The 57,053-nt window shown below is 27.4% G+C and overlaps 7 protein-coding genes across 10 annotated transcripts; 3 read left to right on the top strand and 4 right to left on the bottom strand.

Annotated features, from left to right (window-relative positions):
• Window positions 1-1,817: 1,817 nt before the first annotated feature.
• Window positions 1,818-14,807, top strand: LOC111030387 (neo-calmodulin-like). Of its 3 annotated transcripts, none has more exons than XM_022309845.1 (8): window positions 1,818-1,988; window positions 4,759-4,978; window positions 7,898-8,099; window positions 8,823-8,966; window positions 9,461-9,570; window positions 13,495-13,585; window positions 13,695-13,751; window positions 14,552-14,807. In XM_022309845.1, the coding sequence occupies exons 2-8, from the start codon at window positions 4,901-4,903 to the stop codon at window positions 14,644-14,646; spliced, it is 777 nt and encodes a 258-aa protein (XP_022165537.1). In that variant the 5' UTR covers window positions 1,818-1,988; window positions 4,759-4,900; the 3' UTR covers window positions 14,647-14,807. The 3 variants fall into 3 exon arrangements, with proteins under 3 accessions (XP_022165537.1, XP_022165536.1, XP_022165538.1); XM_022309844.1 differs by having other exon boundaries at window positions 4,614-4,978; XM_022309846.1 differs by lacking the exon at window positions 4,759-4,978.
• Window positions 14,808-15,180: 373 nt separating this feature from the next.
• Window positions 15,181-18,945, bottom strand: LOC111030386 (serine/threonine-protein phosphatase 4 catalytic subunit). The gene is made up of 7 exons (XM_022309843.1): window positions 18,623-18,945; window positions 18,318-18,539; window positions 17,802-17,954; window positions 15,953-16,126; window positions 15,768-15,894; window positions 15,521-15,710; window positions 15,181-15,445 (listed from the first exon to the last, which is right to left on the bottom strand). The coding sequence occupies exons 2-7, from the start codon at window positions 18,477-18,479 to the stop codon at window positions 15,316-15,318; spliced, it is 936 nt and encodes a 311-aa protein (XP_022165535.1). The 5' UTR covers window positions 18,480-18,539; window positions 18,623-18,945; the 3' UTR covers window positions 15,181-15,315.
• Window positions 18,946-21,953: 3,008 nt separating this feature from the next.
• Window positions 21,954-26,818, bottom strand: LOC111030389. Its single transcript, XM_022309847.1, has 4 exons — window positions 26,665-26,818; window positions 26,345-26,524; window positions 22,235-22,516; window positions 21,954-22,128 (listed from the first exon to the last, which is right to left on the bottom strand). The coding sequence occupies exons 1-4, from the start codon at window positions 26,722-26,724 to the stop codon at window positions 22,087-22,089; spliced, it is 564 nt and encodes a 187-aa protein (XP_022165539.1). The 5' UTR covers window positions 26,725-26,818; the 3' UTR covers window positions 21,954-22,086.
• A 3,124-nt stretch (window positions 26,819-29,942) lies between these two features.
• On the bottom strand, window positions 29,943-31,610 carry LOC111030400. Its single transcript, XM_022309867.1, has 4 exons — window positions 31,390-31,610; window positions 31,078-31,284; window positions 30,567-30,845; window positions 29,943-30,502 (listed from the first exon to the last, which is right to left on the bottom strand). Exons 1-4 carry the CDS (start codon window positions 31,447-31,449, stop codon window positions 30,449-30,451), a joined length of 600 nt encoding a protein of 199 aa, XP_022165559.1. The 5' UTR covers window positions 31,450-31,610; the 3' UTR covers window positions 29,943-30,448.
• Window positions 31,611-38,631: 7,021 nt separating this feature from the next.
• LOC111030390 lies at window positions 38,632-40,457 on the bottom strand. Its single transcript, XM_022309848.1, has 4 exons — window positions 40,276-40,457; window positions 39,629-39,814; window positions 39,333-39,545; window positions 38,632-38,870 (listed from the first exon to the last, which is right to left on the bottom strand). Exons 1-4 carry the CDS (start codon window positions 40,321-40,323, stop codon window positions 38,829-38,831), a joined length of 489 nt encoding a protein of 162 aa, XP_022165540.1. The 5' UTR covers window positions 40,324-40,457; the 3' UTR covers window positions 38,632-38,828.
• Window positions 40,458-46,136: 5,679 nt separating this feature from the next.
• On the top strand, window positions 46,137-48,687 carry LOC111030409. 2 transcript variants are annotated; one of them, XM_022309880.1, is made up of 3 exons: window positions 46,137-46,646; window positions 47,746-47,902; window positions 47,993-48,687. In XM_022309880.1, the coding sequence occupies exons 1-3, from the start codon at window positions 46,596-46,598 to the stop codon at window positions 48,586-48,588; spliced, it is 804 nt and encodes a 267-aa protein (XP_022165572.1). In that variant the 5' UTR covers window positions 46,137-46,595; the 3' UTR covers window positions 48,589-48,687. The 2 variants fall into 2 exon arrangements, with proteins under 2 accessions (XP_022165572.1, XP_022165571.1); XM_022309879.1 differs by having other exon boundaries at window positions 46,150-46,646; window positions 47,746-48,687.
• Window positions 48,688-51,901: 3,214 nt separating this feature from the next.
• LOC111030413 lies at window positions 51,902-53,806 on the top strand. The gene has a single exon (XM_022309882.1). The coding sequence runs from the start codon at window positions 52,074-52,076 to the stop codon at window positions 52,596-52,598; it is 525 nt and encodes a 174-aa protein (XP_022165574.1). The 5' UTR covers window positions 51,902-52,073; the 3' UTR covers window positions 52,599-53,806.
• Window positions 53,807-57,053: the final 3,247 nt, after the last annotated feature.

Here is a 57,053-nt window from a genome sequence, read left to right as displayed (position 1 = left end):
CAATATCATGTATTGTAAAGCTATCAGTATAAGGCAATTTAGATCATTTGGGAGGTTATTGGTTAATGATGGCTTCGAGAGGGTCAGAACTTTTTAGATATTTTTTTGACCCAGTGCTATTTCTCTAAAAGAAATGTTTACTTGACATATTTTTCAACAGTTCACCAATTAGGTTTATTCATTATTAATATTATTTTTCTCTTTTAAATTCGGACAACTAGTAATAAGAAAATGTATTTAACGACAACCACAAGTTGTTCTAATTCTGCAATTGCATTTTTGATCTACTATTCCTGTACGCTGAAGTTGGCACGCAACATTTGTAACCCATTTAGATTCTGATTGATGCGCAATAGGAATGCGTATTATTGATTTCAAATTTGAAAATGTTATCACGTCCAGAACATGAAGTATAAATGTCGAAGACATTTAAGAAGTCGTTCGAATTTTCTCCTATATAAGTACTGATGTACCTACCTATTTATACCAGCCAGGCTATAGGACTGGGGCTAGAAAATCCATATAGAATTTGAAATATTTGAAAAATTTTCCCTTGCAATGACCTTGCAATAGTGTTGGCAAATATATCGAATAAATAAAACAAACGAATGATTGTAATACCAACATAGGTTTATAAGTTTTGCTTTTAATATTATTGATAAATCGAGGTCAAAAGTCTTAAAAAAATTAACAACTAGCCTCTAAAAAAAAAGTTTTTGGTATGAAATAACTGTCAAAATGCTTAGTCAATTATTAATACCGATAATAAGCAATAACTAAATAGGTATTTCTACCTACTTAAAAAAAAATCAGTCCAAAAGATAATAATATTCATATTTCATAGCATTAAGACATTTATAAACTGTTTCGAGGTACAATAAAAATAAGTATAAAACATAAAAACTTTTAAAAATACGCATTTCTAAGGTTTGTTGATTAAAAACAATACTGTAATATGGTTAGGGTGTAATATTAAAATATTACCTACCAATAAATATAATATTATTTTTGAATCGAATCGAGATTTTCTTTTTAACGATTCTAATTAGTAAATGTTATATAAGAGTTATGTAAACCAAACTGTTGTATGAAAAACATAATAAATTAGAGGTAATGTATGTAGAGATTTTGTGTTTGTAAAAAAATGTGATATATTTTCGTATTTTTAAAAATACGATAGGGAATTCAACTAATTAAAAACTAAGAGATTTAAAACATTAAGCAGGTATAGTATTTATAATCAGGTACCTATACCAATATGAATAGAACATGTTAATAATAATTAAAAATAATAATAATTATGACAATAATTGTATTTCTGTAATTTCTTATACACCGACAATCTGTTATTTTCGTAAACCCAATAAAAATAAATACATATTGTTGGATGATGAATTACGTTACAACTAATACAAGTGTTATATAATATAAACATGTACACCTAGTTATTGTATAAAACTATAAAAGTACCTATACAAAAGTGTTCTGTAAATAATAATATGTAATAGAAAGGTTTAAATGATAATCCATATCGAGTTTGAAGAATACTAATTTATTGAAATGTGTTCTCTACACAAATATACGTATAGCTCTTATTATGATGCTTTATGGGTGCTTACATCAGATTCACATAAAAAAAAAAATGAAATTGACGTGATTGAGGAGATGTAGATACGAAACAAACATAAACAAAATCGTATACCTACGTAGATATAATTTAAGAGTAGTTTTTCAGAGATAAATTTGATCCTCCGGCAAACATACGTAATTCGTAATCATACGAGTATAAAAGTCAAAAGACAAACATAAACACTGCAGTATTATAACGCTTCAGTTATGATGTACTTGGGCACGTAAATTTATGTCACACAATATTGTTCAGTTCTATCAAACATTCGAAAATATATTATATACCTGCTGGTATAGATTTAGAGTTCGTTAGGTTTTGGATACTGTTGTGTTGTCGTCTGTTTTAAATAGTCATTATGGTAAGTTTTACTTTTTTTTCCTATGATAGCCGATTAGTTTATTATATTATAATTTACCAACTATTCTACGTATTTTATTACTTTTGATTTGATTTTTATAATCATGTCGAAACATTAACAGCAGAACATTGAGAATAGTTTAACTATATTTTATGTCGATCGCGCACCTAGGAATTCGAACGGTTATAAATAAAACCGATTATTAAAAATGTAAGAAATTAATTAGTTGAAATAATTTGATATGAAAAAATTAACTTAATTTACATGACTTACACGAACAATTATGTATTTTATAAAGTTAAGTACCTACATTTCAACATTTATAATGAAATGTGCGACATATACGATATACATAATGTACGTTATATTATGTGCATTAGATAATACACTATTTCAGTATACTCAAAACTTTACTTTGTAAATAAATTGTTTTGTGCACCACGTTTTAATCTTTAATTAATTGTTTATTAAAACACCTTTTGTTAAAAAAAAAACATACTTTAATATTATTTTTATGTGTAAGTTTTATGTAATTACTAATTTGGCAGTAATTAAGAGAACGCTTCGACCGCAGTGTTGTTCCTGTCTTACGCACGCGTCTCATGGCAAAACTTCGTACCGGATTCTTACTACAGTTTATTTATGGTCAATATTTTAGAAAATTATATATTATCTAATGTTAATATTTTAATTTTATTTGAAGAGAATATAATCTATAGTTCACAAGTGATAAGTTTTTTAAACATTTTTCTTTAAGATTAAATATAAATATACCTATTCAAATAATTTATTTTTAATTAATATTTATTTTCAAATTTATGTAACTCGTCTTAAAATAAATGTGTAAAAAAAACTCTTTGCTCGGCACAGTTTATATTTTCCTCTTCTATACAAATTCGATAATACTTATGTAAATTTTCTATAGCATTAGTTAACTAAAAATAAACTGTAGTAAAAAGCGTACGTATAGTTTTAATACATTACGCATCACGCGTCTGTATGACAGTGACAACCCCTGAGGGTATTGCGCCATCAAAAAATATTTTTACTGTTTAGGGCTTTAGGCTGCAGAGCATAATATTCAGTATAAATTATTGTATTGACATGATTTATTTTACAATCCTACAAAACTTAATGAACTGCTACGCTAAGTTTACGTGTATAGATTTATTATTGGTAAATTATTTGAGGGGTACAAGGGCGTCACCTCAATACCTCATCTAGTAACTAATCATCGACTCGTCACACAATAAGTAAAACATGTTCTCTATAGTTATTAATTTAAAACTGTAATTTTATAAGGAAATCGTTTGGGTGCTTTGCTGATGTGTATTATATATACCTAATTAGAATAAAATGATTCGTAATAATGGAAAAGAGCCGCGTCAGCCCTGTGTAGGTAATGTACGTCACCTATCGAGATAATATTATTTAGGTTACTGCGCGCGAAATCCCTCTGAAAAACACTAAATAAAAAACTGTAGATTATGCACCAGCTGCGCACATAAAAAACATCGACAACATCTCGCTGTTAGCGTGTTAAATAATATGTTCAGTATATTGTCGTCGAGAGGAAGAAATATTAAATAAAAAAAAGGTAGGTACTATACACACAACAGTTTATATACCTACCCTTCATTGTATGAGATTATGTATATATAGGTACATGTATTTTTATATGTGTGTCATTTGTGTGTATATATATATATAATATATATTAGTGTCGTCTGTTTGGGTAATCGATTTTCAAGCACGCGAGTGAAAAATAAAAACCTCCGCTCGCCGACATCGCGTCCTGCAGCTGACTATATAAGCTAAAAGGGATGATAATAAATATACAATAATACTACGTGTAATGTCGTCGGGTGCGGGATAATAGAGGGATGTGACCAATACGGAAGTGGAGAGAAAAGAGAAGAAAGAATTAAGTCACCTACGGGCTACGATACACAATATATGGATTTAAAGTATATAATATAATGTATATACCGTATATTATTATACCGACCTAGAGAAAAGCGGTGGTAAGGCGTGGTGGGGCGGTGGCACAAAGATTTGTCGCCGCCGACACCGCCGCTGAAAATTCGATATATCGGAGGGCGGGGACCGGTCGGACGGACGCGGATGATGGAAACACTTCTTACCCTAGATAGAGAGAGAGAGAGAGAGAGAGAGAGAGAGAGAGAGAGAGAGAGAGAGAGAGGGGAGAGAGAGAGAGAGAGAGAGAGAGAGAGAGAGGAGTGAAAGAGCTAGTGAGAGAGAGGACGGAACGAGAGCGAGGAAGAAAAGGGCGCATGCGATTTTTCGTTTAAAAAAAAACCCCCCCCGTGTTTCGGATAAACTCGGTGTGCTCGTTCCCGTCGCCGTCGACGACGCCGCCGTCGCGTGAGCGTTATTTCGCCCGCCGCGATTACGAACGCTCGTGCAGTCGTCGTCATGCAGCATCTCCGAGGCCCAGCGAAAGACCATCACAGTACGTGAACACACCTCACCACTCTATCGCGATATACTATACGCATAGGAGACGACACCTTGCCCCGGCACAGAGGACACAGATTTATACACATTATTATATCGTACATTAAATTGTTGTCACTGTCGTAATTATTATTGTATATTATATAGAAAAACGTACACGTTTGTCGTCTTGATTTGACGACACGACATTTGGTGTGGAGAAACACATGCGACACACTGCACAGGGAGAGAGAGAGATATTTCGATGTAAATAATTATTACTGCAGTATATTGTATTCGAAAATTGAAACAGATTGGTCGTTGACGCAGTTCTCACGCGTTTCGGAGGCACGCGGATGTATACACGTTATATTGTATAAAGAGCATTTTGACTTACCCGTTTGGGCGAACATTTCGTTTAACTGTACCATACATATTATCATAGAATATCTATCATGGACGGTAAAATATCATCGGTATTCGAAAAATACTTTTCGCCATCACCGCTGGTGAACCAAATAAGGAATTTTGTCGTGAGTACTTTATTTAAATGATAATATTATTATAGGTACCTACACATAGATACCTAAAATATTATAATACAATATAAATTATAATTATATGTATTAATTTAATCAACTTGCATTACAGTTTAAAGTGCACAGCGACTGTACACTCTAAAAATGACTCAAGTTAGTTTAAACATTTTTAAGTGTATACACTTATACGTAAATACAATTGTAGGTACCTAAGACTAAAATTTAATTAGAACAATTTATAAACTTAAATCAAAATTATTTTCGATGTTTGTTCTAATACAGTTTTTAAAAATATTATTCACTATACAATTTTAATAAAATGTATTTATAAAAAATCTAAGCATCAAGTCGTTGTTGTATTGAAAGAAGTACATAATAATTAAAAACATTTGACAAGATTAGCCATTACATAATAATGCAACGAGGAAATATAAATTAGCATTTATGTCTATATTATGTATTCTTATTTGGCACGAAAATACATGTTTGAACAATTAATAGTGTTTGGATTCTATCCTAACACTATTTTTAATTGGGTCTAGGACGGTTTGGTTTGAAATCACACAATTTCGTTTGTTATGACAATCGTCAAACTGTCAAAGTAATTTAAAACAATAATGATGAATTGGCAAATAAAAGTTCATTACAATTCTCACAGCAATGTTTTAAAAATCATTCAAATTAACTTAAGAAAATGGAAATGCTTTTGAAATATTTATGGCGTTACTGAACATATAGATTTTCATATTCAATGTGGGTTTCATTTTTTTTTTTTTTTTAAATAGTTTTAAAATGTTTAATTCTTACTATTTAGTTAGGTTGATAAATTTGAAATTAAAATATTACGTTTTATTGAATATGTCAGAAAAAAATATAATTTAAAATAAATGATATATTTTAATTCACATTAAACGTTTGTTACGATGATGTAAAACAGTATGAATTCTACGTTTAATGGGATGTGTGTGAAATGTGAATTCTGTTGAATTAAGATAGGCACTTAAGGGTTGATATCGTTTTAAAGGTTTAATAGCTATAGACGAGACTATAGATAAAGAAAACTAATGGAATTCTAAATTGATTTATCTACATTTGAGAATAATACAAGTACTTATATATAATAAATGAAAATGTATTTTTTCCATTGTATCAAAAACCAATTAAAAATAGCGTTTTTAAGAACGTTAGGTATACATACAACATAATATATCAAAAACATTATACAATAAACTGACCTTTAAAATGTTGAAACTGAACATTTAACTATTAAAGACAATATGAGAGAAATGTTTTTTTAGGACTTCAAAATCTAAAAAATAACTGTCATCAAGATAAAATAAACTTAAACCTACAAAAACATTTAAAAATATTGATAACAAACAAACTACATTTATCGATTCAGTATAGACTTTTATTTATATAGTCATGATTAAAATTTAAAAGTATAGGTACAATGCAGCAAATTTTAATATTTTATTTTCAACTTTCTGTACACAGCTATTATTATGTGTAGTGACCTGAGGAATATTCTATAGTTAATATTCAAAAGTAAAGAAGATTTATTTATATTAAAAAAAAGATTGTTACACAAAACTCAACTCATAATAAATAACTCTATCTTGATTCCCAATAAAATTGTAAGTTCAAATCTTAAAAATATTATATAAGAAATTATAAACTGATCTTCTACACTACAAATGTTTGAATAGGCTATATCTCATATTATATATAGGTAGTTGCGTGATGAAATGAATAAAGTGGTAGACAGTTTTAAATTGACCCTTTTCTTTCCAGTGCATTAATTCTCGTATATTCCCCGTGGTCGTATTCTATACTAATTATGTTATAAAATGCTTTATAATGTTTTGGGTACCTATTCTTTGGTACTTATATTACGTACAATCGTTTCTCAATTTTTAAAAACCTTTATATACTTACTTGTTCAAGTGGTAACAGTTGTTTAAAAAGCAACATAACTAAACGTTAATTTATTATTAATAATAATCTATTATCTATACGGAAATTGTAAAATCGTGTAGTCGTTCAATTTAAAACTAAATCGAAATCAAAAACTATATTGTACATATTTTTTCGTACCTATAATAAATGTACGGGAGTATAATATATTAATATGATATATGGTTCTGTAAGAGAAACAAGAGTACATAGGCACAGCTGGATTTTTTGTTTTTGAATTTATGATTGATGCGAGGATGAACCAAAATGATAGTTGGTATAATATATTTCAATATTTCACGACCACTTTTTTCCCTGATGTAAACTTGCGAGTTGGAAAATTTAACATATTACAATTTATCGAATGTACCATTATGTTCATTAGTCATAAACTCATAAATGTATAGTGTTCAATGTAAAAAGAATACAATTTTTTCTTGATAATTTAAAGACTTCAGAAGCTAGGACTATATAGGTAGGTACTTGACACTATTGTAAAAATTAAAGAATATGCCAGAAAAATAGCAGTATCCTCATTTTACCTATAGTTTACTTTTAAACGAGTTAAACGTATTATATAGGTATAACTATTGATTATAATTTATAGTATATGAAACATTTATAATAATACATAATCGTTTAAGTGCATAATGTGAGTTCAATAAAAATATTTATGAATTTTTTGTAATAAATTAAAATATCTTATTATTTACAATTAAACGAACATAAATATTATGGTTTTGCGGATATTAGCCGCAAAACATTTCAATTCGTCACGCATCACACGGTAAATTACACTTAAAAATTTATAATTTAGATAAGGCAAAACTGATGTTTTATGTATACCAGTAATATTGTGTGTCAATAAAATAGTATTTTAGTTAGTCGTCTATAGTAGACGTAAAGTCACCCACGTGAGAATGTAGTTTGTTTTTTACTGTATAATATATAATATAGAATCGGCAAATAGACGAGCAAACACCACAAAACGTAAGCACACAACCAACTGCGGTTGCAAAACATCACGGTAATAATGTAGTGAACGGCACCGCTCCGAAACCCACGAGCAACGAAAAACCAACGGAAATCCAAATACATCCACAACCCGCTCAGCCTGCCGATAGAAACTTAGTGCATGTTACCAAAGCACAGATGAAAGGTGACACAATGTTATATATAGAACAAAACACTAATAATTGCAATTACAGTTAAAATCGTATGATTTCAAGACGAACACTCGAAAAATAGTACGAGAAAAGAATTATTCTTGCTTATATTTATTGTACATAGATTCGATACGCGTGATTCAATATAAAATTATAATATACGCTTACAAACTTTATAATATATTATATGTACATAAATAGCAAACGCCAATTTTCATATCTTTTTTTTTTATTTATACTGCAATTTTCATAATACGTACCTAATGTAATCGTTCAGTCGTGATTATACTTAGGGTACCTACTCAGAGGGATAAAAAATTTAATTTTAATTTAATATTCGATGTGTCAGTAATAACTGTTTTAAATTTAAAAAAATGTCATTTATAAACCTTAATTTATGTGTATTTTAATTAAATACTAATTAGGAAAGTATTATTTTCTGGTAAACATGGAGAGATAATCCTCCCGGAGTCGCGCATATTCTGAATAAATGTACAATATTTTATAATATTTAACAATAGCTATTTAATTGTGTACTTTTTTGTGAAATCGCTACTATTAATATTCAATTTTAAACCACAGAGTCTAATATATTGTGTGATTATAAACAATATTCTTTTCGTAAATTTTTCGAGTGTTCAATTTTTAGTTATCTAACAAATAATATTTATATTTAAAATAGACAAAGACTAATCGATTTTACATCTTCGTTATAGAATTTCAAGAAGCGTTTAGGTTATTCGATAAAGACGGTGACGGCAGCATCACTAAAGAGGAATTGGGACGAGTTATGCGGAGTCTTGGACAGTTCGCTAGAGAAGAAGAATTGGAACAAATGTTGCAAGAAGTCGACATTGATGGTATATATTATGCATTAATTTTATTAATGTATGTCTAAGAATAAATGGGTCAAATTATTTGAATAATCAAATCGAACCGAACTTGAATGACATAGACGTGAGCTCAAATATATGTGAATAATATATCAACATAATTTAATATTGCGCATAGTTTATAAGTGAATTTTACGCCAAAATAGACTCGATGATCTTGGACAGAATAAAAAAAATGTACCTTTTATTTTAATATACCAATAGTCCAATACCGCAATATCAATTGGCATATTAATAATATGATTTTTGATAATTTAAACTATAATTTTAGTAATAATAATATAATATAAACATAATAACACAATATAGTTTAAAACTCGAGACATTTGTGTTATGTACCTATCTACGATGTTTCTAATTTTTAACTTTAAACTAAAATCATTATTAAGAGGTTAACGTATTATATCAAACATTTAATGAAATGGGGCATCGTTAACATGTTCTGCTATGTTATAATATAGGCGATGGAGCGTTCAGTTTTCAAGAGTTTGTAGAAATTGTGTACAATATGGGTGGTACAGCAGAAAAAACGGCAGACCAAGAGGAAAAAGAGCTCCGAGACGCGTTTAGGGTACGTTTAAATATTATATTTTTTTTTTTTTTTTAGTTTATTATCTATCTATGGTGATGGGACAAAAAGTGGCTTAAAGATTTAATAATCCTCACAGGAAAACTGTATATTGTCACTTATACGTTTTACAAACAACTTAAAATAGGTACTCGATACTCGGTACAAAATTCGTTGTAGTTATCTAGTAGAAAAACATATCAACAAATATGGCATGCTACTAAATACTTTTCTTCTGCAAGGAAATTTGAAGAATCATAGATATGTTTTTGGATATAGTGCAGAGGAAAAATACTTAGTAGCATGCTACATTTTGTTAAAAAATTTAATGAATTAAAAAGTATATACTTCTTATATAGACTGATTTTTAGAATAACAAAAAAAACTGCATAAACTGTATAATGAATAATGATGTTATATTAAAGTATTCAAAGTTACCTATGCATATTTAAGAGCATTCGATGTGAGAAAAGTATAAAATTTAATTAAACGTGATTATAATACCTATAGGTCTTAGATTAATATTTGCTTTTCTATAAACAATGCGTTACTCAAAATCGGTTACGAAAAAAGTGTTGTTTCTAGCCCAAAAACAAATGTATGTTAAAATGTATGGAAACCTTTTAAAAATATTTTATTTATGACCTCTATGTCATCATTATTAAAATGGTGTGATATAAAATAAAATATATAATGCATTGTAGTAATTAAACAGATAGCTGATAGGTATATGTTATTTTGTCGATAAGACTCAAAAAATATATTATTTAACTACCTATCTATATACATTTTTTTTATTTAAAAAGATTTTATTTACAATTTCTGCAGTTCACAAAGTATAAAAAGTAAGTTTGATGCAAAGGACTATGGGAAGTGCCAACCGACCTGGAACTATTTAAGTAGATATTGTGGTTTTTTAATCTTAGTAGGTCTCTAGGCCAAAATATTTCTAGTTTTCCGTGTACCTACCTACAGTAGCGGGTAATGAGATGGAGGATAATTATTTAATTATTGAATTACTACAAGAGTGTAAATTAGTATAACATTTAGAGTAATTATAACTAACTAAATAAATAATTAAAAAACAATTTATGTAGTGTAAGATGTTTCTAAAAAAAAACTATTTTTATAGTCGTATGTTCAATGTACCCAACTACATATTATAATCATAATAATGTTTGTCTGCCAGTAAAACAGTAACCCTTTGTGAATTGCCATTAATTGCATATTTACATGGAACATAATAAATATACCTAGTTTGTTTTTCATTTCGAAATAGATACCGTACGAAAATATAATATATTCTTTGAGTTTTGACGATAACCTATACCTATTTTAAACGTTTTTGCACATAACATTTATTTATTACTAATATAATATAAACGATGCCTTAACAAATATATTCGGAGTTAAGTGTACGAGGACGGCGTTTTGGGACCTATAGTCTATAGTATAGACTCTATACTTACTATAGTTTAAAATAATACAGTTTCACGCGTTCACTTCTGGTTCTATGTCGTAGCGTTTTGTACATTATATTACTATCAATAGTGTTTTCATCTTCGTGTTTCCTCATATGATCGTGTAATGTGGTTGCCATCACTTAGGTATGGGGGAAAATAAAACCAGCTTATACACGTACCTTTTTATATTATTAAATTTGAAAAGCCATTAAAAATTTAGAAGAGATAAAAAGATAAACTGTTCGTTACACCATTTGTGTGTGTATATAACGATCAACGATGCGTATACATTATGACAAAAGGTAGGTACATATATATATTATGGATTTATAGCCATTAGCCTATATATATACATGGGAGTATACAATAATAATGTACAATGTATATTACTATTTTATTTACGAGGTCTTTGGTTTAACGTCCCGAGGGTAAATAAATGCATACATTAAAGTTCAGAACAATACAACTTTTGGCTTTTGACTCGGAATGGGTCTTACTATAAAATATTCAACACACTCTGAACCACGACTGCTGCGATAACTACAACTGAAACGAGTATATTTAGTACCTACATCATGAACTGCTGAAATAAAATGATTACTTCGTAGAACAATAATATCACGAAGAAGTAATATATTTGTCAACTATAACCTGCTTTTGATATCAATTAATAATAATAATCGATAAATGGGTTCGAAAAGTTGTTCATAATTCATACACCACGAGACTACGTCATAACATGATTCGTATTAACCGTACGCTGCAAATACAATCCAATTATTATTTTTCTAATAATCAATAGGTATATGAAATACTATATTATTTTAATAAAATATGAAACTTTAATATTCGATTACTGTAACCCTGTCTGAGTAATTTACCTATTATATTTACGATATTTCAAGTAGATATTTCAATAATAATTAATATCGTGGTGTACATATTATATAGGTGGGTAATATATAAATAGCAAAACTAATTGCTTTAAGCACTTTATTTGTTGTTAATATTCAATAAATTAGAAATTAATTGCAATTCTCAAATATTTAAAAACGTGTAACACGATATTTAATTAATATGAAGAAAAACCTCACAATCATGAAAGGAATTTCAATATTTTTATACGCCTACCTATGACCAGCTATAGGTAGTTCAATTGCATAGGTGAAAATAACTGAGAAGTAATGATATTAAATGCGTATTTAAAATCTGTTCTATAAGTAAATTAATATTAAAACGTTGAACATTTCTAATATTATAATACTATATTGTATTCACGAGCCACGCTGTAGATGGTGAGTATATTTTAAACAATCATTAAATAGGTAAAAGTAAAATTAAATTGTTGCATTATGAAAATGTTATCCCAGCAAATTTTATTTTATACAATCTTACAATGCGTTTTAAATTACCCAACTTTAGCACACATTTTATTCCAATCAAAAATTCATTTTTTATTTCATGTTTTAAAGATACTAGATAGTTTAGCATTTAATATAAAATATTATATAGGTAGGTACAAGATCTTTTGCTATTTACATGTCAAACACCTTTAAACGCTTTATAAACTTTTAATATATAACATTAAGACTTACATAAATTCACATTAACTATTAAGTACTTATGTATATATTATTAACAGATGTATTAAAACTTTTAAAATACATAATGGGTTTAAAATAAAAGCGAATAAAGATTTTTATATGTCTGTTTAAAAACAGTTTAAAGTTTAACAATTTTTCTTTTAAATCGTAAGTCGGAAAGTTTTTTTCATCCCAGCTATACGAGAAAAATAGCAGACAAAATATTCATTAATCAGTTGGGCGTCTTTGTTTTTTTTTTTTTTTACCAGAAATATTATTGTTAATACAAAAACACAAAATAAATAATATAACCATTAACAGATTTTTGTAATCGCTTTGCTTTAATTATTTTAAAATAAAATGCAAATTAAAATTTAAAAAAAAAAAAAACCATTAACAACCATTATTTTTTCAAACACTAAAAATATATTTTAGTTATAAGAGGTGTGAAACATGTTTTAAATGGTGAAAATGAAGATCATAACCAACTTTAAAATATTATACTCAAATCAACTACACCTTAACACATTATATTCTTCATATTTCATCTAACCACCTCTGCGGCTTCGAGTCGCGATTCTGTAGACCTCACATTTAACAAATTTCATAACGGTACGTCGGTACCTATACTCTCGATTTATTACCCTCTGTTTCCTCCCTACCTCATGAGAAACCAATCTCTAATTTCTATACCAACTTATTTCACCTCTTATGGAAGTAACCAGTCACTTCACTAAATGTTACGCCGGATTAATCAGGAGGAAATTGTATTTTTCTTAGATGAAAATTCAGTAATATACAAACATATAAATACGTATACCTATTGACGTTTTTTTTCCAAAAAACACAAAAAGTGTTTACTGGACTAAATATGGTTTCAGGTATTTGACAAACATAACAGAGGATATATAAGTGCGTCGGACTTGAGAGCTGTCCTTCAATGTTTGGGTGAAGATTTGTCAGAAGAAGAAAGTAAGTATATGTAACGACGTAACGTTTAAAAAAAGTTCCAACTATCTACGTGTTAGGTATTACGGGCCTCATAAATATTTTTTTTTTCCTTGCTTTATTCATTCTACAGTTGAGGATATGATCAAGGAAGTAGACGTGGACGGAGATGGAAGAATCGATTTTTACGGTAAGTACCTACCAAACGGTTCTCGAAATAACTATAATAATATTGTACCTATATTATAACAAATTAATTCGCTTCGAGATATAGACATACAACGCCCAATATCATCAAAAGACTTAGTTGAATAACCTAAAATTACAAGGACCACACATAGTCCAATATAATCGTTTACATATAGGACATTCCTTACTACTTAGTCACTCTTTTAAACTTGGACTTTTTGTACACTTCATTCAAATGAGTGTATCTGTGTCCTGTGACCTCCCTCATATTTTATTTGACTTCAATGATCTGCAGGTTAAACGTCAAATTCTATTTGACTCTTAAATCTTTTAATATTTCTTTCAATCTTTATTATATTTTAAACACCAAACCTTACCAGCTATAAAACTGGTTATTATTTTTATTTTCGAGGTTGGCTTCATTGTATAGTCAAAGTATTGAAGACTGCTAATTTTAGATCAACTTCTCACAATCACGTCTATATAAACCTCTTAACTCAACATAAAAAAATTAATTTTTTGTTTGCCACCCTTTAGTGTCCTGCACTATTGCCAGTAAATGTAAAACTTGAAGAGTGAAGAGTTAATGTAAAATCTTATACAATTTACATATATTCGATGAACGAAAATATACTTAGTTAAATTTTAGCAATTTAGAAACCATTAAGGTTATATTAAGAAAGGTTATCAGCTTTTATATTTTATAAATAAAATAATTTTTAATATCATAATTCAATTTGCAAAATTAAAATATTGAAAAAATATGTACACTACATTAGAACTCATTAATTGTATTTACAGAGTTTGTGAATGCCCTTGGAGAACCAGGAGATGATTATGATGAAAATGATGAAGACGAAGAAGACATTTACCCCCAATTGGACATTCAAACATAGCTTTCAAACAGTCAAATGTTTTAGTATGATAATAACAAGTCCAGTTAAAATTGAATTATCAAAATTGATAATAATATTTTTTGTAAACTTAGGTTAAAATGTTAAGAACTTACCCATTTTGTAATTTCTATCAGGAATAAACACACCAATATCTGTTTTTATTTTGCCAATCAATGATCTCTAATAAGTAAAACATATTTTACTTTAATATCAATGTACTACTGTAGTATTGTTAAGTAATTTATGTCATTTGCAATGTTTAATATATAAATTAATCATTTAATGGTACAATCAATAATTCAACTTAAGACCCAATAATTTATTAAAACATATATCATTAATTTACTTTGTGTATAAATTTTAGTAAAAAAACATTCAGTTTTATGTTATAAGTTGTTATAACTATTTATTTAAGAAACTATAAAAAATTATTATTTATTATAATAGTGTACGCATCTATTTACTTCCATGGAAGGCATTTATAAATAGAAAATGTTAAGGTAACTTAATTAAAACAATAATTATGAACAAGTATTTTTACTTTAAAAAAATTACATCATTATATTGTCAGTATTCTTTCAAATACAATTAATTCAAATTTGTGAAATTGTCCATTCCTCCTTTATGCTTTGTGAACTAAAATTAAATACATTAAGAACCAGAGTACATTTAAAGGAAATAGTCGGCTGCGTGTTTTTTTGTTGGCATTCCTCGGTTTTCTTGTGGAGCTGCCTCAAATATTGTAAAATCTCTTTGGAGTGTTTCACTGAGTTCCAATATTGCCGCAACATTACCACATCTAATAGTATTAGCAATTAAATAATAGCATTAATTATTAAATAGTATAAAATTTATTTTTTAGAGTAGTATTTACCGATAACAATAGTTGGGTGCTGACCAAACAGTAAGCACTGTTTCATCAAAATGCCATTTATATCCTTCCATGACTAGTTGATGAGCTCGACAAATAATATCTATATCATTTGTAGTATTAAACTGGGAGACAACATCCGAACCAAAAAGGTATCCAGCACCCCGAGGACTCACACCCCATCCCTGAGTGTCTAAAATAATAATTTTATTAATATTGAGTGACAATTATTAAAAATAGAGATACTTACTTTCAGGATCAGACCATAATAGATCACACATAGGACCATCATGGGGAACTTCTTGTTTTCTATCAATAGTTCTAATTTGATCCAATGTTTGAATTGAAGGCGACAATCCACCGTGCACACAGAATATCTAATTATAATAAAAAAATATTATAAAACTATTTCAATAAATAAATAAATTCACATACTTTTCCGTCAATAATAGCAGATAAGCTCAGGTAATCAAAAATTTCGGTACAATAACGCCATACAGCAACACTATTGTATTTTCGAAGACATTCATCATAAAAACCATAAACTTGAGTTATCTGTCGTGATTCGTGGTTACCACGTATTAAGGTTATTCGATCAGGATATCTTACCTGCAAAAATAGTTGAATGTTTAAATCTTAGAAAATACAAAATCATTAACTAGATAGCTAAAAATAAATTGTGTTACAAAAATAGTGTTAAACTTGATCAATTTAAGTTGTATGAGAGTAATTAATAAATCTTAATACATTTGATAGAGTTAAATGTTAAATTTTAAGTAAAAATATTTTAAAAAAATATTGACTTGCTTAAGATATCTTTCTACTCCCAATAACCCAATTACCGTTATGAAATAATATGCCTTAAGCATTAAAAACTAAATATAACTATATCATTAAACATATACATTTGCAGAGACCGCCATTTCTGAAGAGGCTGTTACACCATCAATGTTTGTTTACTTGCTTCGTACAGTTATTTGATGGATTACATTGTTTTTTAACCATTTAAAGTACCTACATTGAGACACCTTATTTGGAAGCTAACACACCCCAACTTTGGTCATGGCTCACTACTGATCTACAGCCAGATCTTGTTGGTATATTTTATTGATATTTAAAATTTATAACGAGTTATAATAATAGTTATATTTTGTATAGATTTCTCATTGTAAAATTAAAATATCAATAAAAGTCGATGAAATTCACTGCCTAGATACTTATTTTTAATTTGATGATTGGCCTTCTTCAGGATTCGGTATAATATTAAAACTAAAAACACAAAAAGGATTTCCTAAACCAAAATTAGTGCTAATGTTGAGTTTTTTTAACATTTAAAAAATAACATTTTGCAATTGGTAATACATTTGTCATTTGCTTGTGAAATTAAATTGTTTCAAGCTGAAATCTGTTACAAAAACACAACTGATAATACACAAATGAAAAAGTTTCATACAATTCAGAAACACTTACACTCAAAAGAATTAATTCCATTAACGTGCCTAATTATATATTAAATTACTAACAAGACACTATGCCACTAATATAAGTTGTTAATAAATTAAACCTAAAAAAATACAAGACAAATTAATTTTACATGTATAAATTCAATAGTGCATTAATTTTATTTTTACCGGGGACAAACCTAAAAATTTACCAACTGGCACTCACCATTATGCATTTTATGAGTTAACCAGGACAACATTAGACTTACAATATAATTATTAATTATATAACCTATACTAGTTACTAGGATCTACCATGTAGGTAAACAAACTGTACAAAACCTACCAAAAAAATGTATTATTAAGGGGGGGGGGGAAGTGCCCTTTCGGCACCTGGGCATTAGCACCACTAATCATATTTAATGTAGTTCATAAGCTTATTAAAAATAATTTTTACTTCCAATACCAATATTTGTACTTCCATATTCTTTACGCTATAAGAAAAACTTAAATATAGCACAAAGTGAAAGTTCTTATATCATAATTCATAATACCAAAGATTATAGGGCAAAAGGAGTTAAGTGACATTTTTCAAGATTTTCAAGAGAGGCAAAAACATTTTTTTACACATAAATTATCATGTAAATCCTACATTTCAAAAATCAATGTCTCTTTATATAATGATCACAAAATACTAAATATTAAGCCCAAATAGATAGAATTTGCCTCCCACTATCCATGAATGGTATATCGCTTAGCCCCTTGTGCCATTGATATAACCAAGTATTATATTTAATACTAAAAATTAATAACAAATACAATATAAGTTAAAACATATATACTTTTAAGGCTAGTAGAAGTAAAAATGTCTCAACACTAAAGAATCCTCGGTCGACAAAATCACCCATGAATAAATAATTTCTTTCAGGAACATCTCCGCCAACTTTAAACAATTCTTTTAAGTCGTAGAACTGCCCATGAATATCACCACATACCTGTAACATTGATATAATATATATATATATTTATGAAAAAAAAAAAATTCAAATTCGAATTATGCTTAAATCTACCATCATTAAGTTTAAATATTGATTTTAGATCCAGACAGAAATGCAGTGTACAAAAATAGAAATATGATTTATTTCAAATTTTAAGATCTATGATTAATAGATTGAAAGGTGATATCATACATAATGAGGTATCCTAATAGATAGTGGTTCCTACTTCCTATTAAAGCAGAGATGAATTGTTTTTCCTATAATCATTGCTGTAAAATTTGGTTAAAATATGAACAGTCATCCAATGAAAAAATGTGCACATTCATATATCCAAGTACCACGCCGTAAAACTATACTTACAGTGACAGGAGAATCAACACGTTGTACATTGCTCTCTTCGATGAGTATTTCACGGGCTTTGGCGCACAACGCTTTCACTTCATGCTCCTGAATGATTTCACACCGTTTAAGTTGTTCAATCTGTCGATCCAAATCGCTGTTGGAATCATACATTTTCGACATTTGGAGGCACAGGGAATGATTGCTGTCGATAGTTCAGACTGGCTTCATACACACCTGCAGCTGAGACCGTAATTATGAGCGCTCTCAGTCGGAGCCCAGTCGGACACGGATCGCTGATAAGATTCTAACAAACGAATACTCACCCGCATTAGGTACCTAACCCAACGGGTCCTGCGGGACGCGATTCCTATCCGGTGGCGGGGCCGACTGATGCGGTCGAACGGCTCAGTTGACAGTGATGTTGCAGGCCATCGTTATTACAAATAGGATTTCAAAGGAAGTACGACAAACACTAGTTCGGAATAACGGCGAATTACGGCCGTGAAACGCGGAAGGAGTCGTAACGGAGGCGACAAACAAAAAACAGCCTCAAAAGCCCAAAAAACGGGTGGCAGGTCGCGACTCGAAAGTGCGAAAAGAGGTATGTAAAATTTATCGGATGTTGGGATGTTTAGTGTTTACACGCCGATTACGGGGACTAACCGCGACAGACTAAGCGCATGCGCCAACTATGAATCAGGGTTACCGCAACAGTTGTCACAAAATATCCCGTTTATCACAACAAGCGTTCCCGCCGAATTCAGCACGCCAATCATTGGCGCCCATGGAAAATAAAAACTGGTTTCGTTGTGCTTGATTTATTTCATTACAGTCTGCTTCCCCTCGCATCTAGTCATCTTCTCAACGGTCATCAACTCGTCTAGACGATTTTATTAGGGAACCAACGTATGGAGTACTTGCATGGGAGAAATATATCTAAAATAAATAAATGATTATAGTACAATATATTCTTATTCTTTGCAAATAGTTTAAAAAAATTACGGATTGTTTCTTGTATAAAAGTTTAATATAATATAAATTATTAACACATGGTATAAGGCTATAACTGCGAAGTTTCAAAACGAATTATGACTTTAAGCGTTAATAAAATAGAAATTAAATTAATTGAATAGCATAAAATGTTGCAATAATAACTCCCCTCTTGATTAAATACCCCCCCCCCCACCTTCCTTACCAAGCCTGAGGAAGTGATTTCCAACCATGAAGTCATAAAGCAATTGAAAATATAGCCATATAAGTACATATTAAAACATAAAATATAGTATTCGATAAGATCAAATAATTTTTCACCCTGTCAAAAAACTTGAAAATGTAATGCATGGTTCCTCATAAGTTTGTATTAATGTATCCGTGTACCTGATTAAAAAAAAAATTTGGGCCTCAAATCCACAATGTTTTTTATGGGTGTCTGAAATTAGAACTTTGACAATTTCGTCAAAATCGTGAACATTTGCAAATTATTTAGTCCTTCCAAAATTCATAATAATTTTTATTTTCATAGGTCATATTTGAAAATTTAATACGCGATTCCCGTACCGATCCAATATGCGACCTACACATTTTAGTACAGCCGCATAAAGGATTCTTGTTTCTTGTAACGCTCGTTATGATCTCAGATTTAAAAAATTAAATTTCTTCTTGGAAATTAACAAAAGTGTTTACGTTGCATTTCATAAATAGTACGTTAGTGTGGATAACATACAGCGCCGCAACTACATAATAAGGTGTCCGTGTGCGATATTTTTTTTGGGACCCTTCCTAAATTAATTTTACTGCAAGTATTACAATCTGTAAGTGCCAACATTTTTCGGTTTTGTGTATACCTAAGTATTTATATATTCATATATATATTATATAAGAGTGACTTTGGCCGAAAATTAGCGGAGTAATGGATATCGAAACACAATTAAATAATTGACACTCATCATGATAACTAGGGCAGAGGACTTGTGCTCTAAAAAATCACCAAATATGCACCAAAACGTACAGAATATGCATTTTAAAATTATTATGCGTATTATAATGCATTAAAAAATAAGATTATTTGTATGAATATATTTTATTTAAATTTTGATGTCAGAAACCGACGCCCGTGGCCCGTATTGATAATATCTTGTACAATGAACAATATCTGTACATAAATACAATTAATAACCAAAAAATAAATCTAATCGGCAATCCTTGAGAAGTGTCTCCAAGAAAAACATGCTTGTGAGAACAGTCAACAACCATATTAATATTATGATAAAAATTTTAAATAATTTTAAATTCAACATAATTTTGGTTGTATATTAAATAAAAACTTTAAAAATATTGATAAAATGATAATTTACTAAAAATATGCATCTTAATGTATAGAATTGAAGAAATATGCACTAAAACCAAAAAAATTCGAAATATGCATTTATATGCAATATACAATTTAAAAACTAGCTTTGTTTCAGCATGAGATGTATTCGTTTCTTACTCTACTATTTTTGTGATCGTGCAAAACAAATATGCAAATGTTACAAGTCTTTTGCCCTAATCATAACAAACTTATAGTACCTACCTAGTTATGCTATAAGAGGAGAACACTTGACAGCAGCAACTATAATGCCGTCATTTTTAGAATTATTAAAAATTTCGTTCCTTTACATACAAATATTGATATTTTGCTGTATACGTTTTGATAATAATCTGGAAAATTCCGATTTTTGTGTTGTGTCATTATGCTTGTGCATCGACGAAGTATAGATTGCTTTTTTGGGGGAAGGGATCCTACGAGCGTTTCAAGTTTAAATTTTAACGAACGCTTATTTTAATTTAATCTTATGTTAAAATAATCATTTAAGTTTAAAATTTAAAGCCTAACTAGTATCATGGTAATAACTAATATGACAATATAATAATAATAATAATAATAATAATAATATATATATATATATATATATATTGTTTATTGTTGACAGAACCCCTGTTAGAGTATGCCACTGTTTCTATGTATTCACATTGTTATGAGATTTGTGATTTCTGCTGGCTACTTATATATGTGTATGGTATACTATTTAGTATTTAGTACCTATACTATTATATTGTATATACAATTATTATGTAATTTTAAATATAAGTATTCAAATAAAACTATAAAATATGCAAACATTGATGAAATGCAGTATTAATGTGTTGCGTTGATTCTGGAATCTGGATATCTTTATAGCAATTGTACGAATTGATCCGAAATCGAATAACCTATACAATAGTATAATAATTATACAGACATATTTATCATTTCTATAATATATTATGATTAATTAGGATCTTAAAGTTTTTTTTTAAATTCTTATAAGTTATAAACTTATAACTTAAAAGTCTTAACAGCCTATACCTACGGTGTATGATTAAATTAACAATCGTAATTTAAACAAATTTGAATAGATTTGTATACAAATAAAATATAAATAAATAAAAATATTTTATATTTTGAATGAATAAATATGATATTGTGAAATTAGAGGTGAATTTTTTTTATTATCTAATCAGTTAAAAAGTTAAAAAGTTATAACTTATATTATGACATTTAATCAATTATTTTTGATGCTATACTATATATAGTAGATAAGCACCTGAAAAATGTTGCTTGGTATTTTGTATTTTAGGCATAAACATAAATTGTATATTTTTAATTTAAATGTAGTAATACAATATTGAAAACACAAAAACTAGGTTAAATATTATTTATATAGTTCAATAATGATTGGAAATGGAAATTGTTGTTGAAATATTCCTATTTCTTTCCTTTTTTTGGCAGATGTTCAAGAACGACGGTCTGAAATAATAAAATATATTATAATTGATAGGTATTGAATTATTGATAAGTTGGTTAAATTTGTTAAAATAGTTAAACTTTCAAATCCTATCAAATTATAGTTTACCTCGAACTTTTTGATTGAATCGGCCAATTTGTGTTCTATTGGGCGGAGTGCAGCCTTGGCTTTGTCAAATGCACCACTAAATTTATCTGCGTCCAATACGTACTTGATAATATCTTCAGATAATCTGTCCAAGTCACAAGACTTATCGTAAAATTTAGTTAATTTTTCTCCTAACACGGAGTCTTCCTTCTTAATTATATCAATACTCTTCTTTAATTGTTCTTCGCCTTCAATATCCATCTTCTTTACGTATTCATTAGTAATTTCAAAACTTCTTTTTATCTATAAAATATTAAACAATTAATAAACATTCGTTCTCTTAATATTGTTATAAGCATACGCATGCTATTTGTATAAAACCAATGAGTTTTATGTGGTATTAGAAAAATAATAGAATATATGTAATAAAAAAATGACAAAATACTATAGCATACTGACAAAATATATTCAAATGATATTAAAATTGTCTTTATGTATTAGAGAATTTGAAGCTATATCCAACCTGACAATCATACCAAATCATGACACATTTTTGTTTTATTATAAATATATCAATCTAATCAATATGATATTAATATTATACTTTTAACTTAACAGTAGATTGATCTGTTAAATAAGACTGATCAACAAATAAAGATTGACCTATGCAAATGGTAATACATTTATTTTAGTGCCTATACCTAATAATATGTTTTTAAATAATAATAATTTAAATCCACTTTTAAATATCATCTAACAAATCCTGAATTAACAACACATGTTGTTTTAGAAATTGTGATAAAGTATAGAGAGGTAAATTATCCGAAGATGTGAGATGTCCGAAATCCGTAAAATCACTAATTCCCCCTTCCTATACAGTTAAAATTGCACCAATCATATAATAATAATCCTTGCATTAAAGTTTAAAACAGTTTACGAAGAAACCGGTGAAATATTTTAAGAGAGGTTCTTCTATAAACTTTAAAGTTACCAGAATCGCTTTATTAAAAAATTAAATATCTTGTTTCTATCCTCGGAAATTCCAGACTAAAAATGAGTGGGTGTCGTGATCTTTTAAATAAACTCAATTGTTAAGTGTTACTAATAGATCACGGTCTAAATATTTAGATTTAATATTTATTTTTCATAAGTGACTACCTATATTCATATTCATAGTTCTAAATCATTTAACCTCGTAGGTTAAAGTTGTTGTTTTTTCTTCTCGCAATACCTAAATACTTAATGTGATATATGAATATATTCGCATAGATTAGATTGTATATAATTTTATTATACCTATTATAAGCTATAAAAAAAATATTCTTTTGTAGTTAATCTTTCATTGTCACATCTTTCTTACATAAACACATTTATGAGACAAATTTACATGGCACGTTGTAATTCAGAATTCTACTATGTTATACGTCTTCACATGTTGGGGAGGCACTAACAGAACAGACATTAATATACACTGCATATTACACAAAAAAATATTGTAAAAGTAGCTTACTCCGTACCATTAAAATACCCATCAGAGGAATTATTCAAACATACTAATATATTATCTGTTTATAAATAATACATTAGGAAAATTTTAGTTAAATTCATATAAAACCACACACGCAATGCTACAAAAATAATAGACAGAAGAACAGAAAAATACATTCAACTGTCATATACTTAATTAATTATTAACTAGTTCTAGAAACTCTCCCAATTTCACAGGGAAAACTATTTTAAACAATTTAAATAACGAAGTTAAGAGTCTAATAAAAAGTTTATGTGAAAGTCAATCCAATAATACCAATGATATAATTAATAAAAATCAAATAAAAAAGGCAATTAATAAAATAATTAGTGATCTTGATGACTATGTGTGTGTATAAATAAAATTATAAAAAGTCTATACGTCTAAACATAATTTCGTATAATATGTATACCTATATGTAATGCTGATGTTAAATAATTGTATTTCTTAAGTGTCTATTTATTATGTTATGTTTGTTTAATTAGATCATATTTTTATTTGAATACGTTTTTTAGGATAGAAATAGATATTTTAGTTTTTAAGTTGATTATAAATCTATATCTATATGATTAGAATGTATAGATTTGTCTTTGATTTTGTTTTGATATGGACAAACTATAAAAACCATACCTACCTATAGTAGTTGGAAATTCAAAGTATAAAAATAACGATTTTTTATGTTCTAACTGTGATATTTTTAACTATTTTGTATTTTAGTTATGTTATTATTCCAATTTCGAAGGTTGGATCATTAAATATGGGGTCTCAAGTATTTTATAAGTTTAAACTGTTTAAACTTTTAAATAACTAACAACATATTCATTATGTATTTTATTCAATAAAATTTGAATCATTGCTAATAAATTATGATTTCATTGGGACGTATAAATCGTGTAATATAATTATTAATAATGTAATATAATATGTTTTTTGTTCAATTATAAGTGAAAAAAGATAATAACTGCTGAACTTAAATTTTATCAATTTTAATCTCTGATAAAGTTATAGATTTTACAAAGGTTATTACTTATATGTTATAACTTTAGCCTATGCCCTATAGTCTATATGGACAGGAAGTTCGTTCATCAACATGCAGGGTTCGCTAAATAATTAGGTAATTAAAAGTGAATAACCGATATATGTTAATCGTAGGTAGCTTGAAGAATTGAAGAATACAATTTTGTTAGTTATTATTCATTTTTTTTATTGCTGTTGGACGTATGATTGTATGATATGATAAATATTTTCACACTACTTATAGTTTTCAATTCAATAGTTATTTTTGAAATTCAAACGAGTTTTCAATAAACATTTCGCAGTAAGCAGAACAATCTATATAATAATGGATTTACGAAAAATATAAAATATAAGTAGGTATTCTTAGTCTAGTGTTTATTATACCTAAGTACTTAGATAATTGTACAAATGTGTAATCAAATGTTCACATTTATAAATTGTAATTCATAATTAAATACTATAATTTTAAAATATCAAAGGCCTCACAATTTCGAAGAATATAATTCTTATAACATAAATAGTTTAATGACAAAGAAACAGCTCGTTTAAATTTCGATTGATATATTACAAACACCAACATTTAAAAAGATTTATCTGCTTAAAAATGTACAATAAAAAATATCAGCTCATAATTAAAAACATGACTATACGTTACCGCGGAATAGTATTTATATGATGGCATAAAAAAGTCTTATATTTAAAAATAGGGTTTTTAATTCCGAAAATCAGAATTTGAACAATCTTAATGGGAATTAATGGAAAATATTGCGTTTAGTGTACTTGATGAATTACGCTGTATGTATATATACTATACGCTGTACCTATATATATATATATATATATATATATGTAATAATATCTATGAATAGTTTTGATTTTATTCTATTAAGTTTAAATTATTAAGTCCATACTATTATAGAGAATGTATATTATTGAAAAGTTCAAAATAAAAAACACCAAAACACTTTAATTTTATAACCTAAATAAACCAACAAAACATATAAGTGAATACTAAATACCTAATACTATATCAAATTTATTAAGATATGAATTATGAATTAAAAAGTAATATTGTACTTGAACCAAAATTATACATAAGCTGAGATTTTTTTCATTGCCTACCTATTTATTTTGAGCTTTATATTTCACAGAAAATGTATTAATAAAACATGTATTTCGTGTTTATCTTATTTTCCACTGAATTTGTATTTTAATAAAATAATATCAGAATTGTTAGTTAAATCATCAGAGGGGAGAAACTTTTAACACATTAAAGCTTAAACAATAAATCCCTAATAATATTTTTATTACCAAGAGATTGTAAAATTACAACGTTCAATGTATTAAATATATTTTATTTTCCATTGTCTTATCAACACTTAGTTGAGTATTTATACTCAATGAATAATGAGCCACCGAGAAGAAGTACAATATAACAAGGAGAAATTTATATAAATATTAAATTAAATATAGGTTGGTACATGGTATAATGTGAACGTACTTCTCCAGTCCATTCATCTATATCTTTATAAATAAGTTTGAATAGCAAATGCATTCAATACTAAATTATAATCAGTTATTTTTACCTGAGAGTGGAGAAAGTTTCTAGCTTGCTCGGCCTTTGCTGCGATTTCATATTTTTTGTATAAAGCGTTCAAGTCTAAGGAGTATTTATCAGAGTCATCTGTTACATATTTTGAAGCTTCTCTCATTAATACAGTTCCAGTTCCAAGGACTGAGTTGACAAGTTCGCTTTCATGGTCATCCTAAAATATCAATTATTATCTTAAAAACATATACCACATATTATTTTAAAAAAATGTTTATATAAAAAAGACGAATAAACTAAAATAAACTAAACAAATTTATAATAAAACTATTATTTCTAAATATCCAATATATTTACCTTAGCCAATGTCACGACACTAGTCGTTAGGAAAACGACCAAAAATATTTTTGCCAACATAGTGTTATTTTTTAATACAAAAGACGAAACTTGTATCTCTTAGTGTTCAGGAACGAATGTAAAGTTATACATGAACAGATCGTAGATCAAATTTCCACTAAATTCTCCTCCTTTTTTGACCTTTAGATTTATACATTCAAATTATTATTCGTAAAGATAAAAAATATGGTATTAATTATACATGCAGAAGACAATTTAACGTATTCATTTTTTATGCGTTTTTTTATTTAGCGTTGTAAGTGATTAGTTATTCGTGGACTTAGGACTGTAGATTGGACTATTTATTGACCTATGTAGAAAAAATACTTTCAATAAATATTATGTACCATACTGTATATGCACTGATAAATTATAACAAAATTAAAATTAAATAATTCATAATACATTTGTCATATACTATATACTTATACAGTTTATATAACTATATGTCTATTGTCTATACATAATATTCTATTGAGCATATTATAAACTACCTACGAATTATATGCAATGTAAATTGCACTTAATATGTCAATGATTGGATGTAATAATGTCTAGTTAATATCTTGATTGTAACAAAAGCTATATCAGCTACTATTCACCAATATTATATTTAGTGTATTTTACTACCTATTGAATCAAAAAATTAAACAAAATATAGACTACTGGACAGTTTCATAATACTGTTTTTTTTTTTTATATGAGGTGAGTTAAACCCTGACAAACAAACTTGAAAAAGTTTCATGCACAACTTGAGGAACTTCAATTTTAAAAACCAACTTTAAACTATTGAAAAATTAAGCTCTATAACTTACAATTTGTTCAGTGTAGTTTGTTCAAAGTGAGGGGGGATACTTAACACGCATGCTTAGAACCTAAATGTTTTCAAACTTAAAATAGTATTTCTCCTCAAAAAATTGTTGTGATTTTGTTGTAGTTCAATAATGATCGAAATACTTGAAACATTACCTACTTATTTATGATAATTTTGGTAAAGATTAGTTCGACTTACTTTATTACTCATTTAAAAACTAATATGTTATCACTAATGAATAAACAAATATATTATAAAAATATCAGAGTATGACTCATCGTCTCGGCTCAGATCTTTTGTATCTATACGCTTATACAATGATTTACCATCGTATTTAAATTCATCACATCCATAACTTATTACTGTGACATAACCATTCATTTACGAGGTACACTCAAATTTACTATATAGAGTGAGTTCCCCGGTTTTTTTCTACATTTTACCAAAAAAATTATTTATTAGGTTTTTATTTTATAATATCGTTGAACTTCATTAAACTTTTCTCTAATTTAATACTGTGCGGAATATAGTAATCTAAAACTCTTAGGAAATGAATTGTATTAAATTAATTTTTAATACTATACTTACCTATAATTTACTAGTAATTATTGTATAATTGATTTTATAATAATTAATGTAAGTATTAAAGTATCAATGCTTATTCTGTATTTATGTATTAAAAAATTGGTGTAACACTTGATCCTTGATTCATCGATTGAACGCCTTCGAAGAGCAAATTAATCAAAAGTGAATATACCATTTATGTTTAAATTCTTTAAAAAATTACTTTTCGTTAGGCAGGAACCTACAGTATATAATATATATATATTAATATTATAGCAACTATATTAGATGTTCAATTTCTATAATATTTTTTAACTTAACACACCTCATTTTGTTTATACTGAATTAAAGAGTCCATTTCCACAGCCCCCTCCCCTATATGAAATTTTAAAATTCTGTATGCGCAAATCGTTTGTGCATCGTTGAATATGATTTAATTATCATGATAACAAGACCGAAATGATTTAACATGAAATTGTATTTCAAATACGTTGTATAACATATTATATAATATAAAACAATAAGGCCACCGTCTGAATTAGTAGGTACAGTAATTTAATAGACTACCAAATAAGTACCAACCATTATGTATACACAAACAAACTGCAGTTCCATAGTTCATATTTCAACAGACTTTCCTAGTTATTACCATAAGATAAAATAAATTGATAAAATATAACAATATTGTCTCACCTTCATACCTACATAATATAATATATATATATATATATATATATATAGAGACTTTTTATAGGTCCCACGTCCGTGTGGTGGATAAGTATACAATATCGATGATCATATTTGTTTTTGGATTGTCTTATTAGTTTAATAAATTCTCAACGATATTTAAAATAATAAAAGTCAATAATATTTTTAAATTGTAATTAGTGGCATAATAACATGACAATTTGACAATTTAACGACATTTTTACAGTTATATAAAGAGTTACAACTCCGCTCCGCTTAATATTATAGCAGTCACAGTAAATATATGTATAAACATGCCGATTCTTAGAATTGTTAAGTATACCTTAGAGGCTTAGAACATACTTTCAAATTTCTGATATTTTTTGTACTCTATACCTACTTAAGAAGTGTTCTGTGGTGATACAATTTTCTATTTTTCAAATGAGAACTCTCTTTTTTACTACAAATTAGTTATAGCGACTGATTTCTTAAAAATGTTAATGTATCTAAATCAAAATTCTAATGAGAGGTATTTACTTAGTTATTAGTTTATTACAATGATAAATGTTTATACTAAGGAGAAGGATAACAGTCCTTAAAAATGGTTTTATAAAAATAATAACAATATGTAGTATTAGATGTCCTTTGTATTTATTATACTTAGATAATTTGTATGGATCATTTATATCCATAGTGAAATATAATCAATAGTAACTTCTTTTTTTTTCTAAATTATACATACCTTTACCTTTAACAATGAATAATTTGAATCGTGTAAATTAATTATTATTTATTACGTCTAAAAGCATTTATGTTTTTATCATCTTACCTCTACTAATTCTTTTTTATTTTATACCAATATTAATTAACATTTATAAATTACTAACTTATAACATTTTTGTTCGTTGAAAATAATCTATTCATTATACTGATGTTCATTGATATTTCTTAACAAATTTTCTCATACCTATGTTAACGTATTGAATTGTAAAAGGTATAACATATTATATTAGTCTTTTAAATTAAACAATAGCGATACATCACCTTCATTTGTCATTAAGTTTATCACTAATAATGTATAGGTACGTTTATATTTTTGTTAATTTTAATTTCTCTAATGGTTTATTTTTAATTTAATCTAAAGTTCACGTTTTGTTATTCAATAACTCAGAGATTAGACATTTAGACGATAATTATATTGGCAGGTAAATATAAAACATGTAATAAATATAATCACATCAGGATGTACCTAACAAATAACAATATTTATTGAGTTCCTACTAATTATTATATTATTACATATTCGATAAGCAAACAGTGGTCCATACTAGTCAGTTACATTTACTCGATAAACGATAATGATACAGTTGAATATAATGCCAATTATAGTAACCTACTTAAAAATATTTAGACTTTAGTCGATCAGTGATGAGATGTAAAAGTCGGACGATCCGTAATCATACTTCCTTTTATACATGATAACCTTTGGATCGGCACTAAAGAAAGTATAGTTTATAGGTTTTCTAACCGATAATATATTATAATAGTAAAAAATAAAATAGGTAAAAGTAAAATTTGTATGACAAGTTTTACTTTTTACAAAAAATTAAGATTTCAAAACATTATTAACAGAAAATACAACAAATAATATGTGTACATGAAATTAATAAGTCTTATGTATTAGTTTTTCTTGATTTCTTTCTTCTTATCAGGAATCAAAGCCAATATAATCTCCTAAAAATATACAATAGTATAATAAATGGCCATTGTTTTTTAATACTATATCATCTACACTTACTTCAATGTCCTTGATAATTGGTGTCCAACGTTTGACGATTGGTTTGGTTTTGATTCTAATATCGTCTTTCAACTCATTGAAACGTTCCAAAAAAGGTTTTTTGATTTCTTCATATAATTTCATAAGGTCTTCTTTTAAATCGGCTAATTCTGCTTTTAATTTCTTGACCTTCTCGCCAATTTCTGGATCTCTAGCTTTTAATTCTTCACTCACACGTTCGATTTGTTGTTGAACGACATCACACATCTGCTTTTGGAATTTCTCTACACTTTCTTGGACCTAAAACGAAAAAAAAATATACTCATATATTATATTTAATTATATATATATATATTTATGTATATATATATTTTCACTTTTATAATATTTTAATTTTACCTATTACACATACAATAATTCAAATATTCTCGGAAAGTTATTTCAAACCTCGATTACTTTAAAATTTAAGCGTCACAAACATTTTAAATGTTTTGTAAATTATTTAATTTCAAATGAACAAATAAAAACTAACCTTTTGAAGAATTTCTTGAAAATGTTCATTAGTGTTTTCAACGTTTTCTTTTAAATTCTCGAAATATTTATCAACGTGTACATCACCTTCGTTTAGTCTTAATTTGATCTTCTCTGTAATCCTGTTAGCCGACTTTGACATCTCTCTGAATAATTCATCAAATGGATTGTCTGGTTTATCAGGAAGAAGTTTTGTGCCTGCTTGTACCTATAGGGATATATCGAGAAAAAAAATACGTAAATATTATGTAAATCTTAAAATAAAATAATTGTATTTAACAATAAAATGATTAACAATACCGATTTAACATACCTGTGACAAGCAAAATAGGAAAAACACGAATTTCAAACTATGACTTTTAAAGTGCACCATTTTTATTGATTTTCTTTCAAATAGCAAGCGATACTTGGCTCTAGGACGCTGGTAATAAACTCGGTAACAATGTTTTGTCAGTTTTTATGCGTAAACTATGAACCTGAAACATCGATAGTCGATAAGCTACTTACTTATCTCATAAACGGGTACCTATACTCATATACTGGGTGATTACTTTAACAGTAAACATTCTATATCTAGAAAAGTAATAGCGTTTTTAAAATGTCTGTTAAATTTAATTTCAATCAATTGCAAAACAACATTTTAGAAAAAAATTGTATTTTTTGCAATTTTAATTATTATCATATTTTTCTTTTTTGAATTACAACACATTTACATACATTCTGAATATCATATGGTCAACCACACAATTTTTCTGAGAATCATTAAACGCAAAATCTATCTTCCGGACGAGTAATTGATTTGTTGTAAGTATTTAAAATTAGATGTTGTTCAGGTAAGTACTGAACAAACATTTTTCAGGATGTCTAAATTTGCACTGCATTCGACAAATCAACTATAATTGTGTAATTTCTGGGTCTATGCCATTGCATTTTTATAATATATTTATATAACTAATAATACTTAGCATACAGTATAGGAAAAAAATCAAATTGTAATTGATATAACGGTGAACACTATACATATTTCCTAATATACGTTCAACAATTTGTAGTACAATCGAGTATTACAGTCTGTTATTGATATCATTACGACAAAATAAATAAATCATTTTTGTTTATTATATAAATAATCATTAAACATTAATACAAAAAAAATTGGTGAACTCGTTCTGCTGTATAGTGGGTGTCGATTGACCTCGTCATTCAGTAGGTCACTTTACTTATGGATGTGTGTTAATATGGATTCAATGATGAAGAATTTTGTTTACAAAAAACGGTCTGTCAGCTTATATATACATCCAAGTCATCCAAGTATATTTTACAATACTTTTTTTTTTCATTAGTTTCTAATATGACAACTATGATAGCTCTAAAATTAATTTATGTAGCTATTAGTAATTTATTTTTCCATTGGTGATACGGTAGGCTGAGCTAATGTTGCTAATGTTAAATAACATATATAATTATTATAAAAATATTATTTCGTATAATATAACTAGCTGTTCTTAACTTATACAAGTGTTAACTTTATACGTCCACTGTCAAGAGTTAATGACATTGACAAATATATCATGTTTTGTAAATATTAAAATTAATATTTTGTGGAAATTTCGAATTTTTGAATATTATTAATTTTTGAATTACAACAAATTAGATTTTGTCGATAACTGGTTTTGCATGTCAGCTGCCATTTTGTATCTAATTATTTTTTCGTTTTCCCCGAGTACCTTTCAAAGAACTTGGAAATTTTACGCTTGACATTTGATTTAACTACCCAACTTACCCTTTCCAAATAACATACAACATAATAAAATGTTCTACCAGGGACGACCACCAAAGTTAAAATCGAAGCATTATTTGTACTGCCCCAAAAGTGATGACTGATGAATGATGAAGGAAACAAAAAAACTAATAATAAACACATAATTATTAGGTATAAGAGTTTTGCTCCACTCAAAATAAAAAAAAAAACCAGAGAAGACGTTTTGCTGTGTGTTAGGTTTTAGTATACTAATTCTTCATTGACTATATCGTTTATATGGATCTGCTAAATTTTAATTTATCTATAGGTAAACAATTGTATATTTGTATACGAAAAATGATTCTAAATAGAGATATTGTTGGTCAATTTATATTTATTTTCTATAGATATTTCTTAATTTATTCGACGATTATGTAGCATATAACCTCGTAAGAAGACCTTTACAAACAGTACATGGATGATTTTACAAATATTGCATACAACCCCCCAAAAAAAATTCTTAAAATATATAGGTAATTGTATACTAGTTAAGCAACTTAATTTTACACTAACACTTTTTTCAAACATGCACTAAAAATTAGTAAAAATAACCTTGCTTATAATGCTCTAGACATCGAAGAAAAATGCAAAATAAAAGTTTCACTTACATGAATTGAAATTTTACCTACTTTTAACATTGTGTTTTAGAAATTTTAACACTTATAGTGGTACATTTTTTGACCTGCAAAAGTATGTACAAACTGCACCTGCATCATAAGGATAATCAAAATTAAATTGTGTGCGCAACTAAATTGAAATATAATAATATATAATATGTACACAATAAAAAAAATAAAAATAAAAACTAAATTGGTCAACTATGATTAGCAGGTATAGTCGGAAAAAGAATTACCGTGGTTTACACACTTTATCAGAACAGAACTTCAAATTAACAAATGTATTCTAATATATCATAATCTACAGTTCTACTCAGTAATATTTTAACATTTAAGCTATAAAAACGATAATCTATGATACTGAACGCGTTGTTTAATTAATTTTGTCTTAATTTGGAAAAGAAAATATGTGTTATCAATCATAATAATACAATTTAGTTTCAATTAAAAATTTTAAATACAATTGTCCAAAAATAAATAATAATACAGGTGGAGTGCTAATTTATTGTACTACTCAAAAGTTACCAGGGAGAAGTAATACTATAATGGTTCTCACCTCAGTTGCGATCCCGAAAAAAAAGTCAAAAGTGAGTACCAGTAGAATGAATTTATAATGTGATATTTTTCGAGAATAAAAAAATAGTGTTTTTGGAATTTACATTTTACATATACCCCTTATTATAGAGCACCCCCCAAAAATTCATTTAGTATGCACTTAGTAATATTTTTTCATATTATCTCTTATAATTAATTATAATACAAATTAATGAACAATATTTAACTTAAATATATATTAAAGTATTTATAACTTATAGTTGTACCTGAGTGTTTAAAAAAGACAAGTTGTGTTAAGCCATATAACTTACAAGTAATATACTATAATATAATATTATATATAAGTTCAAAGTGGATACACGTAAACTACTGACCTAAATCGATGTTAATTGTTAATTATTACAAGGACAAATTGAGATGTACGAATATAAATTGTGCTGATATATGTACAATATTATATAACTATAATTGTTCTTTGCACATTTGAAGAAATGGAAGCTATTGTGGTTTTACTTTTTACAGACTTTGTATAGCTCTATGAAAACTTTTTAAAAATAATTTTAAATCTTAAATCTTTTAGTACAATAAAAATTATTTTGTAGATTTTAAAGATATTTTACAATTTGAATAACTTTGTGTAATATTAGATTCCGAGAGTAGTGATGAATGTATTGATTTTACAATGATGTGTGATTTTTTTTGTGTCTGTCATCACCATCGCCATCATAAATAAAATATATTATTATTATTATTTATTATTATTTATTATAATCAACGCCAGACGGCTTTTACAAAATTACAGTCCAGAAGTACATGGATAACAGTAAAATTAAAACATATTACAGTATATAAAGACGCGTAACTTATACTAACTTAATATTGGAGTGAAGAAAAGAATTAGTTTGTAAGTAAAAAAAAGAATGTGAGCCTTCGTACTACATATTGCTTAATAGTCTATATGATTATTTGATTATATAACAACGAACCAAAAAAGAAATGTCTTGATGCTTACTTACATTAAATATCATTCGAATTGTGTAGGTATTTAATGTAATTAATCAATGTTAAATGGTAATTTTTGTTATTGTCCAACGAATTTTACGGTTATATATTAATTAACAATCTCCCATACAACAAACTTCCATCTAACTAATTTTTTTTTTTAATGAAATATTTTTAGGAACCAAACTCAATTAGGAACTAATTTATTTAATTCTATTTAACGAAATTCTCAACAATATTAATGTTTATTTTTTCACCAATGTGATTTTGTTATACCGAAGCTGTCTTACTGTACCTATTACTTTATTTTATTCACATATATTATATATAGCTAACCTATATTCTTCGAAATTAATAAGTGTATTAATCAGAGATAACTGTTTGAACTATATTTTTGTTAAGTTACGTCATTATTTCTAGTGACCTATATGTAATATGTTTCTATTACTTACAGTATAGTATAAAATTAAAAAAATGATTTGTAGTTACAAATATTAATTAGCAAATAAATTGTTTTAATATTCACTTCTGCCGATAGTTTTCGATAGAAAATTTGATCAAGTTTAACTAGTTGGTAATTGAAGAGGGTAGTTAGTTAAAATAGAAAAACTCCATTATCAATAGTAGTAATTTAAAAAACTAACACCAAAAGGGGGAAGGTGGGAAACACCCCGCTGTATAACTAGTGTCGAATATATTTCGTCATTAAGTGAGTCAAAGCGAGACATGTAATTAGTTGCATAAAAATTGCACATTTTGATACCAGTTTGAAGTCTGTGAGACCGTGTATACTGTATAGGGGCCAATTTCACTATAATATTGTAATGTATAAGTAAAATTTGAAATCAATGATAAATCAATGCATACGAAAAACGGTTGTGAGTGGATATATATGGTCCAACAGCCTATATGTACTAATGATATTTTATAATATATTTATATTGTAATTTATTATTATAACTTATTTTTTTTATTAAGATTACCTACGGTAGTTTGAATTGATTTTTTTCCGAAAATATTGCATTTATTATGTTATTAATATTTAATTGTTATAATAGTATATATTTATATTACATAGTATTGTTATTATCTTTTGATTCAATTCCAACTTATCTTGGAAGGAAGAGCGGTATGAATAATAGGCAGTAGCATAACATTAATCTAAATCTATTTAAAATGTCATTGTGCATATTAAATAAAAAATTTATAAGGGTATCAAATTTTTTGACTACAACAAAAATAAGAAAATCGATTTCACCCGAAATTACACTAACTTTTTTTTTATTATTTCCGATTACATTTTTAAAAGTATTGAGCATTTTTAAGTTTGACCTCTCAAATGTAACAACTAGTGCTTACTAAATTCACTTTCTTACCATATATGATATTGAAGTTGAAAATCAAAGCATTTTTTCTACTATAAATCGTGTATAGTAAACATTTTTGTATAAGTTAGGTGTCTGAATAATATAATTAAAAACTATTTTTATACGAAAGACTCATTGGATTTACCGTGGTTAATCATCAACAAAATTGTTTCAAACAAAATAAAATATTACATCATTCTATGATTTTATTATCTCGTTAAACATTTTATTACATCCGATATAATATTATAATAATCTATCGGTCGATTGTGTAATGTGTTTTCCCCGAACCCTCTACGATTGAGACTATTGAGAGACATTTTTGTTTTTCTTGCAAATTACTCATTATAGACTATAGTATATTGCTGTTTGTAGTTTCTACTTGAATATATAGTCAAATAAAAAATAATAGTAATCGAATTATTGCAAATGTCGGTCAAAAAACATACCATCGATCAAATAACATACCATCATAGAATGCCTTGAATGTGATGAAACAAAAAAAACACAACAGCCCTCTACAAATCGGACGAACACTGCAGCGTATATACCTCGGTCCAAGTTTTTTTTTTTGATGTTTTAAAGAATCGAATTAAATTGATTTATATGTTTCGTATATAACTTTAAATTTTCAACTTCAGCATCTTTTCCGGTGGGAAAGTGAATCTAGTTGGTGCATTCGGAGGATCAAAATTTAAAACGCCTTGTAGTTTTCAAAAACAACTGGAAAATCAAACAAAACATAAAGAAAAAAGTGGAATTTCTACCCACCATCGGTTTTCGAAAAAAATAATTTTGATTTTCAGTGTTACTCTAAAAAAAAGACAGTACATACATGAAACTTTCACTCAATTATGTCTATATTAGCATTTTATTTACACCGTACAATTTTCGAAATATTTAAAATCGTGTTGAGTTATTTATAGGCGTATGAAGTTTTCGATTATTGTTAGTTTTTTAAAAATGAATATCGATAAAAAAATGTTTGCTCGTCAAAAAACTTGAAAAAACTTGAAAATATAATACAATGTTTTTCATAAGTTGTTGTTAGTGGAAATTAAAAAAAAGTTGAGAACAAATCAATAATAATTTTTTATGAGCGTTTAAATATAAAATTTTGACAACATTTCGAACCTACTGTATTACACTAGTACTAATACTTAGTAGTAAAATAAAGTACTTTAACCACAATAATATCATAAAATATACTAAATTACTAAGTAAAATCATGGGCTGAATAATGATGTAGGTTATAGCTATACTATCTAAAAAATTTCAAAGTACTTGATTTTCTTAATGATTGAGAAAAACAGAATACAAATTAAGGATTAACTGGAAATTTACTGTATGACCCATTTTCGACAAAGTCTGTTTTGTGATTCTGTTGTAATTGAAACACAAAGAAATGATACTTGTAAAATTTCAAAAAAAACATTTTATTAGTTCTTTCTATGCATGGAATAATTTTCAAAAAGTTTTGACTCTTTTTGAGCTATTTATTACAGACATTTTTGATTTTCTTTTCTATAAAAATACAATAACATAATATAATATTAATTAGCAGGTAAATATAATAATATAATTTGATTGATTTGGCAAAAATGTGTTCAACTAAAAACTTATTATCGGTATAACTAATAACTTAGTTCATCCTTAGCAAAGGAGTCTGACTCCACTTCCTCTAAAAACCGCATGTTGTATACAATGATGTATTGATTTATAAATCATATATATTGAATTCAAATTGAACACATCTTTGACCATGATTTTTTACTGACGAGGTATGCACTAAACCTACTTTAGAATTATTGTCCCTATTTAAAAATAAATTTATATTTTAGTTAATAAACAAAAATTTGTTAAAAATACATTATAGTACTACATTTTCTTGTATCAACATTATATAATTTTTAAATTTCTAATCATATCTTTTTTTCACGAAGAAAAATGTTGTAATACCTAGAAAGTATGGTAACAAAATGTTGATTCTATAATTTATTCAATACGAATAAACAGAAGGCATTCTGACATATTTTTTCCGTATTTTTACTACAAATTAATCTGCAACTTTATCCACGAATAAGTCATGTACGAGTATGTGCTTGTTTGTAACTCTTTAATTTTTTTGCTTAATTATCATTAGAAATAAACCTTCCTGTAACCTGACTGACATAGTATATCTTCATATTGTAGTTTAAGACACAATAATACAATTATAAAACCGACCAGCTTTACTTATAACTATGTAATAACATACAATAAATAATTAAAAAATATATTAACTCAGATATTATCTTTTATTTAAATAAAAAAAACAGGAATAAAAATAGATTTTATAAAGAAAAATAATTTAATTAACAAAAATATAAAAAATTGTTGGTTGGATTAGTTGCATGGCATTTTAAAATGATCATGGTTTCTTTACTCCATCAATAGCCTTGTTCATGGTAGTCTGAAAATATTAAATCAATAATCAATATGAATAATTCATATATTTAAACTATAAAATTAATTCAATAACAAAACATAATTGATAAATTATAATAATACATAAAGTGTAAATATCTGAAGGATTAGACAACTCCTAATTGTAATTGTTATTTTAACTTTCAAATCATCCAGTCAATAAACATCCTGTATGAAATATGAATATTTAAAAGTGCACCAATGTAAACATTTATGTCAACAAATGTCAACTACTGTTTTAATTTTGAAAATTGTATATTGTAAGTTAACGATAAGTAAATCAATCAATTGTGAAAAACGAAACAAGTTATTGACTAAAATCAATATCTTCAAAATATCAGTAAATTGTTTCGTGTAATATATATGCCTATAAAACTGTGTTGTATTATGTATTTGCCGGATTATGATTGGGGTAATGAAATATATTTTATTTAATATTTAAACTTACTTCAAATTCTTTGGTAGTCTTGAGCAATGTTTCGGTGATTTTCTTTAAATCTACCTTTTCGTTAATTTGCTTGCCAACTTTTTCGTCGAAAATTACTTTGGCATCAGTAACTTGTTGTTTGAATGCCTTTTCTAATTCATCGTATTTTTCGACCAATTTGGGGTCAGCGTTTTTGCGAACGATATCCTTAAGTTTATTGGTTTCGGTTTCCACCTGTAAAATTAAATTCAATTCGAAAATAGAAATAAATTTGAAAAAACAAAACAACGAAATAAATGTATATTGTTTATTCTTACGTTTTCGAATCCTTTGGTTATTATAGATTTAACTTTGTCCACAGATTTTTGGGCATCGGCAGAGTTAGGGTACAATGCCACAACGTGATTGGTAATGGACAAGAAAGATTGTGCAACTTGATCAGCTACTTTTTTAAGGTCCTCGGAATCCACTAATGATGAAGGACCAGTTGCAGCTGACATGGCCTAAAATGTTATTTAAGCATTTAAATACATTTCATCAGTTAGCTTTTATGAATAAACTAAAACCCAATACTAAAAACGTAGGTATGTTGTCCATTGGAAATGGAGAATCGTAATGTTTAAATTTAAAATAACTATATGATTTTGTAATTATACACACCACACCCAGTAAAATATATACACAAGTAAGTTATAAATATACAATATGATCGTGGATAAATATTTTACGTGAAAAATTACAGTCGAAATGAAGGTGTCTTCCAATAAAATCACGAGTTAAACAAATAATTTGAAATTTTTATAAATAATATCCTTTCCCATTATCGTTATTAATTATTGTGCTTACAGAAATACGTGTAGCCAATAAATCGCGCATATTAAAATATCAAACAAAAATAATAAATTACACAAATAATTATAATGATAGAAGCTGTTTAGCAGTGTGCTTAAATAAATTCTCTAACCTGTCCAACAAAGACGACCGCCAAACACAAGACAATTTTTCCGTTCATGGTGATGGAGTTTTTCGATTACGACGATGATATTATTATAATAATAGTTATTCAGCAAACAAATTCGTGCACTGATCAATCAAAACTAATCGGGCAGCTTATATAGGCAATAATAGCCGAGTCCCCCAACTCGGCGCCCCGTTAGTTACTGATAATGTATATAATATTATGATCAAATATACGGTTATTGCCTGCGCTTGAACTTCGGTGCACCGTTCTAATTGTGAGTAACAATTTCTTACACGAGTTTTTTTTTACAAATCGGTTAAAAAATTATACGGACGATGTGGTAAATTTGCAGTAGCTGACGTTACATAATGTAACATTATTCTTCGAGTTATATTTTTTTCTCGGTTTTACTACTATAGATTTCAGTGTTGTTAGATCTGTTTAGAAATCGCTTACCTATAATATTATAATATTTCACCAGCGCGAAATGACTAATAAGACACAGTGCACTTTGTAACTATGTTAATTGGTTTTAGAGGTGAATACATGAATATGTGCATATACCGTGCTCATTGATCAACAAACTGTTTTCCGCATAAGGTCACTTTTTTTCGGCATTTATTATAGGATATGGAACTTGATCTGTAAACCTATTCAGTATTGCACCGTTGTTTGTTGTTATAGACCTGTTATTAGTCAATATAGTGTATTAGTGTCCATGATAACATTTTTAAATTATTGTCTTTATAGTGTTTACTCGGTAGGTATCTAGTACCAACATGGCATCCTAAAGCAAATAAAATAATTATTTTTTCAATTATTTTTTAAATATTTTATTTAAAAACATAATAATATATATTATAATTTCTCAATCCTTATTTTTTTACCATTCTCAATGTTATTTCCAAGTATTTTTTAATAAATCCAACATAGTTTTTATAATAGTTCCTAAGTAATGCAGGTCAATATATTATCCGAGTTAGCTTATTTTATGCTCGTCTCTCAGAACATCAATATTCATTTTATGACTTATTAGTTATTACATATTGAACGATGCAAACTCTATAGTATCACTTCAGAAGAATGAAATAATAATACATTAATATCTATTATAATTATCAACGGTTGCTACTCGAAGATTTTTGGATGAAACGGATGTATAATGATTTCAACGTACATTGTTTTAACGTTACTAGACTCAATTATAAATTATTATAAATATTATACAAAACACTTTTAACGCAAAGATTTTCTTTTTTTGAAAAAAGTTTAGAATTTATTTTATTTGTTTGTACAGCTTTTAAATACCAAATGTTGAACGAAATATTGGTGATTAATATTTGTTAATTTTCGAGTAGTACAATTTACATTTCTTAGTTTATTTTATTAACCACTATTCATGTTGTTTATAACAGTAATGATTTAAAAGTGTTAGTGTATAAATTTAAAAATAAGTTTTATAAAATATATTGAACAATTTATATTACAAAATTATAACAATAATTATTTTTGGAATTATATTTTGCTGTACCAAAATGTCTTCGACGAATACGAATAGAAATACATTTATATTAGTATAATACTACTATACTTATACATATCTATTATCGATATTACATAGGTTGAAAATCATGGAAAAACTGCGGAATTAACGCTTTCAAATTAATCCCAAGGTAATTTTTTGGAAATTGAGTTTTGCTTAGAACTGTTTAACATTTACTTGTACCTTAAAATTAACTGTACACACAATTTAAATTCATACTCTGCATTGAAATATATAATATAAAAGTAAGTTGTTCTTTTTTATCTGCCTCATTAATTTTATACATATAAGTTTTTCTTTTTTTTATGAGCCACAAAAAACATTCTATTATTTTATATATTGCACGTAGCATTGTAGCAATAGTATAACACTTTAGGTTATCTTATTAAAAATTTAAAAATCAATGGTATATTTGGCACATGTTGATCATTAATTAGAATTAATTACACTATAAAAATCATTATCTGTTTTCGAACGTCAATACTTTTTATATTAAAAATGTAAAGCCAAGACCATTCAATAAAATAAATCATATCCATAAATTCCATGTAGTATTTTTTTTTCTTCTCATTCATATCAGTGATTCTGAACCAATTTATAAACGTATAACTAACTGATAATACTTTATTCTTCAATTCTAATCAAATGCATAAAGGTCGATGAACGTGAAATTCTGAGAAATAAAAATGTATATATAACAGAAAACGCTTATACTTTACCGTTACCTATACAGAATCAAATAGTGAAATTTAGATAAATTACATTTTCGAAGTAGGTATCACAATAATATATATATATGTATTTTGTTCTATACAGAGCGATTTTGTAAACATGCTCATCCTATTTTTATTCTTAAATTAGGTATTCATTCAAATTTCGATTTTTGGAATTTTAAAATAATTTAAGACCATATTTTGAATACATGAGATTCTTTGTACCACTTACGGATGATCCTGACCCTAGGAACCACCCATTTTCCCTTTTTAATTATTCAGCAAATATTTTTTTTGAAATGTAGGCACTAAGGATAATACGAGTATATCTATGGAAATGGGTTGAGTAAATATGGGGGTTCGATGATTTTAAAATGTTAGTTATTACTATTTATCTATCATTATAAATAATTTGTAAGAATGATCCAAGTATAATAATAAATACTACATCTAATATGACATTAAGTTTATATTTGTTTAAAACCATTTTTAAGGATTATTATCCTTAGTATAAATATTTCATTGACTCAGAAATTACTCATTAGCATTTTGATATAGATACATCAACATTTTCAAGAAAATCATTAGCTTAATGATTTGCAGTAAAAAAGGGAGGGAGGAGTTTCTCATTTGAAAAATAGAATCTTAAGTATCTAGTACACAAATTATCAGAAATTTGAAAATATAGAGTTTAGATAAATTTAAGAATTATAAATATCATAATTTTAATATATGTACTGTTAAAGAAAAAATAAGGGTAAGCATGGTTCAAAAATCACCCTATATTTTATTGGAACAATGGAATATTCTCGTTATCAATTATTGTACAGCATTCAAATATAAATAGACAACACTTCATAGAGGCAAATATTTTGTTTAACCCTTTATATTATTTAATAAAGTTATTCATTAACTTTACTCAATGTATTTAGTGTAGTTTTATGGAATTATACTAAAATGTATGTACTACATATTATTTGTATAAAAAAACATTTTATATAAGAATTGCCTATATACATACATTGTTACTCCAAAATTAAACATCAACGTTTTATGTTTAAGTGCATAGGTACTTTAAGACAATTGTATTTGTTTTATACATTACATAGTATTATACTACTAGAAATATTTTTCTTGATTCGATTTATCGTGTTCTTATAATATATTATACAGTACCTATAGAATATAGACTGTAGATCAATCAAAAATATTTGATCAATAATTCGATATAAGTTTAAAGTATTCAATAGCTATCAATAGTATAATGGTTCTTTACCTATAATGTGTAATAAAGTATATATATCATTGATATTCCTGATATTTCATGAAATATGTGCGCTTTCGTACTTGGACCATAACTGATAACCATTATGTAAAGAATATAATATAATATTTTAAAAACAAACGATCAACAATTTGATTTATTTTAAGCGTAAGGTGGTATTATGTCACTAATAAAATACCAACTAATATCAAATTATGGTTAGTGAAAAGCAAATTACATGGACATTTTTAATTATTAAATCCTCCTAAATATGACATTTTGATGGACTTCCAGTCTTCATGTTTCACCACATTTTTACATTTTTAATACGATTATTACGTAGCTTATAATCATGTACAAACAAAACAGATATGAAATATATAACAATTTACGAAAACATTGGCTTTTTATGATGTAAAAAATAATAGTGTTTCAAACATCACGCTAATTAATAATTTAATTGAAAAATTAAAATTTTGAAAATGTATCATCTAAACTTCAGACATATAAGACAATAGTATAAACATAGGTACAACTATTATAAAGAAATAAACAAGAGGAATACAACGTGGTCCTGATAAAGACTTCTCTTGCTTATTGGTACATCTGGAGTTTATTATTTCGATAGGATTATATTTTAAGCAACAAAATTTGCGTTACAATCATTCAAAAAATTAACCTATATAAAGTTTTTGTATTTCTTATTTTTTATACAATCGTTAGTGATACATTCATAATGTACTCATAGTGAACTGGGGAAGTTTTTTTGAAATTAACACTCTCCGTCTCAAAAATTGGTATTAACGTTTTTGGAAATATATTTTTACATAATCATAATAAGAAATTATTGCATTTATCGCTGATTTTAAATTTACTTTACCTAAGTAAAGTACTTTTTGAAATGATATTTGTTGTGTTTGGTCATACATTTCATCTTCAGACCTTGATCATTTGGTATAGAGTCAACAATAATATTATGCTCATAATGTGTAACAATAAAAATATCGATGACCATTACGTTTATCGTTAAGTAATGAGTACCTATTACACTGTCCGATGTATAATAATAATTGTGAGTTCAAATTTCATGTTTGTCACTGTATAAACAAATAACAATGATGTAAGAATTGATCGTAAATATTATAAAGATGTGTTTACCTATAAAATAGACAATATTATATGCATACCTATAAATATATATGTATATATGTATATATGTATATACACCTACATTTTAATAAGAATTAATGTTCTTCTTATTACTCTACATAAATTATAGTATTTATTAGTTATTACAGTTGTTCCAACTACCGGATCAAAGCTCACAATAATATCGTATGCATCATAATATTATATACCTAAATATAATATTATGGCCTGTTGCATAAAGCACAAATAACTAATAGTTAATTAATTCGATAAATATATTGTCAGTTGCACTAACATAATTTTGATATTTAGCTACTGTTTTTTATTACGTGCAAGGCAAATAAGGTATTAAGTTTCGTAAAGAGAATCGCGAGGGAATTTAAATTGTCAAGGTCCTCAAAGGTATTATACTGTGCATTAGTCAGACCGATTAATTTTAAATCAAGCTCTTGATTATATTCAACATTTTTTTTTTCGATTTTTATCCTTCAAATGAAATGTTGAATGCCCTTCCCATTCAGGCTACATAGAAATATTCTGATTTTTTGATTCTCCCACTTTAAGAAATCGACAAATCGTAGAAAATATATTTTCTATCTTTTCTTTTTCTCTTCAAATTATTAAATAATAAAATTGAATGTAAAGAAATATTAGAAAAACTGAATTTTAGAGCAAACACTAATCTTACAAGAAATAAAGATTTATTTACTTTAAAAAATATACCCAAAAACTAATAACTAATGTTTTTCATCCCCGACAAATTCTTTGATCTCAAATGCCAATTCTGTAGAATTAAATTGTTTTTTTGCAAAATAAATTATATTAAATCAGCATTTAATGTATAATTGTTGAAAATGTATTATTAAAAAATATTTTTTCTTTTTCCCTCTCTATCATATACTGTTTTTAAATTGTATTAATATAAGTCATTACATTGTATTTTATTTGTATAAACATTATTTTATTTGTTCACTTAAAATTGTAATGAAATTACTTATTTTATTTAATATTTTAGTAAACTCTTCTTGTATTGTATTTATGTTATAAATAATCAATAAATGCAATGTTTCATCATAGAATTGTTATACTGCAATATTTTATATTACTATTGTAAATGGATTTACTCGGTAAATAAATAAAAAAAATAAAAAATAATTAATAATAAATATAGGTAGTAGTTGCCTTTTTATAAACAGCACCTAACAACATAAATTACAGGTTTATTCATACTTAAAGTATATAACTATTTTAGGAAGTAGTCTGTTTCTAAAACAAACTTGTGCCTATTCACTATGACTTAATAAAGGTCTTTAATACTAATAGGACGAATACTAAACACAAAACATATTCCTGCTATGGGTTGATCAATATTATAAAAATAAATAATACTATTAATTTGACACGTTTTAATGTTTTGCAGTTTACAAATTGGGTATTGTTTTTCTCACCAGCCATAATAAGTTAATTTTTCTAATACTAAATACATACAAATGTTACTCATATAAAGATGCTTGTATTATTATAGCTTGGATGCATTGTATCTGAGATTCATTGGTACAGGCACTAGGCAGAGTTCAAAGTGTTGAAACATAATTAATTTAACTGCTGCAGAACTACGTTGTGCTCACTATCTTAAATATATTTTAAAATTACTATGTTTTGGTTTATGTTCAATACATTTTTAATGATTTCCGCTGTTTCGCAGGTAAGTAATTGATAATAATAAGTTCTTACATAAGTTAAATATTAATAATTGGGAAAGGATTCTGTAATATTAAATAGTTCTTAAATATAAACAAGATTAAATTATTTAATGATCTTTAAAAACAAACAAGTATGAGGTAGTAGTTCGTTATGATTCATTTATGATTCATTTATGAATCTTATTTTTTCCCTCTAAGTTTGATAATAGGTCAACAAACTCTAATATTATGAGTTTAATATTATAACACTAAATTTTCTTGAATTTGCTTGAAACTTCCTGTAAAAAGACCTCCCATGTTTGAAAAAATTAAAATTGACTATTTTTTTACATTTCATAACAAATCAGTCAATACGCGAAATTAGAACATAAAAAATAGTTATAAATTATAATATATATTACATTTATAATACTAATTTGAATTGTTATTTAATACAAATATGTCGGTACCCACAGGGTATACAAACTAAAATATATTCTAAACGCTCGATAAATGTAAGATGTAACTAAGACTAATAATACAATTATTTAAATATATATTTTAAGATATTATATTCGGTATAAATGTATTTATGATTTATGGATACATATAATAAAAATTATGACTATTTATAAGTAAATTATGTAATGATATTTTTAGTTTAGTTCTAAATATTTAAAATCATTGTAATATTATATCTAATACAATAAGTAATAATTTAATTAAGTAAGCACTAAAATTAAATTAACATGAAGTTATATGAGTAGGATAGAAAAGGAAAATATGCAGGTACATGTATATATTATACATTAATATATTAGTATATACGAGATATATAATAGATTTAACAATATAATAATTTTTTTTAGCATGATAATTTGAAAAAATTAGTTTTTAATTTTTAAATATTAGACTCGTCACATATAATTATTTCTACGGATAAAAGATATCATACCTAAGTACCTTTAAATAGCTATAATAACAACTTATCAGAAACTTTGTACGGAAAGCTAAAAACAAATCCAATAGCCAAAATTTTGTTATCCAATTGGCAATAGGTTTATTATTCGTTTATAATCTTAAGTTATATAATTATATTCATTGTTAATTTAAATTTTTAAGGTACATGGATTAAAAAAAAATTCAACAAACATTTCAAATGGTTTTGACCAAACGAAAAACGATCCTAGTGTCTTGATCCTCAAGGATGTCCATGGTAATACGTACAAGTATATTTATCCAAATGATATGGACCAATTTTCTAAGATGAGTACTCTCGGTAATAAAAAGTCTTCTACGGTGATACATTTACCACCGGGAATATTGAAATCTGAAAACCCTTCTCGTGATACAAGTTCTAATCCTATAGATCAGCCGTACACAAGGATAAGTTCTACGACGTCTGAGAGACCACGGACCATCACTATCCCAAAAAATACAACCAACCAACATAAACGGAATTACACTGTCTTCCTTGATACTAATAAAGAATCTCCTATATTGTCAAAGGCCATAATAAGACAGATTGATAAAGACAATAGTACCATTTCGATAAATTCGACCGAATCGACTGATACCATTACTATAAATGATGGTAAAACTGAAAACAAAGACGACGAAAATGATCCGAATAACGAACCATCAATCCATAATATTAGTTTTATTGGAAGTTCAGATGATACACCAATATTATCTAAAATAAATAATGAAAAATATGAGAGATCAGACGAACAACAGAATTCGTACAAATCGTGTGACAACCGTAACGGCTTAATATTATTGGTTGAAAATGATATTAAATTGAAACTTTTTTTAAATTCAAACGGAATATTGGGTAAATCGTCTCTAGTGAACAGTAGAAAAAATGCAACGATAAAATCAAAGGACGAACTTTCCACCGAAGATGTCGTCATAGAGAATGATGATGAGTTTGAGTTTTCTACCTCAACAGGTGTTGGTGATTGATATAATATTTCATTAAAACTCCGATGATAAACTTGCATTAATTATTTTAAGAGTAGCAAAGAATTTCGGTTAAAATGTAGATTTACGTTCAAAAATTAACAAAAAAAAAGTATTATGTACCTATTGATAAAATATACTGCACTTATATGTGTAATGTAATATTAAGAATTTTTTGGATCTAAAAATTATAATATGGTGTAGTTGGTATATCATATTAATTATTTTTTTTTAAATCAATAAACAATAATAATATATTATGTATATGCTTATGTATTGCCTAATGAATTATCGCTTATTTGTAACGAATAACATATTTTTATATGTATTACGTATATTGTTTAAGATTATTCCTTACCAAATAAAATTTATTTAAATACACAAACTGCTAAGTGGATATTTTATTACGAGGACAGTTTTTGTTTTCTTATCATTATTTTTTACGCATGTACATCAATAGAACTATTATGAAACGTTATTTGAATAACTATAGAAAAAAGTAAGATAATCGTACTCACTGAGAATAATGCATCGTTTCAAATATAATCAAATATAATTATAAGTGAAAAAAAGATCACATATCTCGTGAGAAAAAAAATAATTTATTTACTTATAAAATTAAATTTAAATTTAAAATTATATTATATGTTACAATAGTAAAAAACAGGAAATCCGGAATGTTCCGAAGTTTTTGAGTGTCCCTCGTCAGTTGTTATTGAATAGGTCCTTACAATAATGGGTGTGTGTTAACTAAAAACGAAAATTACAATTCTTAGCAACCTTACCTTACCTACAATATCTAATAGGTACTATATCTATAAAATATAAAATATAAATATCTCTAAAAAGCCAATGTACTTATAGCCTTTGCATATTCCATTTACAATAATAATATAACAATGCAGGTGAAATGTCTGCTGTATTCAATAACTAAATTATACATATCTGCTACCACGTTTAATCTTAAATGCAGTATAATAGTAATATTAGACGTTAGTGTAGATGTAATGTAAATATGTAAAGGATTTTTGTGATTAAGTTATTATGCCTATAATATTATATACCTACCTGTCTGTAGAAAAATAAATTATATTATTTCCTATATAATATAATGTATTATTTCTATTGCAGTGTTTATGAGACACGAAAAAAGTATCTACACAAAACAAGGAAATCTCTGCGAAGGTTATTGATGTTTGACAGATGTATAACGTATCGCGCGCGTTCCTAGAATATTTTATAAACATAACACTTTTTTTAATTAAAAAGGTGATAACTTCAGGTAGCCATCAAACGTTTTATACTGACAAAAATAATAGTTATAGTGGACGATTGAATAGGTACTCTGTTGGAACACGGACTTAACATGACGTGAATAATCATGAAAGTGTACATGATGTTCGCATTCTGCGCCCTGATGATAGCTTGTTTGCCCGTGAGTACACACCTACTACATAATATTATGAATAGGGTTCGGATGTTAATGTCTTTTGCAATTTTTTTGGAACATCACAGACGAGACTTACCTAGCTTAAAACATGTTTCAGTGACATACGAATTTATATAGCTGATTTTTATTTGGCACTTTTTTTAAAAATTGCTTGTGTTTTTTTTAATTTTAAGGTGATAATTTTTGTGACTTTTAACATAATTTTTAGAGTTTTTATAGAATTTTTACTCTATTTTAACAGTTGACAGAAAAATGATGAGTTAATTATTTGTCATTATTATATGTCTATATTTTCCACAAATCGAAAAAACCATAATTTTACTTTTATAAACTGTAATTTTTAATTTTAAAATCAATTAATAATTGTATTAACTTGAACAGTCTTATGAGTGATTTTTAGTAGGATTTTATTATTAACATGAATTAATAGGCCATTTTTATGATTTTTGTGTCATAAATGCATCTTTTTAAGGAATTGTTTTATAGGTCTTTTAAGACATAAACATCCGGGCCCTAATTATGAAGAATCATATTTGCGTACCTATTTGTTTCCAACTGATTCTATAAAAAATGGTACCTATCGTGTCTAGTATTGCTTAGAATAGATATAGATTTTTTTAAATTTTAAGATGATAATACCACTAAAAAAACAATTTATTATTTTCTACAAGCCATTTGTTAAGTTAAACATGTTTATACGCTGCTAAGACATAAGCAAGGTGGGTGTATTGATACCTACCCACTATACATGTCTACGTGAATTATATAATATTTTAATGTAGTATATTAAATTACTGTTGTCCTATGTAAGTAGGTATAATATTATATTCAAACGCGGTGAAGTGATGAACACAACAATTTTTAGTATTGACATACTAAAAAAGTACTGATGAGAAACAAAAATGTGACATTTAGTGTAGTCATTTTCATTGTACATACGCGCACTCATTACATAATCAAAATTCAAAATTGAGCGTCTGCCGGCTTAGTGCTAGCCGCCACTCGCTAGTCATATACTTTAAATTATTATTTAGTAGGTACTGCAGCTGCTATTGACTATCTGGTTTCAATTTAAATTAGTAAAATTCATTTAAAATGGCACCTGCACAGTGCGATCATAGCGATTTTCGAATAGTTTCCAACAATCATTCAATGATAAGAATATAATGTGAGTAATAACTTCAAGCCTTTTCGTTGTTTCAAAGTCCACTTCCTGTGCCATGGTAGCATACACGCGCAGGCTGGCTGTAACAGTGTAAGCCCATACAGTATAATACATTCGTGTTATAATATATAATGTGTTTTAGTGGCAAGTGTACAGTCAATTCTTAATAATTAATCGAAAATAAGATTATACTACACCATACCTACCAATTGTTAATTTTAAAATTTAAACATTAGGTGTTTGTTTTTACTTTGGTGAAATAAAGTAAAAAGTAATTTAATAGGTTCAAAAAAGTTCGAATTTAAAATGTCCGCAACCTATAGACTTTTGTAAAATGAAATAATATTCATCAATTCTTCATTCATTCCCAATTGACTTTGCAATATACACTTGCCCACTACACGTATTTGTTATTTTACATTTAACGATATAGGTACCTAATTAAAAAAATACTTTATTTTGTTTTTAAACAAGATTATGAAATAACCATGGGTTTATGCCCAGAGTAATATTTTGTTTTGATCCAGCTCTGCAGCATAATATACAATACAATTATATATATTCGATTTGGTCTTTATATAAACATGCATTTTGTAATAATTATTTTAAACATTTATCATTTCAGTAGGTACTATACCTGGTACACGTCATAATATTATGTAATATTTTATTAGTGTATACAAATCTTCAATACATTTAATTAAAGTTACCTACCTATGGAATATAATTGAATATCAGGCGAATGTTGATACCTCTTTATAGATATTTGAAAAATGTATAACTTTAGAAACGGTTGGTAGACATAACGGGTTTATTCAAATTTTTTTCACTTCTCGGACGACGTTGCAGCGCCGGTGCGACTGTTGTCTGGACATGGTGCTCAAGTCGTTTTTACAGATGTTCAACCCCAGCGTGGAAGCTGGTCCTGGACGGTTGGTCAGCCGGCACCCGTACAACGACGGCTTCATGCCCGACTATCCGTTGGAAGTTATCGGTCACGACGGCGAGTGGGTCAAGCCACCTGATGACAACTACGACGGAAGAGTGCAGACGGCCGACTACGTGGACGACGGTGCGGGTAATGGTGCAAGTACAGGAGGTGATACGAGTGGTAGTGGCGGTGCAAGTTCGGGAGGTGGCGCAGGTGGTACGAGTGGCGATAGTGGACGCCGCCGACTGGGATACTCCATCCGGCAACAGAAGATTGACGCGGCTATCGTCGCAGAAGCTCCAAGTTCCGGTCCAGGGATACGGCCCGACGACCATCGGCCCTTTTCGGATTTCATCGTCAGCCTCCTCAGAACGGTTCAGCTGACCCCCCGAGCGATGCTCAAAAAGTCAAAAGGCAAATCACCCGGTGCAGTCTCGGTCACGAAGACGACTGTGCATCATTATTAGCCGCAACATAACGGCGGCATCCCTATGGAGCGTATAGTAGCAAGACTTGGCGGCGGGTGCAGTGGGTGGGCTAACACTAGGGACAAACCATTTTGAACTTAGTTTTTCAAACCTTTCTTCGACTGTCTATAACACATATAGTTCATAATATATAACTTGTTGTATAACATATAGCTATAGTTCATAAATTCGTTCAAAGGTGCTTCGTGTCTTCATCATAATATATGATATAGGTAATACAACGTAGGTATACGAATATTAATAGCAATGGACAATAGTATAAAATATAATATAACATATAGATACTCACAAACATACTTTCTAACTAATTTTTTTAATCGCCCGTGGGTCATGAAATTTCACGAAAAAATGTACACCCCTTTACCAACGTCACTGTCGAACACCAAAGTTGGTTAGGTAATTATATTTAAACTATATTCAAGATTTTTAATTACCTATACGTATATTTAAAATTTATTTTTTCCCTCGACTTCCTTTAGTCTTCTCGTTTAGTTCTCGTTTTATTTTAGTGTATTTAATTGTAATTTTATCAAACACGCATTATTAGCGTTATTATATACTAACCTAGCATTAATATTAGCAAAAAAAATCACATTTTGGAGAAAAAATTATATTAATTTTTAATTCGATCTTCTATTCTATATTAGCACAAACCTAATGGGTAAATAATAATTGTTCCATTCTAATCGGCTTACAACATGAACAAAACTTCAATTTATTTAACTTTTTAACATTATATTCAAGTTCCAACTCCGGGAGTGGTTCGTATATATATTGCGTACAATATATATGGTCTACAAGAACACAATTTGTGTTTATTTAATTTTTTTTCGGCTCCAAGGCCGAGACTAAAGTATGAATATTGTAATATTTGTAATGGACAAGTCGTGCTAATTCGCACGGACTTCTGGTGCGCTTACTATATTATATTGTTTATGTTGAAATGTTCAAGGAAAAAACAATCAACATCCCGATGTTTGTTCGATACGTCATAGTGACACAGTGTCATATACTATATAATAAACCACGATGCACATTTAATTTAAGTCAGTATATTATTATGATATTTGCACGCTGATGTATGTATAGTTGTCACATTGTTATTACGTATTATAGTTGTATTATATTATAATATTATGGTTACTGGTTTTTTTGTACTAACCCGGTTTGTTGCGCGATTGTTTAATACTTCAAATTATTTACAATTGTAATAATATATATTTTCGTTTACACTACTACTACCGTATTCGTATTACCTTACCGTTTAAAATAAAACACAATTGAGTGACGAGTAGTGACCCGAATTGAAGCATTAATTTGTATCTTTGAACTCTTCTGACTTTTCCATCTTTCTAAATGTCAATTTCTTCTAAATCTAACTATACAGAAGACAAACTTTCCATATTTTGTAATGAATAACTCGTAAATGGTAATCCAGCCACAGAGTAGACGATTTTTTTTTAATTTCTGCTCTCTGATACTATACACAGGAAACACTCGGGGACTTTTGGCATTTGGTTTTCGGCTTTTCGCCTGCTATAGATTTAAGTTTTAAAATAATCTTGATAGTGTAGTATATACAAATATAGGTTTCACGGTAGTATAATGGAGGTAAAATATGGAGATGGATAGACGATAAAAACCCTAACACAGGATTAAGTAGTGTTGAGATGGTATAAGTTTGTATTTAGGCTATGTATATACAGCCTATATTTTACCACTTATACCGCTCTTGTTTTAGACTGATATATTATAGATACGGATAAACACATATTATGCAACAAAAATATAATAAAATATACAATGAATTTACCAATAATTACCAAACCAAACATTGAGTAAAAGAGAAGCATCTTTTAATTTTAAAACAGATTGTTACTTTTCAAAGTACCCAAGCTAAATCATTTTTGTTAATTTTATTTTTGAATAAATTCGTAGCATTCATTTTTTTCGTCAGAGAGATTCATTAATCTTGTGAAATTAAAATTAGGAACATAATATAACAAAAGGTCTAGACAACACTTGTTTCGTTTAAAAAATTTAAATACCTCCTATAAGCAATTTTGTGTTTATAGTTATAATATATGCAAAATAGATCATTATAGTATCGATATATGATGTTAATATATTTTTTATTGGACATTGATAAACATATTTATCCAATTGTGATCCATTTGTAAGAGGACGCTTAAAAAAACATACCGATAAATCTTGAACCTAATATTATACAATATTCAACAATTATTAGTAATAACAGTATGCAACAATTATTAAATTAATTATAATTTATTAAAACTTACGAGAGTACACGTATATAAAGGATAAATAATATTGATCACCGTAGCATAGCCATTGATGACATCGCCAATTGAAAAAAATTTTATAAGTAAGACTCGTTGACTCCTAGGCTGTAATACGTTTCTTATAATATCTATTATAATATGAATTATGATGTACCTACAAGACTCCAAGTATAAATTGTGTTAGTAAAATGTCTACGTATAAATGTATAATAATGAAGTTCGAAGTTCCACACAAATGGTGTGGTTGTAACTTATAAGACATTATTATTTATACATTATATTATTATATCGTATTATCAACAGTCTCTGAAAATAAAATTCAATTGATACATTAGTAATTACATGTTATTACAATAATTAGCAAAATAAAAAGAGTGATTTTGAAATGTAGTACAGGCCTACAGTTAAAAATAAAAATGCCCGTAACGGTGTAACGAAACTGATAAGTATATCGAACAAAAAATTAGTGCAATAGCGTAATAATATTACAATAATTATCTACAACAGTTGATATTGTGCAAAGGTATTTGTTGAGAAATGCTGTTTTCTCACAAAACACTACGTAGGAATTTTATAATAATTCATATATTGCAGCAGAATGAGAAAAACTCCACAAGTCGCGGAATTTGTATGACCCTTACTAGTTATATAGATTATTAGGTGAGCGTGTAAATGAAATATTATAATATTATATCGTTCTTACTAATTTCCACGTTATTTTTAAAATTATTTTTTTAAGCAACCATTCCAGGAAACACTAATTAAAATAACCCATAATTTTATGTTGACGTATGTGCCTAATATCAATGTGCATGATTATAATTTACTCAATGTACCTACACGATGTTCATTACAAACATACAGCCTTACAGGACACGTGGCTATCGGCGGTGGATAGGTGCAAAAATATTATCCAAGAAACGTGAGCTTATATTAATGCAATGCGAGATGGTTAAGTGATAATATTATAAATATACATTATGCCGACTACAAATTAAAAAAAAAATTTAAAGGTCATAATCAAAAACCTATCGTTGTATGATTTAAAAATATTGACCAATGGATTAAAAATAATGGTTACATTTTTTACCCTTTGGCCTTATATGTAAAAATATATTAAACAAGTGTTTTTAAATGACGTATACTTATACGAACTAATACGTCAGTGTATATTAATGCTATTCAACTAATTCGGTTAAAATATGTTAATAAATACAATTTTTGTTAAAAAAATTAATTAGCATAATATTATACACACATACATTAAGTATATTTTTGACACGCCTTTAGGATCCCCCAATCCAAATCCTCTGGTAAAAAACGTTGGTGTCCCCACGATTCTCGGAAATCCTCCTAAAACGGCAAAACGTCTCAAACGTTAACGATGCATGACCTACTATAAAATATAAAAGTTTAAAAAAAAAACCAAATTGAGTGTCTTTAATGTGTAGCTCTGCTTAAAAAATATGTCATGAAGTCTATATATATTTTGTTGTATGTATAATATGTAGTTCATCCCTTATGCTTAGGTACTGACGTACATGTGACTATTAATATATTATGTATATCGTATAATATACATATACTAAGCACATGGCAGTGCTATAATATTCACTTAACAATATTAACATACGATTCTTGGCTTACATAACGGAGGGACATACGATAGTTCTCAGAATTAAAGAAGCATCTGAGTGATAGAAAACAACTAACATTTAAACAATAGTAAAATGAATGCAATGATATTGTGGTTGACCACCAACCAGTTGAGTTGGCTAACAGATTTGTATACAACGCAGTATCCATAAGTTTAATATAAATCATGATTGTGACCTTTATAGGTATATATTGTATATTTTGTGTGATAAAAAATGCACATAATCAGTATGGTATTTAAGTTCCAAAATTGTGTATGTGACAATTTAATTCCATCAGTTGTACTATTTTTATATGTAAATTCAGGCGGTACAATTTTTTCCTCTTTGAAAAACTTGTTAACTCCACTGATACTAACTTTTGACATGTAAAATAAATGTAAACTTTACCGATATTACAAGTATTATTAATTATATATTATTCGTATTTTTTGACAAATTGTATTTTTAAATTTAAATTTAAAACTAAATTGTAT

The sequence above is a fragment of the Myzus persicae genome, unplaced genomic scaffold, assembly GCF_001856785.1.
Source record: "Myzus persicae strain clone G006 unplaced genomic scaffold, MPER_G0061.0, whole genome shotgun sequence".
NCBI classification, from domain to species: domain Eukaryota; kingdom Metazoa; phylum Arthropoda; class Insecta; order Hemiptera; family Aphididae; genus Myzus; species Myzus persicae.
Note: the sequence above shows the minus strand (reverse complement) of the source record. Positions and strands in the feature narration are given on the sequence as shown.

Excerpts from the sequence above, each read along its gene's own strand:
- LOC111030387 (XM_022309845.1), top strand. The coding sequence starts at position 4,901 with ATGGACGGTAAAATATCATCGGTATTCGAAAAATACTTTTCGCCATCA. Across the intron at positions 8,100-8,822 it reads TACCAAAGCACAGATGAAAG|AATTTCAAGAAGCGTTTAGG; the intron begins GTGACACAATGT and ends TCTTCGTTATAG. Across the intron at positions 8,967-9,460 it reads GCAAGAAGTCGACATTGATG|GCGATGGAGCGTTCAGTTTT; the intron begins GTATATATTATG and ends GTTATAATATAG.
- LOC111030386 (XM_022309843.1), bottom strand. The coding sequence starts at position 18,479 with ATGTCGAAAATGTATGATTCCAACAGCGATTTGGATCGACAGATTGAA. Across the intron at positions 16,127-17,801 it reads TACTTCTACTAGCCTTAAAA|GTAAGATATCCTGATCGAAT; the intron begins GTATATATGTTT and ends CTATTTTTGCAG. Across the intron at positions 15,711-15,767 it reads ATTATGGTCTGATCCTGAAA|ACACTCAGGGATGGGGTGTG; the intron begins GTAAGTATCTCT and ends TTATTATTTTAG.
- LOC111030389 (XM_022309847.1), bottom strand. The coding sequence starts at position 26,724 with ATGTTGGCAAAAATATTTTTGGTCGTTTTCCTAACGACTAGTGTCGTG. Across the intron at positions 22,517-26,344 it reads GAAACTTTCTCCACTCTCAG|ATAAAAAGAAGTTTTGAAAT; the intron begins GTAAAAATAACT and ends AATATTTTATAG. Across the intron at positions 22,129-22,234 it reads ATTCAATCAAAAAGTTCGAG|ACCGTCGTTCTTGAACATCT; the intron begins GTAAACTATAAT and ends TTATTATTTCAG.
- LOC111030400 (XM_022309867.1), bottom strand. The coding sequence starts at position 31,449 with ATGGTGCACTTTAAAAGTCATAGTTTGAAATTCGTGTTTTTCCTATTT. Across the intron at positions 31,285-31,389 it reads TCCTATTTTGCTTGTCACAG|GTACAAGCAGGCACAAAACT; the intron begins GTATGTTAAATC and ends ATATCCCTATAG. Across the intron at positions 30,846-31,077 it reads TTCAAGAAATTCTTCAAAAG|GTCCAAGAAAGTGTAGAGAA; the intron begins GTTAGTTTTTAT and ends TTTTCGTTTTAG.
- LOC111030390 (XM_022309848.1), bottom strand. The coding sequence starts at position 40,323 with ATGAACGGAAAAATTGTCTTGTGTTTGGCGGTCGTCTTTGTTGGACAG. Across the intron at positions 39,815-40,275 it reads CGGTCGTCTTTGTTGGACAG|GCCATGTCAGCTGCAACTGG; the intron begins GTTAGAGAATTT and ends ATAACATTTTAG. Across the intron at positions 38,871-39,332 it reads AGACTACCAAAGAATTTGAA|ACTACCATGAACAAGGCTAT; the intron begins GTAAGTTTAAAT and ends TAATATTTTCAG.
- LOC111030409 (XM_022309879.1), top strand. The coding sequence starts at position 46,596 with ATGTTTTGGTTTATGTTCAATACATTTTTAATGATTTCCGCTGTTTCG. Across the intron at positions 46,647-47,745 it reads TGATTTCCGCTGTTTCGCAG|GTACATGGATTAAAAAAAAA; the intron begins GTAAGTAATTGA and ends TAAATTTTTAAG.
- LOC111030413 (XM_022309882.1), top strand. The coding sequence starts at position 52,074 with ATGGTGCTCAAGTCGTTTTTACAGATGTTCAACCCCAGCGTGGAAGCT.